This window comes from Ctenopharyngodon idella, chromosome 9, assembly GCF_019924925.1.
Source record: "Ctenopharyngodon idella isolate HZGC_01 chromosome 9, HZGC01, whole genome shotgun sequence".
In the NCBI taxonomy this organism is placed as follows: domain Eukaryota; kingdom Metazoa; phylum Chordata; class Actinopteri; order Cypriniformes; family Xenocyprididae; genus Ctenopharyngodon; species Ctenopharyngodon idella.
In genome coordinates, this window is record NC_067228.1 from 33,109,260 (window position 1) to 33,181,348 (window position 72,089).

A 72,089-nucleotide genomic window follows, 5' to 3' on the forward strand; every position below is an offset into this window, starting at 1 on the left:
TTCCTTACATCACGACTTAACAAGCGGATACTACTTTGAAGTTACATTCAGATTTATGATTCGCAAAGCAAGCACTCTGCAATATGCATACTTTACAGCAATGTTGTTAATGTACTTTTGTTTCATTAGTAGGACATCTATTGTCTTTACACCTGTTGTTGTGCAGTTAATGTTTTTTTTTTTTTTTTTTTTTACTGCATTTTGAAGAATGAAAATGTCAGGCTGCCATATGGTTTAGGAACTGTCATTCTTACAGGGATAGTATTCTTTTTTTCTTCCAAACATGTATCCAACTCAGTGGAATCCTGAAATGAACAAGCAATTTGCCCACAAATCAACAGCTACTTCAGCATACCTGATTGTTAATGTTTTGTCAAAGCGCAAGCTGTGACAATAAATGATGAGTTGAATTTTCCAGGATTCTCCACAAGATGGCAGAGTTTACAAAGCAAAATATAAAAAAAAAAAAAAAAAAAAAAAAAACATTGTTTCATTCAATGACAAAAATCTACATAACGACTGAGGTTTTAAATAGCTTTAAAGAGCTATTAAAAGATTTATTACAACATTTTATTAATTTATAATAATTTATACATAACTTTCACAAGTTACAAGTTGACCGCCAACACAATAATTATCACATCCTTTTTCCAAAGTGGACCCAGTAAATAAGAACAAAAAAAACCCCATTGTAAAGCTGCCATTTCCTGGCTGAGAATCTAAGAGTAACAAGATGTTCAACTGCAACAACCCAACAGAGACATGGTTGAAACATTGGTCTACTTCTCTTAGAGAATTCAGTCATGCATATAAACACATAACAACTGTCATACAAATTTATCTTTTAAACAAAAATCAAGTTACTTAAAAGCAGAAAGAAATGCTTGTAGAACTACACAGTAGTAAGCCAATAGATTTTAAAAAGAGAGGATGCAAGGTGGTAATAATGAAAGACTTCATCTATTCCTTACTTAGTAACTGTCACTAAGCATAACTTAACTTAACAGTTGAACTTAAAAAGAGTTTAATATCTGTCATTGTTTCTTTTGAAGAGCAGCTACAGTTCCTTATCAGTTGTAGAGTTTTATTCTAAAGACAGAATTGCTTAAAACATTTACACAGGGTGGAAAATAAAGCCTTAAAGGTTTGTTCATGTGATTTCTAAGACATTTGTTGTTGTTGTTGTCATGATCCCAAGACAAACATAGTACCAGTAGAGATCACATACAATGATTTCATCATAATGGCATATACAATGCTTCCTTAATTACACTGTAATCAGAAAGACAATTAAAGTGAATGAACTAATGACTTCTCAGTGTTTCTAAGAGTCAGACACAACAAATACAAAGTCAGCCACTTTGTAAATTAGCAGGAAAAAAATCACTTATAAAAAAGCATTAAGCTTCTTATCAAAATAAGTCCCTTGAAAGATTTCAGTGTAGTCTATGTCACTAATTTCACCTAAAATGTAACTAATTAAATTTTAATTGCAAAAGAAGCTTGTAATTTAAATTCGAAATGAATAACCTGCAACAAATAAATGACCTAATAATGGCACATGTAGAAGCATTTGAAAAGTCTGCATTGTGAACAATGCTCTCCTACAATCACTTCCCAAAAAAACAATCATTCACGTCTTCCCAATGACTTCCTTTAACATGCCAAAAACATTTGAAACATTCACACAACAACACGTCACTATTTCTAGAAGACGAACAATCAGTTTAAGATTTGTTTTAAAGCTACTGCTAAAATCTGCTGGAACTGCTTGTGTCAAGCACTTAAAACAATGAGCATTAAAAAAAAAACCTTCCCTCTCTTCATGTGCAAAATATAAAGGCAAAGAAATTAAAGTGGCCAATTGTTCTACGTTTACGCCTCTGATAGTGCTTCAGTAAGTCCATTTCCTTTCGCTATGAATCCGGACACATTTGGGCTGTCGTGAATCATTCCATCTTGATCCTTCCAACACACTTTGCGTTTAACTCAATAAATACACCACAAATGAAAAAACCATAAATCAGTACAATTTCTGCATAACCTCCCAAGGGCTTTCCCAACTACTGTACTCACTCTTTGTAAAAATGCGCTGGATTAAAAAGAGCTCAAATGAATACAGAGGGGAGACAAGACCGGAATATTCCAGGGAACATTTCGTATCCCCCTCATGGCTGCCAGGAATCAAAGTGACCAACCAGAGGCCTGATCAGCTTCCTGAAGATTGGGTGTGAGAGGAAGAAGCCCCGCCCACTTGCGACGACTCTTCCTCTTCTGTGCTGTGGTCTGCTGTGGGCCCCAGAGCGGGGCCGGATGCGAGTGCAGCCGTGGTTGCTGTGGATGAGCTGACGCCGTTGGATGTGCTGATGGAGCTGTGCTGGATGGCCTCGTTCTGTGGGCTGCTGGGAATAGACATCTCCCCACAGCTGTCCTCCTTATCCAGCTCTGAAACACAAAGCCACAGAAGACATCAGCGACTGAGACTCTAACAACAAGACAACACACACAATGCAGCTTTTTTTTAATAAAAAAATATTGTCTGTTAAATAGTGTTGGATAAATATGTGGGGAAAAATATCATACTAATAATAATGCTGTATGTATACCATGCACAGTATTCATGGAATACCCGGATGACCAAATATATTTGGCAAAATGTGCAGTACACAACCAGAGCACACCGTGTAGGACATGATATCCCTCAATGCAAAGTGCTTGACTTGACCTTCCAGTATTGATGAATGAAAGTGAAAAGTGATAAAGAAAATTATTTTAAAAAATAAATAAAAAATGCAGCAAAGCAGTTATATTGTGAGATATTATTACAATTTAAAATAACTGTTTACTATTTGAATATATTTTAAAATGTAATTAACAGTGTTGGGGAAAGTTACTTTTAAAAGTAATGTTACAATATTGCATTACTACATAAAAATTAACTAATTGCATTAGTTACTTTTTTATGGACAGTAATGTGTTATGTTACTTTTGCATTACTTTTCTCATCTGGGCTGGGCTTGCTTGTTTGTTTTTTAATAAAAAGTTTTATTTTTAGCAACCCTTTCACACCAAAAGTGAAATGAAAAAAAAAAAAAAAAAAAAAAAATCATGCCTGTACAGTAGAAGGTGCAGTTCAAACAAACCTTTCATATGTGTTGCCATTCTGTATCGCAGAAGAATAGGACGCAAGAGAATAAACTTTAACACTCTTACAAAAAAAAAAAAAAAAATCAAATGTGATGTTCATCCAAAGTCATTTTTTGCTCATTAGTATGGTTGAATTGGATCACTGAAGGTCAGCAGCAAAGACATTGGTTAATAAAGTGAGATTAAATACATAAAGTATATTCATATTATGTATATTTAATTATAACAGGTTGTCGTAATATGTATATTGTATACAATATTTTTTGAAAAAGTAATCTGATTACGTAATTTGTGTTACTTGTAATGCGTTACCCCAACACTGGTAATTTATTCCTGTGATCAAAACTGAATTTTCAGCATCATTACTCCAGTCTTCAGTGTCACATGATCCTTCAGAAATCATTCTAATATGATGATTTGCTGCTCAAGAAACACTTCTGATTATTATCAATTTAGAAAACAGTGCTGCTTCATATTTGTGTGGAAACGGTGATACATTTTTTCAGGATTCTTTGAAATATAAAGTTTTTTAACAAATGTCTTTACTGTCACTTTTGATCAGTTTAATGCATCCTTAACATAGTGGATAGCTCCTTTCTGTCCCACTGTAAAGATGTGAAAGCAAACACAAATACAAAATACAAATACGTCTTTATTGGTACAGGACTTGACGGATTATCTTAGCCTACATGACTCCGTAAGCTTGTAGACAAGCTGAATAAACTAGCTACATTTCAGGCATTTAAGTAACACATCTAATTTGTGCATTAATGGATGTTATGTTAAATAAAGTTTACTAATTACAGCAAAGCAGGCAAGTATACTTTACATGTGCACGCAATTGTCTAGTCTCCCCAGATGCGCTGTAATGGCGATCCTGTGCGCAATTCTCAAAACACCCACAAGATGGCGGCGTTTATCGGTAAATCCGATATTACAAAACCAATAACCGATTATGGTAAAATGCTTAAATATCAGGAAAAATATCTGTAATTCGATTAATTGTATGTAGATAAGCACAGGACTGGACTTTTTTTTTTTTTTGCTTTTCCGATACACACATAATGATTTATTGTGTGAATTGTAATCACTGGTTGTGCACTGGAAGGTCAGCAAAAGGAGTGTCACAATATACTATATTCAAAAATGAAATCTTTATATCATATTAATACTACACATAGTAGTTCAGCGGCAGTAACTATCTAGTTGATACTCCAACATAGTAGGTGGCGCTATTGCAACTTAACATAGGCTACCACTTGTTGTAAAACGGAAACAAAAGACGCAGTGTGCAGCTAGTCCTGCTGCACAAAATCATGCCAAAGAAGATGACAGATGAAAGAGAGACACTCTACTACAGGGATGGGCAACTTTGGTCCTGGAGGCCTGTCCTGCTACAACCCTACACCATGTCTACACCATACGCGACTTTTTTGGCGTCGCGTCACGCCGCGCCGCAACAGCTAAAAGCTGTCTACACTGAACGCGACAAACTGACCGTTGCAAAGCACTTGGACTACGTCAGAAATAGAACGGGGAATGTGTTTACTGTCGGGAATTTGTTGTGTCGCGCCGCACCGCATCCAGTGTAGACAATATCACTGATTATCCATGGGTTTCAAAGACGTCACTTCCGCTATGCCCGCCGCCATTTTTGTGTCCGACATGGCAACTAACACAGCAGCGCTTCATTGTACTGATGTTCATCTTTAGCTTCCAGTGAGCACTCAAACAGCAACACAAAACATTAATAACTATGATTGTGGCTGTCATATTAATAACATTATAATTGTATACACTATTTTAATAAAATGTTGTGAATTCTTTGGGCTTAGTTGCTGTGTTTCAGCATGTTGTTACAGGAAGAACACATCCAGGACCTACATTCACGTTTCTTAGTTCAAGTTCATGCGTGCATGATTTTGTGCAAGTTTAAGTTGTAATATTATGTTTATCTTGTATAAATATATCTGAATTATCCTATATAGAATGAGTTCTGTTGAGTTAATTAACCTTCTAGCAAAGCGCTTCAGTTTATGGGTGTTCTCTTCAGCTTCAGCGCGAGCAGCTCAAACAGCAATGATGTTATCTAAATGAGACTATTTGGGAAAAATATCGATATTTGGAAAAAAACATCTGTTATTGTTTGTGATCCTTATTTTTTTTCCTTTTATTTTTTATTTTATTTTTATAAACATCTTTAATGACTGTTTGAAATATCATGATTGCTGTTTGAACTGCATACGCTGAAGAGAATGAATACCCATAAACTGAAGCTAGAAGGTTAATTAACTCAACGGAACACATCCTAAATAAGATAATTCAGATATTTGTACAAAATAAAAATATTATTACAACTATTTGCACACAATCATGCACATATAAACTCGAACTAAGTAACGTAGTCAGAATAATGTAGCTGTTGTGGATACGTTCTTCCTGTAACAACACTCCGAAACACAGCAGCTAAGCCCAAAGAATTCACAACGTTTTATTACAATAGTGTGTACAATTATAATGTTATGAATAAGACAGCCCCAATCATAGATATTAATGTTTTGCGTTGCTGTTTGAGAGCAAAATGATCATCAGTGCAATAAAGCTCTGCAGGTTATTTACCTCAACGAAATGCATCCTATATGAGATTAATCAGATATTTATACGCTACTACATAAATTTAATATTACGACTTTTATTTGCACAAAATGACGTGAATGCACAAGTGAAGCTTGAACTATGTGCTAATCAGAATGTTTAACTCCAGTAGACACACTCTTCCCACAACAACGCGCTGAAACAACAACACAGAGAATTCACAACGTTTTATTACAATAGTGTTCTCATTATAATGTTATGTAAATGACAGTCCCGCTAGTTATTAATGTTGTGCATTGCTGTTTGGCTGCCAGTGGTGTGGTCCCTTCTGATTGAAGCCAACAATTCCACCGATCTAACTCCTTTGGGATCGAATAAAATTGTAGTTCAGGGTTTCTTTGATGACTGTTAAAACAGCTAACAGCACCACATATCCCAGGCATATTGTAACCTTGTTGTGAACTTTCTGGGAGTGTTTTGTTGATCTTCCTCTGGTAGTTGTAGCTGCTGTGACCATAGACTGAAACAGGTCACAAAACTGTGACCGGACACAAAATGGCGCCGATAAAACACAGTGACGTCACACAAAACCCATGGATAATGGGTTCTATTATCTTTTGTCACGTCGCGCCACTCGCGTTCAGTGTAGACACGGTGCTAATCAAACACCCCTGAACAAGCTAATCAATGTCTTCAGGACTACTAGAAAACTACAGGCAGGTGAGTTTTTAACAGGGTTGGAGCTAGACTCTGCAGGACAATGTTTCTGCACAAGTGTGGGAGTTTTTTTTTTTTTTTATTCTGTTAAAAAAGACAGTGGCTGCATCCGAAATCACATACTTCCCTACTTTATAGTGGGCGAAAAACAGTATGTGAGAAAAAAAAAGTATGTCCGAATTCACAGCACTCATAAAAGAGTAGGCAAAAACCCGGATGATTGAATACTTCCGGTGAGATTCTGAAATGTACATACGATGGACACTTTACTATCCCATGAGGCCATGGGAGAGGATTTTTGAATGGCAGTGACGCAATGCAACTGAAGCTGGTAGGTCACATGATAAGGACAAGACGGCGAATGTAGTACGTCCAGATTTCATTCATTCTATACTATATAGAACATACTTTTTTAACGGTCATGAAGTAAATACTTGTTCAAAATAATACCCAATCAAGAGAGTATGCGATTTTGGGTGCAGCCAGTGTGTTAGATGCCCTAGCCTGCAGGAAGTGAAGATCAACAGTCAGTTCTTTTTGTACGTTTTTGTACAGTTATGATTACAAACTTTCTTTACGCCTCCCTACACTCGTATTTTGAGAAAAGTACAAGTGAGAAAACACAAAATAAATGTTAAAGTTAACATAAAAGCTATTTGATACCTTTCCCCCCCACAATTTTTAGATATTGTGACAATACTGTTATCATGAATTCTTTTGGCTACGATAGTCATCTGAAATTGTGACAACCCTAGTCAACAACAAATGTGTTTAAAGTTTAAATTAACAGATATCTTTATTTCAAACTATACAACTACAGTTACTCAGCTGGCACGTGCCCACTGACAGTATGGTGCCATCGTTGCCTTAGTCTCACCTGACTTGTAATCACCATTTGACTGATCGCTCTTGAGCTGTAGTGATGACGTCTACCATCAGACGCTAACTGCCTATGCTAAATAGCCAAATCTTAACCCTCGATCGATGACGAGAGGGAGAAAGCTCAGTTCTGACCTCGCAAACATCTAAAGTTCTTTCTCACCGGATGAGTGGCTGGCATGATTGCGATTAAAGACTTTCCCAGTCCAATGCTTTGTCTTTTATTAATCCCTGTGCTTGCTTTGTAACCTTTAATTAAAGTTACAATGTCATTTTAAACCAACATCATCAGGGTATATTAGAGGCTGTAGCGTGCGGCCAGACTCTCGCACCCCTCCCTACGATCCCCTTCCTTTCCTGCCAACTACTGCAGCGACAGATAATTACTGCACCTGATTTTAATGATACACACACAGGAGAGCGGCAGAGATGCGCGGTCCAAATGCCACCAGCTGTTCTGCAGTTGCATTGAATTAATTGGCTCCTGATGAGGAAGGGAATGAAAAAAGGCCCGCTCACGCTCTCGCTCTCGCTCTGACTCAAAAAGAAATGCAGACTACCATGATAATTAATATAGCTAATGAAGCAAGCACCGCTGAAATGGCACTTGGTAATTAATGTGGGGGTATTAGATTGCGTGTGCGGTTCTGATCCGGCGTGAAGTGTCTGAATTGACTGGGCTCCGGATTGGGTGACTCTCTACACGTGTATGCCATGGGGTTGTAAATACCCTCGCTGGTTTGGTGCACGTAAGGTTGAACTTAGAAAACAGAGTTGGGTTTTCTCCTCTCTTCGGCTACGTGTTCAGACATCTGTAATTACTCCTAATGGTATTAAGCAGGAGGAAAGGGGGTGATATATTATCATACACAACGTTGCATGCTCCTGAGACCGTTCTGCGCTCACCTCCTCTCGGATCATCTCCGCTGCGAGCAGATGGGGCTTGTGCAATGCCAAACGGAGGCATGGCCTGCCCTGTTTGCAGGGCAGCCTGGGTAATTTTCCCCCACCTGCTACCAGGGCAGCACTGCCTGAGAGATTAAGGCCAGAAACATACTTTACTTAAGTATGCAATCACAAATGAAAATGCTTTGCCAAGCGAGATCTCGTCAGCCATACTTTACACCTGTCCTAACCAGGCACAATGTGATTTTCGATATATTTCAGGCCTAACAGACTGTAATGGAGCGAACAAGTCGGGAGCGTTCAGGTGACCGAATGTGAGCACAGGAAACCTGCACTGACGTTTGCACTTTTTCACCATATTAAGACCGTTCTTTGACAGGTGATGACCATCTGCTGCTTCTCCATCCTGCAATGAATGTGGCACAAACCAACGTTGTTTACAAACCTGGCAAAGACAGAATGATGCTCTTCTCTGAGCCTCATTTGCACAGGTGACTAATATATGACCCCTCACTGCGTTCGGTGACATCGGCAGAATAAACAGGATTGAAGAATGGTTTCGATCATCTCCATACTCTCCTCTACCTTGCAAAGACCTACCAATGCCTGCAAATGAACCAGCTCCCAGACAACCCAATCTCACCCGACAGCCATCCAGCTCATAATATGCATGAGACCTGTCAGTCAAGCTGCTTAACAATGCCGTCGCATAATGAACTGCGAAGCTGCAGCGTCGCATCCCAGTTGTGAAACTGCGCTTCTGTCAGACTCTCCGCTATAATACACTCATTTTGGAGGCAATCATTGTCAATACAAGTCAGCGCTGGGTTACAAAATGAGCCAAAGGCAGACACGCACACACAAAGCCAACGATGTATCGGCCAAGATGCGAAATCCAAGCGTTGAAAGTTACGTACAAAAAAGTGCTTACATACTAGCAGGCAGCCGTTAGGCTTTAGTGTCTGTTGAAGCCCGCAGAAGTGCTGCCAGCAAAGCGTACATGCAGTCACTCCCACAACCGCTTCTCCGTCCCTCTGACAACAGCTAATTGATATGAAGTGGCTGCATATGGCAGACGAGCCGCAGATACGCACATTTCACAAGGTGTCATTAAAGCATAACGGCCAAAGATGGGTGTGTAAACAAAAGCAGCCCTCGGTTTCTGAATGCCTCTTTATCACTCATCTTAAAGAGGACAGCGCCACATACAGTGGGGATCATTTTGTTAGCGAACATCTCTGTTGTGCAAATATATGAGTCCTCGGCGTTCTGTGGTAATAATGGGACGAGATGAATCTGTGTTATTTCACACTCAGGGCTAGTTCATTTTCCACTCTTCACATTTCATCGAAAACCCCACAGAACACTCATTAGGAATAACACTCATCTGTTATAGTCAAAAAAAAAAAAAAAGCAGGACAACCCATAAGGCAGAGCTGGCAGTCCAGAGATTTTTACTCATTTTCAAAGAAAGAAAAGGCATTCAGTGAGATTAGATCTGAGATTGGGCAAAATTTAACGACTCTTTGCCAACTGCGATTGTGGCCTTGTGAATGAAATCTCAGGATTGAGATTTCTTTTGACTTAGGCCAGTTAACAACCACCTAGGCCAGTGTTTCCCAACCCAACTATTTTACAGAGGCATTTTCATTAGTGAGTCGGGCAACAAATCCCAGCTCGTGGTCCTTTCTCTCTCTGCCTACTTCCAGTCTAATCTAACTACTGTTCTATCCGAATAAAATGTGAATTGTGAATCGGACTACACTGGTTGTGCTGCATGTTTGTTTTTGTGTGATTCTAGTGAGGATAAGGCAATTCAAAGACATGATTTCTTGCCATTTTTTTTTTGCCAAACTTTTATCTCAAACAGAATTTAGACTGCAAGTTCACATTCACAACACAGGTAAATTATAATTTTTGTCATTTCACTGTATATAAACCCTATAAAGCCTACTGTATCATATTTGATACACACATTTCTAAGGCCTTTAAATTATGAATATGATCAAAACTTTGTTTAAAAACATACTGAACACAATCTACTACATGCCTTCTGCCCTTTTATTAATAGTTTATACTTTTTAGCAAGTTAAAGGCCTTTTAGTATAATTGCATAAACATCCACCTTCAGCTCATGGTTCACGTCTTTATAAAAATCATTAAACATTTCAAAGCATAAAGTAAGCGTAAGAATAACTTTTATATTGTTAGTAATATTTTAAGATGAACATTTACTGGACTGAAGCAATTTAGGTTTACTTGATTATCCATACATATTTTTTTTTTAGAAAAATCATGTTAAAATGTAAGTATCAAATATGATACATCATGTTTTTGAGAAATGTTTATTTGTTCATCTCTCAATTAGCATTGTTTTGCATTGCATTATATGCCTTGCCCCCACAATAAAAACTTCAGAGCTTTGATCATAAAACTAAGCATTTAATATCATCTCTCTAAGACACTTTTTGGGAAACATAGTGAAAACTTATATTTTTAAGCATTTTATGCTAGTTGCCTGTTATACTGTTATATGATCTTATTGATTTACATAAGCAATCAGAATTTCATATTACTTTTTGGGGATAATAAATATCAGCAACTGCAACAAATTGCATATTTTTTCTCAGTCTGGGCCTCCGAATAAAACTAAGATGTTTTTTCTTCCGTATTCTCACTATATCATACTATATAAGCCATAAAAGCCTGATGTATCAAACAAGTAAAACAAAACAAACAAACAAAAAAAAACATGAAAAATTTATTTAATATTTTTAGGAGGTTAAAAAACAAACAAACTTCCATTTCTAAAAAAAAGAATTAAATAATATGTCAGGCTTTACAGGGTTAAGAGCACAGAAACATGTTCAATGTTAATTTCATGTTGTCTCTAATACAAATAATCTAAATATAAACATTTTATGGCTGTTATGATCAATAAGTGCTAAATCTAAATCTCAAAGCAGGCACTGGAGTCTGATGACCAAACAAACTGATATTCAGTGTGAATCTGGTGTGGTTTGGTGATGTGGTACTCACGGTGGTATCCTGATTTCTTTTGCAGGAGTGTCACAGGACAGTCTTTATGAGCCAGTAAAAGCTGTTTCAGCTGGGCCACCTCACTACGCAGAAGAGTCACCTCATTCTGGACACAGAGAAAGAAGCATGTTACCCATCAAGATGAGCAGATTAGTAAGGAATCAACAGAAAAGATCATTAGCTTGTCTTCATTTAAGCTTTTTTGGGACACAATTATAGCTGCTTAATGGCAGAGTCCCAGGAGAGAGAAACACAGAGAGAGCTCTCCCCTCCCTCAGCGAAACACTGTCGCCCATTCTGGTGAGATTTACTCTCGTCTGCCGTTACGACTCCCATGGGGCTGTGCTGTTCTGCATGCGCTAAAGACAGGCTGTTTAACAGCGAAGGTGACTTTAGCAGGATTTACAGAGAGCTGAACGGGTGCGGAAGAAGGGCACAAGAGCGCAGATTTAAACACTTTCTCTGTTCCTCAGCAACACGGCCGACATTTAATGCAGCAGTCTAAAAGCGTGCCAGTTTATTTCATTCCATCTGTTTTATCTTGGCAGTGCTGGCATGGTGTGCAGAGGAGAAGCAGATTTAAACACAGCTGCTCCAACACTGTGGCAATGTTCACTACAAACTGCCATCTTCCATTACGACCACAAAGTAGGCCTCTCTCTCTCTCTCTCTCTCTCTCTCTCTCTCTCTCTCTCTCTCTCTCTCCTTCTCTTCTCTCAGTCTCCCACAACACATCAAAATGCACCCAAGACTACAATATTCAGTCATTCAGTATGGGCATGCTGACCACAGCAGGTTATTATTATTAGTTACTTAAAAATAACTCATAAGGCTCAGGAGCAACTCCATTCTCAATGCTGATCCTAAAATAAGATGGGCCCATTGATGATGGACTGATATGCGTGTTCAATTGCCATGCTGATATTTAACAGAGCGGTGTGTTCTGTAAATATTAACTAATAAATAGTAAACTGCCTAGCCCTCTGGAATGTGATTGGTCAATTGTGGTAATTCTGTGGTCAAATATTCTATAATGACGCTAAAGTTTACATTTAACCGGTGTTTCAGGCAAATTATTTCCTACATAGCTGTGTTAATTTCATGTCTCTCTATGCATTTTTCTTCTCATATAACAAGTGTTTTTTGTAAATATATTTATTCGGTGAGTAGATGCATTTGTATTTATTATACTATTGTATTTGTGCTTCTGCTTATAATTTGTTCTTGTTTACTTGATATTAAGTTTAAATCAAGCTTTCTTGTGTCGTGTGTAAACTCATACGTAACAATTGTAACCCCATTGCAAAAACACAAATACACTAAGTGTGCAAATAACATGAGGTGAGATAAATGTTATTTAATTTCATAATATTGGTACCGAAAAAAGTATTGTTCAGGAACCCTTATCGAAGTCAAGGTATTGATAACTTTTAAACGATACCCAGCCCTAATAATAAGTGTTTTTGTAGATTTATTTATTTGGTGAGTAGATGTATAAGCAGGATAATGCATATCACAAAATAAACCTTGACAGGGTAATCACAACCCTGACTGACTAAACATAAAAAAATCTATGCAAAAAAGAAATTGTTACTTGAGAGTAAAGACATTTATAATGTTACAAAAGAGTCCATTAAAAAAATGCTGTTCTTTGGAACTTTCATCTAAAAATCAGTTTCCACAAAAATATGAAGCAGCACAACTGTTTTCAACATTGATAATAATCAAATTGTTTTTGAGCAGCAAATCATCATATTAGAATGATTTCTGAAGGATCATGTGACACTGAAGACTGTAGTAATGATGCTGAAAATTCAGCTTTGATCACAGGAATAAATTATATTGTAACATATATTCAAATAGAAAACGGCTATTTCACAATATTACTGTTTTACTGTGTTTTTGATACAATAAATGCAGCCTTGGTGAGCAGAAGAGACTTCTTTCAAAAACATTAAAAAATCTTGCCGACCCCAAACTTTTGAACTGTAGTGTACATAAAATAGATGTCACCAAGTTAAGATTTATTAAAAAAATATTTAGTTTGAAATATCTGAAAAAAAATGCACACTCATGTACAGACATATTTTAACTGGCCAGGAAAACTACCAAACACTGGTCAATCATTAACCTGTATCATTAACCAATATGTTGCTCTCTAGCTATCAGACAAACAAAGAAAGAAACACCAATTTAACAAGTTTTGGAAGTTGAAAATATTTTGCTACCAGGTATTTTACCATAGTTCAATCACGACCAGTGAACTTTCAATGACACGAATATCTAAAGTGACATATGGCTTCAGGAACAGTCCTCCCATTCTGCTTTTAAACAAAAAACATCAAATGAAATGTATAAAATCGGATGAATCTCAATTGCCCCTTCTGCTGTTTTCAGAGAGATGGTGAAACAGTAAGATCAGGCCTGTTCAGGCCATTAAAGTGTTTAATGCTTTCACAGACCGGCTGCATCCATAAAGACAGCACAGGGGGGATGTTTGGCTCGAGTGTTGCCGTGCGCTGGTCCGCAAACCCTGACACCTCGTTAAAAAGCCAGTTAAGGATGATGTTAACGTAATTGAGCATCATTAGAGCTCTACGCTCCGATCAGCTGGGCCAACGGGGCAGAGAGGGACAATTACACCAGCCCATCAGCACTGATAAATGTACTCGTATTAAACACCTTCTCTCCGATGAAACATACTGTCACGCTCGTTTTCAGAGCCCCAAACATTCTGTTATACACCCAACACCCTTCTTCAGCTCTCCATCTGTTTCATGTTAGTTTATTCGTTCATGTAACCCACAAATTAATCGCCCTTCCCCCACCCCTTCGCGAAAGCACTGCGCTTTGTTTAAATGGACAAATAAAAAAGACAGCACGCAAATAAACAGTGGCACATCTCATTAAATTGTCTGGAACGTGCCGGCGCCGAGCCACACTCTCCGTTATCAGCAGAGACAACGGTTACGTGAACTGTTTCGAACTTGTCAGTGGCGGATCCTAATTGCCTGCTACAAAACGGGGGTTGAGAAAGAGACGGCTTTCCCTGAGAGAGTTCCAGGGCAACTCACAAACGCTCCGACAGAACAGACGACACGCTTGTGTGCGGATGACATCTGGAGGAAACGTCTTTATTGACAGGGCCATATCGATGCAGGAGACTCGAACAATCACGCCGTGGCTGTCATGCAAACACACTTCTTAATTTACATTAATGACTTCATCACCATCTTTGTCTGGCTCTCAAACGCACACATTAATACACTCAAAGAGAGTCTGGAGTGAGTTGTGTGTGTGTGTACCTGTAGCTGTCCATTCACGGTGCTCAAGTCTTCTGCTTTTTTCTCCAGACTCTGCACCCAGACTTTCCTCTTTTGCCTGCAGCGAGACGCGGCGGCTCTGTTCCTTTCCAGAAACTTCCGTCTTTTCTCATCGGGATCCTCGCTGGTGGTTCTCCGCCGCCGCCCACCTGTACTGGTTGTGTGCTGGGCTGGAGGGGCGGGAGACACCTACACAGGCCGACAATCAAACATACAAGCACAAATCAATTAGGACTTTTTAGTGGTATTTTTATCATATGTTCAATCAAAAGCTGCACCTGCCAAAGGTCAACGAAAAAAAAAAAAAATACCAGCCATACATTGCATTTGATTCGATGTTTTCAAAAAATTAATAACATGTTTTACATATTATGGTTGTTTGACAAAAGAATTATTTGTAACACTGTACAATAAGGTACAATTCGTTAATTGTAGTTAATGCATTAGGTATCATGAACTAACAATGACCAACAATTTCTTCATTAATGAGTTAAAAGTTAATGTTAATTCATAAATATATACTACTGTACAAAGGTTTGGGGTCATTAAGACATTTTTTTTTTAAGAAAATAAGTTTTATTCAGCAAGGATGCATTAAATTGATCCAAATACACAGTAAATACTTTTGTATTCTTACAAAAAAAAAAAAAAATCTGAAAAAAGCAGTTTTCGAAGAAAAAAAAAAAAAAAAAAAAAAAAAAAAAATATATATATATATATATATATATATATATATATGAAGCAGCACAACTGTTTTCAACATTGACAATAATAAGAAATGTTTTTAGTGCATCAAATCATCATATTAGAATGATTTCTGAAGGATCATGTAACACTGAAGACTAGAGTAATAACTTATAATAATATTTCACAATATTAATGAGTTAAAAGTTAATGTTAATTCATAAATATATAGTACTGTTCAAAGTTTTGGGTTCATTAAGATATTTGTATAAAAAAAATAATAATGTTATTCAGCAAGGGCGCATTAAAACTATCAAACACATCAAAACTGACTGTAAATTCATTTACATTGTTCTGAAAAATCTGTTTTCGCAAAAAATTAAAATGAAGCAGCACAATTGTTTTCAACATTGACAATAATAAGAAATGTTTTTTGAGCACCAAAACAGAATATTAGAATGATTTCTGAAGACTGGAGTAATAAATTGTAATAATATTTCACAAAATTACTATTATAACTGCATTTTTGATTAAATAAATGCAGCCTTTTTTTCAAAAACATCAAAAATGCATACCAACTCCAAACTTTTGAACAGTAGTGTACTATTCTTTAATTGTTAATTCACATTGACTCATAATACATTAACTATTGTTAAATTTCAAACGTATAATAATATAAAATATATAACATACATAAAAATGAACTAACTTTATGTTAACCTGTCGCTCATTGTTAGTTCATGATACCCAATTACTTGAGATATACTTGCGTGAGATATTAAATACAGGGCAACGTTCTAAACTCATACAGGCAGTACATACAGGCGTTTCTGTAGTGGATGTGGCAGGCTGCTGTAGTGACTTAGGGCGTGGCTCCTCAGTTGGAGGCGGGGCTGGGGGCGGGGTCTCGCTGGCCGAGCTGCTCTGGATGTCGCCTGCATCGCCGTTTGTTACCTGAGGGAGCTGCTGACTGAGGGCCGCCTTCAGCTTCTACAGGTGAGAGTCAGAGGTTAAGTCAACATGTATTATTAGCCTGTAATGTCCTATTAGCTGACTCTAAAATACTGTCACTCAAACGGTTTCAAAATCAGATATCAGTAATAAACTTTAAATGTCAGTCAGACGGCCCCTCCCTGTCTATGTGTGTAGTTCTGGCCACAGTGTTGCAGTATGCAACAGACTTTATGCCGACAGTGAAAAATCTGCCTATGCACACAGCATATAACTATAAAATCTCCCACTCTTCAGCATTTTTGTATACTTCCAGCATAACTGCAGTGAAATGAGAAAACATGGTGCTATCTCTCTCTCTCTCTGGGATCAGGAGGCTAAACTACATTAGAGAGAGGCGAGAACTGAAGATTAGAATAATTAACTTCTGCAGAAAACCAGAGGCAAGGATTAAAACAACATATTCATCACAGCTTTAAACAGATGCTTCCCTCAGAGCTCTTCCACAGGAGTAAGAGCTGTCGTAGCTAATTCCCTATTCCCTGGAGATGCCTGTGATTTTCTCTTGTCAGGGAAATCTGCCTTTCCCTGGCGTACTGTAGCGTATGCAGCATAGAGCCCTCCGCGCCAAGAGCTTTTCTCTTCACTATGAGCAACCCCGATAATGACAACAGAGAGCTTGACTAAGTTTAAAATATTTTTCAGCATTTTGACGATATTACAGTACAGTATAAAAGTATTTCTATATTTATGTATTTGGTCTGAATAGTCACTGCTCTAACATTGATTCAAAAAGTTTAAAGAATACAGTTAAAATATTATTTACCTAATATATGTAAAACATTTGAAAAAGAAATGTTACATTTAAGTTACATTAATTAATTTACTTATATATGTGTGTGTGTGTATATATAAATAATTATTATTAATAATAATTTATTTATATACACATTTATTAATTTACTTACAGATTTCTTATTTATATATATGGCCTGTTATCAAGGCCAAAGGAGGCCATACAAAATAAAAAAATAAAATTTTTTTTTAGTTATTATGTGTGAATAAAGACTATTTAGTTGTTTCAGTGTGTTATTTGCCTAAAGAAAATGACAATAACATTTTTAGTTTTAAAAAAGTTTCAGATCTCTAGAATATTTAAATTTTCTTTATATATATATATATATATATATATATATATATATATATATATATATATATATATATATATATATATATACACACATGGATTATCCATAATACCGATACATTAAAACAGATTAATGCACAGATAGTTCCAGTCAGTTTAATATCTATATTTTAATTATTATTTTCCACATTTTCTTGCTTTATTGTATATATTTTATAGTGTGCAATATATATATATATATATATAATATATGTTTAAATAAAATAAAGTCTATTTACCTAAAAATCTTTACAAAAATATTTTACAAACCACGCAGGGACTTCTATGAACATTTCTGAGCAATAACGTAGATAAATCATTAAATTAAAATGTGTAACCCTAAAATACATACACACAAAAAAAGAAAAGACAGTCTTCAGATTGACAAATGCTGAGAAGTTATATATCTCCATAGATCTTTTTTATTATTCATTTTATTTTAACTGACTTGGTTTTTTAAAAACCCTTTGGAGGAAGCCATGATGTGGCCCGAAAGCAGTCAACCGCGAGAGTTAACAAACGCCCCCACAGCAGGTGAGGTGTGTAACCATGGCCACAGGGACGGAGGATGCATTAATTTTCATGAAAAAACAAGAGAAGAACATTATTTTAACAGCCATCCTCGGCAGACCAATCTATCTAGCAAATTAGTTTATAGAGCAATACCCTTCCCGAACTCCACGTTTCTACATGACTAGAAAGAAATTATTCACGTGGAACAAGTCACGCAAGGGCTGAGAGAAAGACCAAAAGAGAGAGAGAGAGAAACAGAGGGACTGTGAACGATGTGTGCGGGGCCAGTCAGATTCATATTTCATATCTGCCATCGGAGCCCCATCAGAGCAGTAGCCCTCCATCTCGAGGGCTTTATTCAACCATCTGCTCCTTTATTACTTATCTTTATTTTGCAACTAATTAACAGCATAATCTTCTAAATTCAGCAAGTTAATTATCATTATTGTGGTCTTTGCAGCATCATCAGTCCTTGTAAAGTGCCGTGTCTGTGTGGCAGGGGAGCGAGCGAGCGAGCGAGAGAGAGATGAGGGGGTGTTTGCTTGACGAGGGCTCATTAGATGTTTTCTGATGAGTTGAGGTTTTGTGCTTATGTTTCCTGAGGTTATTTAGAGGGTGGGTGCATATGTTATAAGGGTGTATGTGTATGTTGATGTGGTGCTATATGTGTGTTATGAATGTTTGGTCATGGTGCAGGTGTCTGTTTGGATGCACATAGGTATAAGTAGGGCTTGACATTAACTTTTTTGATCACCAGCCACTGTGGCTAGTGGTTTTCCAAAGTCAGCATTTTCACTGGCCACAATTTTGACATCGATACCATGGGGAAAAATTGTTTAATTTTTTTTTTAATATTATCTCATAATTTGGCAGCAGGTGTATTAGGCTGCTGTCACTTTAAAACCTGACGCACAGATCCATTATACTGATATACATGCGTTACTGTTTACGTTCACTTAAAACATGACTGACTGTGTTTATGTGAATACTCGCCAAGACCAGCATTTTGATATTATTTTGTGTGCATTTGACTGTTTAAGCGCAATAAGCAGCGAAAAAAAAAAACTCAATTTAGCACTGAGAGGCGGCTTTATGTACGCAAACTTTGGGTGTGAGCACAAAATATGCAGGAATGAGTAAAATTATGGGCAATACGTACAACCCTACGGCGAAATTCAAGCCTTGTAACACTAATAATATTGATCCTGAGCAAATGAAACAAGTGAGTGAGGGAAGGCGGGTTTGTGTGTCAACTCGCTGTCAGAGAGATGAGAGAGAGAAAGAGCAGCTGATGTTGTGTACCGGACGCATTTCAGATATTTCATTATCGATATGTATTGAAAAACACATATTTGAATCTGAAACATGTCTGAACAGTTAAAACCTGATTTGTGGGTTTCTGTGAATTTTGTAGCACCTACTGAGTGATAACTTAGTTTAGGTTAACTAATTTATGGCCAAATGTTGATCTGTAGTAACTTATAATTTTATATTTCCCATATTTTAAAGACTTTTTTTTTTTTTGGAAAAATACAGTCAATTTAAAAATTAACATTTATATGTTCAAATTTCTCTTTAAACGTGGGAATGGCTGAGCTCTAGATTTCGAAGTTCATGTCAACAACCACTACTTGAACAATCTCTGCTGTTCTGGTTGTGTAAAAATGCACAAACACACATAAACACACTCCAGACAGATGCCATCTTGTGCTTGTGCTCAAGAACTACAATTTGCAGGGTTGCAAAGCTCAGTGTTGTGGACTGTACATCCTCGGTCCCTCTGGGCTGAAGGAAAATCTGCTTACACTGAAACACACTTGCAAATGAGGCACATGTGGATGCATATGTAAATGAGAGAGGAGAAAATTACCATCTTAGCTTCTGATTGGACAGGCTGTGGAGAGGAGGGGCCAGGGATTCCAGGGACACTAGGCACTACGGTGACTGGTCTGACCAGCTGAAATCACACACAGACACAGACAAAACTTAATGTGTGTTCAGTCTCTGTTTCTCTCACAATAAAGTAAAAGAAGCAAACAGAACTGAAAAGGGTGGAAAATATGGCCCTCATTATCTCAAACACACAGAAAGCACTCAGCATATGTTCACATCTGTGGTTGAGCTGCTGCTGTGAGCAACAGAAATAACAAAACAGGAAAACAGATCATGTATAGTAATTCTTTCATTTTTTCAAGTAATTCTTTCAATTTTTATATTACCATAATCATAAAAACAATAAATAATATGGTACTGCACTTTAAGGAAAACCATTTGACTTGTTATTAACAGTTGCTGAACCAAACAATGACTGTTAACTATAGGCATTTTAGAGCTGAATTGAATTCTGTTTGCATCATTGAATCATTATGTTCCTGTTTATCCCTGTAAAGTTGCTTTGAAACAATCTGTATTGTATGAAGCACTATAGAATTAAAGGTGACTTTACTTGTCCAACAAATAGGGTAAATATAATCATGGTACAAATCAAATAAAGAAACTAACAAATGAATATTAATTTTTAGAGTTTTTATATATTTTTATATATACATTTTTCTGTTTTTATATAAATGTTTTTATTTCAATTGTGTCACCTTCCAATTAACTGTAATAGTGATCATTTAGAAATAGAAACATACAAATATCTTTATAATATCTTCTTTGTTATATCTACAGAGTTTTATGTTATATCTACAGAGTTTTATGATTCAGCCTCAATTATCGTCCCTCAAGAACAGTTGCAGTGCTTTACAACTATAGGACAGGAAGAGCTAAATAAACTTATCACAGCGTCTAAACCAACAACATGTTTATTAGATCCAATACCCACTAAACTACTGAAAGAATTGTTACCTGTAGCAGAAGAGCCTCTTCTCAATATTATTAACTCGTCTTTATCTCTAGGTCACGTTCCAAGACCGTTCAAGTTAGCAGTTATTAAGCCTCTCATTAAGAAACCACAATTAGATCCAAATGTATTGGCAAATTACAGACCCATTTCAAATCTTCCATTTATATCGAAAATATTAGAAAAAGTGGTGTCGGTCCAGTTGTGCTCCTTCCTGCAAAAATATGCTATCTATGAAAAATTTCAGTCAGGATTCAGGTCTCATCATAGCACAGAAACTGCGCTCGTTAAAATTACAAATGACTTACTTCTAGCTTCTGACCAAGGCTGTATCTCAATACTAGTGTTACTTGATCTCAGTGCTGCGTTCGACACTATAGATCATAAAATACTCCTAGATCGACTACAGAATTACATTGGTATCCAGGGACAGGCATTACGGTGGTTTAGGTCGTATCTATCAGACCGTCACAATTTTGTTTATTTAAACGGGGAAAAATCTAAGATAACATTAGTAAATTATGGAGTGCCTCAAGGATCTGTGTTAGGCCCTCTGCTATTTTCAATATACATGCTGCCACTTGGTAATATTATAAGAAGACATGGAATTAGTTTCCACTGCTATGCCGATGATACTCAATTATATATTTCAACACAACCAGATGAAAACTCTAAATTATCCAATCTGACAGAGTGTGTTAAAGAAGTAAAACATTGGATGACTAGTAATTTTCGTCTATTAAATTCAGATAAGACTGAAGTATTACTTATTGGGCCAAAAACCTGTACACAGAATCTCTCAGACTACAATTTGCATTTAGAAGGATGTACTGTTACTCCATCCTCGACAGTTAAAGACCTGGGTGTTATATTAGACAGCAACTTGTCCTTTGAAAATCATATTTCATATGTTACAAAAACAGCCTTCTTCCACCTCAGAAACATTGCTAAGATACGGAATATGTTATCTGTTTCAGATGCAGAAAAGTTAGTTCATGCTTTCATGACGTCTAGACTAGATTACTGTAATGCATTACTAGCTGGTTGTCCTGCTTCCTCAATAAACAAGCTACAATTGGTACAAAATGCAGCTGCTAGAGTTCTTACCAGGTCAAAAAAATATGATCATATAACACCAATTTTATCATCTCTTCACTGGTTACCTATTAAGTTCCGTATCGATTATAAAGTACTGCTAATGACCTATAAGGCTCTAAGTGGTTTAGCTCCTGTGTACTTAACCGACCTTTTATCGCCCTACAATCCTTCACGCTCTTTAAGATCACAAAACTCTGGACTTCTGGTTGTACCTAGGATAGCTAAGTCCTCTAAAGGAGGGAGAGTGTTTTCACATTTGGCTCCTAAACTCTGGAATAGCCTTCCTGATAATGTTCGGGGCTCAGACTCGCTCACCCAGTTTAAATCTAGATTAAAGACACATCTCTTCAGCCAAGCATTCACATAATCCATCTCATATCAGATCAATTGCACATGACTATCTTTGCTTAATGTTATGAACAGCAGCTATGCTAATTATTCTCCATTTGCTTTTCTGTTTTACCTCGGGACGCCCGTCCCGAGGTGACTAGAGAGTACATCAGTTTCAGTTTGGATCCAGCCTCTTAAGAAGACCTCAGATGACTAAAACTTTGGAAGAGACGGCGCCAACTCCTGCGATGACTTCAGAAGATGCAACATCTGGATCAACACGCACATTCACATTCTATAAATCCTAATTATTGTTAATATGTAATTCATTTTTCCAGGAGCTCTTTGCTTCTACCTCCAATTACATTGCTAACAGTGATTGTATGTTAATCGCCTAAATTATTACATTATTAGCTAACTGCAGTCTCCAAATTGTAATGTTGACATGCATTCTCTGTAAAGCTGCTTTGAAACGATATGTATCGTGAAAAGCGCTATACAAATAAATGTGAATTGAATTGAATTGTTCAGATTAGCAGAGGTGTAAACTTTAAATAAGTGTTGAAATAAAAAGACTCGGAAAATATAAATGACTATACTTACAATAAATTGACAAAACAACTTCCTAACTTTATATTAGTTATCCTTGCTGATTGTAGAGAAAAAAAAAAAACATACAAACAAAACGTTCAACTGGTTGAGTTAGTCATTGGTCTGAATCGTTCAGAACTAACTACATCACTAAACTGCCTCAGATGAGTCACTAGCTGGTTATCATGTTTGTAAATAAATGTTAAAAATGCAGTTAACAAAACTATTTTTATTCCATTAATTTAAATGGTTAATCTAAATAAAAACCATAAACATAAATCTTAACATAAAAAGGGTCCCTGAGTCTCCAACTAAAAAACAAATCCCGTAGAAAACACTGTACTATGGCATAAGGGAAAACATTTTCTTTGTTTGTTTGTTTCTTTCCCATCCCTCTCCTTTCCTCCTGATGAAAGCCTACGGGACATAATCATATGCTGCTCAGTGTTCCAATCACACACACACACACACACACACAACACACACACACACAACACACACACACACACACACACACACAGTTTTAACTGCCCCAGACACGTGTGTATGAGTGATAATGTGTCTCTGCATAAATTACAGCACTCCTCACTGGCTGACGTCATGTAAGAGGCACAGTGTCCTTCATAAGAGCTAGCATCCTCCAACACACACTTATACACATTCAACGCACTGGAACCATGTTTAAAAGAGGTTACAAGACTTTCCAGCACATTTTGTTTCTCCATGATGGATTTGTGGGACTGTTTACATCTGGTCAGGGCACAGACAGCTTGTAGTAACATGCGTCTCAAATGTGTCTCCTGTGACCACTTGTGATTTGAAAGGGAGGGTTTTTAAAAAGAGGAAAACATTTAAAGCTGAACACTCTTATTTTAGTCAAGCTTCTGTGACCTGCGTGTGTAACTGGATCATCTGAGATGGATGATATTAGCAGGTATAAACGGGGCTGTAGATCACACCAGTCCTCACAGGTGTGTAAGAGTGACAAATAGTGGTCAGGACACACTTATTACACTCATCTACTACATCATAGTTCTGCGGCACTCGAACACAAAGGAGATGACCTTAAAATGTCTAATTAGACAAATAAAATATTTCTGCCCTCTACAGGCATTTTGGACTTAAAACAAAAATGCAGTTCCAAAACCTACTGATTTGCCTACTTAAAGTGCCCCTATTATTCTATTTTAAAGGTTCGTAATTTAGATTTGAGGACTCCTACAACATGCATCCAATGTCAAAATACACTTTAATTTTCTCATAACATACACTGCACATTCACCTAATTTCTCACAGAGTCTGAAATCGGTTCATTTGAAGATTCAAGTTTCTCTAAACCCCTCCTTTCCGACAGCCTGCTCTGCTCTGATTGGTCAATCAGCCAAATCTGTTGTGATTGGTCGACCGCTTACAGCTCGTGTAAGAAATTAAACGCCCATTACCATATCTGAATTTCAGCTCCGGATCTTCCTCAGCACTTGATACACAGTGATACAAACAGTAACACTGGCTTTGGTTTTACTGTATCATTTCCAGTGCGAGTCTCATCCTTTGGAAGTGCAGCAAAGTGGATTTGCAGCGGAGAAAACAGCAAAACAACGAACAACATTGCTGTCAAATGTTGTTTCATGAAACAGTTTAGTATTTTCCACCCTTTCTCTGACCCTTAGATTTAAAGACATATTATCGTACAAGATATTAAAGAGTTCACTGTATTATGAAAACACTGTAACTTTCAGAAATCTCAACTTCCTGTCCAGTTCAAAAACAGCATTTACTGAAACTTAGGTGGCAACATTAACATGCATCAAGCCTGGCTGTGTGTAGCACCTGCAGCTCTGCAGAGCCTTCCGAAAAAAAAATTAGGAAAGAGTGGCTGAAATGTGTTTTTAACAAAGTCTCAAAGATGATTTCAGTCTGATCTTAACAGCACTTCTTGTTGTTATCGGGGGTTGGCCATTATGTTAACGAGCTCATGTTTGTAATGTCAAAACCATGACAACTTTTGAAAGACCAAATTTATAATGTCAAAGCAGTGACAATTTTTATATAGTTACAGAGGAACAGATCGGGAAAGGACCTCAAGTTGGGTCTTATTGCGCTATACAAATTCATCAAGAGAACTACAAATAGCTCAGTACATCTACCTGATCTGCAAGCTTGGAGAGAGTAAGCTGCCATCAAACTAATAAAAGAATGTCTCAGAAAGATCAGCCCCTTCACAGTCTTTAGGGATGTCATGGTGAGGAAATTTTCACACGGTATATAAACTTGTGACAACAACGGTATTGAACGCACGCTCACTTTTACTTTCTCTTTCGAATTCGCAATCATGCATAGACTAAATGTGTATAGGGAGCGGTGGTACTGACCGCACATTTTACAAGATATTTGATATCTGTTGTGCACCAAATCCTCCGCCAATCTCTTCTTACTCTCATCACGTGATCAGTGAAATCTGACTTCTGCTGCGACTCTGCAGCTTGTGCTGTGTGGAGCAGAGCAGATGCTTTCAGTTTATAACTGTAGTGTCCGTTGTCCAAATGAACTAAATGTTTTTATTTTACAGCTGAACACCATGTAACACTGATTACTGCAGCAAGCCTAACAGTCTTTTCTAATTCAATCATAGTATTGCTAAGAAGAAAAGTTACTAAACTATATGCCAGAGCGAATCTCACAAGGCTATGCCTCCAGCACAATGTCAATTTCTGAATGACCCATTTTTGTTGCTTAGCTTTCACAAATGTGAAACTTTTGTGTCTGTGTGGGCTGCATGGGAATGGAGCTATGAGTTGTGAATGTTAGGCTATGTCTACATCAAAATCTTTAATTTCAAAAAAGCAAGGAAACCCCTGTTTACCACACTATGATCCCTTTAAAAAAGTGGAACACATTGTTGTTTCATGGTCATTACTGATTTAATGAAGTAAAACAGGGGTGCCCAATCCTGTTCCTGATCTTCCTACCTGCAGAGTTTAGATCCAACCCTGATCACCCCTGATGTAAAATGATTGTACAGGAGCTTTTTAAGAGGAGTGCGTGTGTGGGACACTCACAGGAATGGCAGTGGGTATGTGAACACTGGAGCTGGCGATGGTGGCTGGAATGGCGACTGGCATTGTCTGACCGTTAGGCAGCTGCAGTAGAACCGGAAACGTGCCGGACACCGGACTGAAGACAGAGACAGAGAAATGGGGGAAAAGAAACAAAATTAATATCAAACATAACATTAACATAACTGTAATATAGAGTGTATAAATAAGCTACAAAGACAAGCTACACAGCATCATGCTTTAAAGTCAACATGAAACAGCATTTGAATGGTATTTTACTGTACGTAATGTGACATTTTTCTGAGTGAAACAAGATATTCAATGAAGGTAAATGCGATGGGACATAGTTTTAGATTTTTACTATTGTTGCTGTAACTTTATATATTAACATTAAACAGTATTAAATATAATTTTCTATAATACTTTAAATTACATAAAAGCCTATTGGCAAGATTTAATAAAAGGTTACATTACCTACAACAGTAGAGCTGCATAATTCTGAATAAATTGAGAATCACGATTTTTTTGTTTAAAATAGAGATCACGATTGTCCCAAGATTCTGAACGACTAAACAAAATGACATTAACAGTAACATAGTACTTTTTGATATATACCATGTTAACATAACATAACAGTAATTTACTAGAGGTTCTGACAAAATGTTAATTGCTGCAGCCTATTTAAATATATATATAATTAATCTGAATTAGCCTAATTATTTTTTTAATCCGTTTGAATGAATGATTCAATGACTCATAAATATTTCACTTGTTTCATTACTGGATGAATCAGCATTTTTGAACGAATCTCGAATTAATGATTCAATGACAAAAATACCTTTTTTAACAGTCACTTGTTTGCCACCTACTGGTGTAACGACGTAATGATACAATCTTTATTTGAAGGTGTGGTTGAAAAGACTGTTTGTGAAGCTGTTTCACATCTATATATGACAACGGCTCTCTCTGGCTCAGCGGCAGCACCAACGCAGATCTGAATGTTCGCTGTGATCGTACTTTTCTAAGGTTTAATAGACATAGCCGAATCTCTGTCATTTAGGAATAAGATCGCATAGGCGTTCGAATCGTGATTGTGATCTTTTAAAAATTAATTGTGCAGCTCTATACAACAGTAGCTAAAACAATGGCAACACAGCTAATTGGCTTTTGGTTAAAATGAACCACATTATTACTGAGTGACTACAGGGTAAAAGGAAAGCTCCGGGGTGGAGCAAGTTATTACATTTTAATTAAATATTATAAATGCAAACATTTTTTTTTCCTTTGTGATGAATCATGCACAAAAACACCACAAAAGTGTATTACAGCAAATAGAGTCAAATGTTTTGAGTCCATGTTGACTTTAAGTGATTAAGTATTGTACATAAAACACAACAGTAAGAATTGTCTGATCAACTGGTGCGTGAAACAAAACAAAAGGCTCAAATAAAACCTGTCTGATGGTCGAGCACTTATCAAATCTATGATGTGAAAGTAAAAGGCACATGGATCATTCACAAGCAACTGAAACTAAATCATAAATTCTCCAAATAAATGAGTGACCAAAATGAAACACCGAATGAGGCGTAAAAGGAGAAAATGATGCCAAACTAGGAGAGAAGCAGAAAAAATAAGTAACGTTGAGAAGTTACTTACACTATCGGTCTACTAGAGGATGGGACCTGGGTTATAACAGAGCTAGATGTTGGAGATGGGAGAGCTTGCTGAATAACAACACCAGCCTCAGAGCTGGCCAGTAGTACATTGGGGACTTGGAGGGAGGCAGGACGGACTATAGTGGATGGAGGCAGAGAGGTCGGCTGCAAAGAAACCTCCTGGAAACACCACACGAGAGCCAAGCTGCATCAAAACTACACTTCTGACTGTCCATCACTGGTCTGATACTGTTTCTGACTGAGCTAGTAGCCTTTACACCACAGGTAGCACATGCATGATTCATCTATGAATTAAAGAGAACATAATTTGTTGTGCCTTAGAGTTGAATGACAGAACATTTAGAGACAGCTGAAAAGAGTCAAGAAAAAATGACTGTATTGCGATATACACTACTGTTCAAAGGTTTGGTGTTGTAAGATTTTTTTTAGTGCTTTTGAAAGAAGTCTCTTATGCTCACCAAGGCTGCATTTGTTTGATCAATAATACAGTAAAAACTGTAATAATGTGAAATATTATTACAATTTAAGTTTTCTACTGTAATATATGGTAAAGTGTAATTTATTCCTGTGATCAAAGCTCAGTTTTCAGCATTATTACTCCAGTCTTCAGTGTCACATGATCCTTCAGAAATCATTCTAATATGCTGATTTGCTGCTCAAGAAACATTTCTGATTATTATCAATGTTGAGTTGCTTAAAGGGATAGTTCATCATTTTTTGTAACATTAAAATGTCTTTTGCTTTTGATCAATTTATTCCATCTGTGCAGAATAAAAGCTTCTTTTATTCGGCGGCAAGGATGTTTTTTATTTAGGTCTTCCAAATAATAAGACTGTACTGACCCCAAACTTTTAAATGGAAGTGTAACAAGAAAAAAAGGTTACACTTTATTTTGTTGTCCGTGTTACAGTGTAATTATACACTTAAATACTGGAGTAATAATAATTAACAACATGTACTCACTATAGGGTTAGGGTTGTGATTAGGGTTAGTTGCATGTAATTATACATAATTTATAGTTATTACTACAGTAACTACATGTAACGTGTAACAAGGACACCGTAAATAAAGTGTTACCGAAATAAGTGCCATCCTCTGGTGTTATAAAACATTCTCAGCATTTAGAGAGTTCACATTAGAGCTGAAGAGTAAAAATATGCTTCTAAGTGAAATTTCATTATTATAGAAGATATAGCTTCAATTTTAAAGTCAGAATCAGCATATTTGCTGAATTAAGAAGGAAGGAAGTTCCATCTTTCTCACACACTCTGTTCAACAAAGATTTTTTTCATAGATGGTTCAACACTGAACTTTTTGTAGCACTATGAAGACATGTATTTTCATCTAAAACCAAGGAACTCCAGGACAAGCTAAATCAAACGGCAAACACCTTTCAGGGTAAAATGAGGGGAGAAGACGGCCACATGAATCTGGACTGCTAACACAAAGGTTGTAGGTTCAATCCCAGGTAGGGGAGACCCAGGAACCAAGGATTATTGACAACACAATTCTGCACAATATGAGTCTAGGATCCTGTAGGGTGGCCTGTTCTTGCAATAATTTGCTTTGCATTGAAAAATGCCTACTAAATGACAAGCACTAAGTAAGAATCATCTAAAATAAGTCCTAGCCATTCCTGCAAGTACTTATGTAGCTCTCTGCATGGCAGAGCCCTGTGTCTCACCTTGTCATCAGTGGTGGTAGACTCAGGGTGCGGAAGAGGACTGTCTCGGTGGGACACGACAGGTGTGTGCTCCTCTATCTTGTTTCGAACAACAGGAGTCGCAAGGGGAGACAAGTCCAGAGGCAACTGCAATAACCACACATACATCAAAGTTGCATTCAAGTCACAAAATCTGATAGGAATTTTAAAATGCTAGATTAAATTACTTTCATAAGTTACATTTTGATGGAAGATCATAAATGATGAATCATGCACAGTAAGACATATCTTTAAGACTTTTGCTACAGTGCCTATGAAACCCTCCTGCACCGACACTACTGTTCAAAAGTTTGGGGTCAGTAAGATTTTTAACACTTTTATTCAGCAAGAACACATCAGTTTTATCAAAAGTGACAGTAAAGACATTTACAATGTTACAAAAGATTTCTATTTCAGATAAATGTTGTTCTTTTGAACTTTCTATTCATCAAAGAATGCTGAAAATAAGTGTATTATGGTTTCTACGAAAATATGAAGCAGCACAACTGTTTTCAACATTGATAACAGTAGAAATGCTTTTTTCTTTTTTATGAAATTCAGCATATTAGAATGAGGATCATGTGACACTGAAGAAGACTAGAGTAATGATGCTGTAAATTCAGCTTTGCCATCAAAGAAATAAATAGCATTTTAAAATATATTCTAAAGTTATTTTAACCCCTTAACTGTCACCGTCCCGCTAGCTGGACGACTGGCCCTGTTTTTATTTATTACCTTTTTTTTGTATCACATATTTTAGTAATCATCATATATTAGGTATCACTGGAAAGCTTAAAAACTCAGAATTCATCCTTTGAAAACCGTTTTAAAATTGGACATTGCGTTACCATGGAAACGGTACTTTAAATCCTTTTAGCGGGCTCGCCCCCCCCCCCCACTACTTTATAGTCAAAACTTTTCTAATCTTGACAAAACACATATCATCGGAAAGGTCCGAACCTCAAGCTTCCATGTTTGGCATCTATTTTGTGATAGAAGTGATATTTGGACAGAAATTTATTAATTTGTTACAGGAGAATGCATCAAAAAAATTTCAATGGAATGTGGGTGACACCCGGTGGATATTTTTGGTACAACGCCTAAACAAAATCTCATGGGAACTTCAATTTTTGTGATATCAGCTTCAAATTTGGAACAAAACTTGGTTAGACATATGGCTTTGATTTTATATCAATTTTAGAATAAAAATTATTTTGTAAAATATATATTTTATATAAAATAAAATAAATTTAGTACAGTATATTTGATTTACAATAAATTTAAACTTCTATAACTTTATATAACTATAACTTATCAACAATCTGCTGAGTGTCTTCTTTAAAACAAGACCAAACTTAGGTCTATATTCCAAAGCTTTCTTGAATTACAACGATTTAAGTTTGGATAGTGCATTTTCACGTCTATGCTCAAAAAGGGGGGTGACAGTTAAGGGGTTAAATTGTAATAATTTTGCACAATACTGTTTTTACTGTATTTTTGATCAAATAAATGCAGCCTTGGTGAGCATAAAATACTTATTTAAAAAAAAAAATCTAACTGACCCCAAACTTTTAAATGACAGTGTATTTGCAAAATGATCACATAAATTGCAGAAAAAACTGGCATCTTTACCTTTTTGATGTCATCCTCTGTGGCCTTCTTAAAGTCATGCTCAAACGGGCTGGTGAGCTCGTTAAACAGCCCGACCTCCTCGCAGTTCTTCAGGAAGCGGGTCGGTGTCGGTGTCTGGTCTGCAACAGCAGCCAATAAAGCCGTAAACTCATGAAGAATAATAGTTTGTGTTTGTTATTTTTCATTGTGATGATCAGGTGACTCACCAGCGATGATGACGCTCTCATTGCGTGCTGGACCAAATCTCAGGGTCATCTCATGCTTGTGTTTATGCACCGCCAGGTGGTCTTCATTTGTGAATCGCTGTTGCAGACAGACAGTCAGTCAGGCGCAAAGCATAAATAGTAATGTGAAAAAGAAAATGGACAGCAAGCATGTAACTTAATTGCAGTGTTTATTTAAATATCTGTTAGTGCTTTAAGTGTGTAAAAGTGATCACATGCCTGTCCGCATCCAGGAGCAGTGCAGAGGAACGGTTTATCATCACTCATATTCACAGCTTCAGTCTGCCACCTGATAACATGGGGGGGGAAAGTCAAATCAAACTTACACCTTTTCATTTGTCAACAACATAATGATTTAAAGTCAGACCTAAGAACAAAAACACATGACCGATATATCAATCAGCATTAATCCATAACCATGAGCAACAATGAGAATTATTCTGCACTACTGTTACTGAATTGCGTTGTGTCAAACCAAACTGTCACAGCAGGTTTGACAGGACACAGATAAGGATTTTATAAGATTAAATGTAGAATGACAGGCATCATGCATCACTTAATACTTAAATACTTGACATTGGTGTCTATGTGTTTATTAAACCCCTCAATCACTCACATGAAATAGTGAAATGTGCTCTAATGGTCAGGCTGATGCTCAGTCTGATAACAGCACAACCTATTGTCACATTCTGCTTTAAGTTCTTCTAAATATCACTGCATTTCTGTATTATCGCAAAGCTAAACTCAAAGCGTCCGTGTCTTTAACCACAAACCTGCATTTATTTAGTGTATCTCCAGCGACGCCGGGACTGTATCAACACTAAAAACACATTGTTTACATCAGTCTCAGTAGGCTAATCAATGCTCAGCCTCATCTCTCATTCACTTCAATGGGACCTCAGCTAGCTGTTAGCATGCGTCGCCATATTAATAACAAAGAAACACCGACAAGCTGTGAACATGTCATAAAGCTGCGTCTTTATTGTGTTACATATTCAGACTATTCTACCAGCCATGCGAAAGCTAGTTAAAAGGGCGTGTCTGTTTATAAATAGTGTGCATTGATGCGCTTACTCACCCGCAGGCTGAACCCTGAAGAGCCAAAGCCCACTTATACCACCTCTCGCGAGAATTAGGAACTCCGTTAAACCCCAGAAGACATCTGTGCAGACTCTCGCGAGACGTAGGTACTACTTTCGCCCCAGAGCCAAGCCCTTTAAACTCTAATCTCGCGATAAATGTGTGCTCTGCTGACCCCTTTAGAGCGAAAGCACATTGACACCTAATCTCGCGAGTGATGAGCTCTCCTTTGGAGAATCCTTTTTCTTTAATTTAAACTCGTTCTAAATCAGATTTAACACTTGATTTTGTAACGTAATGCAAAATATTTATGCATAAGCAAAAACAGTAATACAAGATCCCATTATTAATGTTAGCCAATGCATTAACAATGAGCGATACATTTGTTAAAGGTTTTATTATTAATCTCTGTTAACGTTAGTTAATAAAATAAGTTAATAAAATACAAATATTAATTGGTAATCAGGTCCATTAAATATTAATACATATATCATTTGATCTTAATGTATTAGCAAATGTTGAAATTAATAAGATTAATAAATGCTTTGTAAGTATTTTTCATTGTTAGTTCATGTTAACTAATGGAAACTTATCTTAAAGTATTACTGCAAAACCTTACGTTTCACAGTAGTTCTCTTCACAAAGTTAGGCAGATCTTTAGAGTTTTATGTACTGTCCAACACAAAAAGTTGCATAACTTGGTTTTTGGTAACGTATACTGTACTTCACTTGAAAAAAGGCTTATGACTAAAAAAAGTAAAAATGAGACACACACCACAAAGTTACGGTAAACTGTGATCTGAATTTATTTAATGCAATTTACAAATGCAATTGAGGTTTTTAATTGGCTTTTAACCAATTGCTATAAATTTACAGTCATACTATCAACCAGCAATTTAACCCCTGAAAACATCTGAGTGGACCCTTACAGTCTATACACACACACACACACACACACACACACACTCACACACTTTCCCTATTCCGATGTACACAAAGTGCTATCAGGTTGTTTATTTCCATGGTGAAGTTCAGGTGGATGTTCCAGTAGCACCGATGGAGCTGTTGCCGTTCTCATTTAATGGGCAGGAACATGATTTGGGGGTTAAATAGTTAAACAATATTTAATTGTTACATGATTTCTTTTAACAGAGTGGACTTGATACTTTTTTTCTCCCGCAGAGACCAACAGCAGACATTTTGGTAGCAACGGCAAAAATATGTAGTCATAACTGCACTAAGTGTGTTTACATAACTAGCAGATTTTTACATGGCGAACAGAATCAGGAAAGCAACCATCAAACAGAAGAGCCCCATGGCTTCAGACAGAGCAAAACCCAGGATGGCGTAAGAAAAGAGCTGCTGCTTTAGAGATGGGTTCCTGCAACAAACAACAAAACAGCACTTTACTAGAAATTACATGCGCAGACATTTGCAAACATTGACAAAAGTTTATTTATTTATTTTTTTTTTTTAAACTAGCTAGGTTTCCATCCAAAGTTGCAAATTTAACGTATGCACAAAATTAGAATAATCACATAAAACATTTGCGAATAAAACACTGTTTCCATCCCCATGAGTTCAAGAGAACAAAATTGTCACTTCCTGGGAAATTGGCGCAAAATATCTGTAATAAAAACTGAAGTCATGGCAAACAGGGAAGCCACGGTGGCTCTTTTTTCCTTCATCATAAATGAGTTGTGTCTCAGAGTGCACAGACGAAACAATAATTGCTGTCATGTTTTCTTGTGCTCAGATGCTGGTGTTTGTGAACACAATTGGTGTAAGATGCTTCTGAGAGGGAATTAAACCAAATCATTCTGATGACAGATTTTGTCTTTGTCTCAGGCATTTCAGAACAAAAAAAAAAAAAAAAAAAAACAACATTTGAGATGCTGCGATGTGATTGGTCCACTGGTTAGTCCAGTTATCCAATCACAGCCTCTGCTGAGGCAAAGTCACTTGATTTTTTTTGTTGCCAAAACACCTTGTTTCCATCATAGTTTATTTGCATGTATTATATTAAAAAAAAAAAAAATGATCTTGACTTGTTTTTAAAAAGAAATTAATACTTTTATTCAGCAAGGATACAATAACTATTCAAAGTGGCAGTAAAAACTTCTAAATGATACAAAAAATTTCAATTTCAAATAAATGCTGTTCATTTGAACTCTTTTGGGGGAAAAAAAAGAAAGTATGACGGTTTCTACAAAAACATGAAGCAGCACAATGGTTTTCAACATATTCATACAATATTCATAAATGTTTCTTAAACAGCAAATCATCATTAGAATGATTTCTGAAGGATCATGTGACACTGAAAACTGGAGTAATGATGCTGAAAATTCAACTTTGATAGGAATAAATTACATTTTACCATATATTCACATAGAAGACAGTTATTTTAAATCGTAATAATATTTCACATTATTACCATTTTTACTGTATTTTTGATCAAATAAATGCAGCCTTGGCTAGGCAGAAAAAAAAAAAAAATCTTGCTAACCCTAAACTTCTGATCGGTAGTGTATGAGACTGTGAAACACATCTGACCTGGCATATCCGATGATAAGGCTACCGAACACTGTTCCGATTCCGGCACCGGATCCAGCCACTCCCACGGTGGCAGCTCCCGCTCCAATGAACTTAGCGGCGGTGTCAATGTCGCGGCTCACAGCGCTGGTCTGGAAGCTTCTGAGGGCCATCTGAGTGAAGGGCGACTGAGGAAGGACAGCAGCACTGACCTACAAGTGCAAGACAGGACTTACTTGACCTCTACACGACCCTAGTGTGTTCAGCCTGCCACCTACTGTCCCTTAACAGCAACAGAGCTAAAACATGGTGTCAGCTCCAATATGACAAGCAATCACACTTCTGACCAGAAGGAATAATTACTAACTTTATGAGGAGCAGGCAAGTATGACAATTATTTTAAATACCATAAAGGGGTTAGTTCACCCAAAAATAAACATTCTGTCTTCATTCATTCCAGACCTATGAGACTTTGGTTAATCTTCAAAACACAAATGAAGATATTTTTTTTGAAAGCTGAGAGGTTTCTATCCCTCCACTGAAAGTCCAGGAAACCAAAACTTACAAGATCCAAAAAGGTCATAAAGGCGTTGTAAAATGAATATGAATCAAGTGGTTTAATCTAAGTCTTGAGAACAGATATGATCACTTCATATGATAAACAGATTTATTTAGGCTTAACCAAAGACTCATGGGCTTGGGATGACAAGAAGGAGAGTAAATGACAGAATTTTCATTTTTGCACAAACTATTCCTTTAACACGCTTGCAGTGGATCAGAAGAGCTCTTTATCAACAAATCAAGTTGATAAGGTTATATTATATCTTTTGTCTTATTCTGACTCTGATGCCTTGTTCATCAACGTCATTTTATCTACAAAGAATGACCTTCAAGCCTGCAAATGAAGGGTTACCATAAATTAAAGGAGATAAATTGAGAGCCAAAAGTCAGGATTGACAGTCACCTCTGGTTTGACCTCTGGTCTGGAGAGTACAGCAGCAGAAACCGGCCTGTACAGGGACCTGGAGCCCGCACGCACCTAAAACACACAAAAACACATGGACTCTTATTAGAATAGAATATAAGGAACAGTACTGAACAGTTTTCTGAAAGGCATTTATGCTGGGAAAAGCCAGTTTCAAAAGTTATGGCTCAAGGTTCACCACAAGAAATGTGTGCATTCAACGCTGACTATTTTAAAGCACCTTTATGATGATGATGCATTCATTAGGAGTATTAAAGGGATAGTTAAAAAAATGAAAATTCTGTCATCATTTACTCACCCTGAAGTTGTTCCAAACCTGTATGAGTTTCTTTCTTCTGTTGAATACAAAAGATATTGGTAACCAGACAGTTGATGGTCATTGGCTACCATCTACTGTTCGATTACCAACATTCTTCAAAATATCTTTTGTGTTCAACAGACAAAAGAAACTCATACAGGTTTGGAACAACTTCAGGGTGAGTAAATGATGACAATTTTCATTTTTGGGTGAACTATCCCTTTAAATAGTCTTCATATAGAACAGATCCATTATAAGTGTATACTGAAGAGATGCCAGTACCAACAAACTATTAGACTGGCCTGGTAACTTAATGTTATAGGTCCAGTCCCCACAAGAGGCCATCCGTGAAGAATAAACATTGTGCCCTTGATAAAGACAACCTTAACCTGGGGTTACTCCAGGGGGACTGCCACTGAAATACCTCACTCTGGTTACTTTGGAGGAAATCAACAAATAAAAATGAACAAAACATTTGAAGTGACAACTGACATCTTAATCACTGCATGCAGTTACTGCAAGAAATACCAGACTAGGTGGAATAACCACTTTCGCTAATACAAAAGGCAGACCAGAATAGTGTCTTTTAACTAGCACAGCGTTTAACCTTATCTTCTTAAGCGTTTTGCGAACTCAAAACTTTGACACTGAAGCAAAAGGTCAAAGGTAAACTATAACAGCGCGTGACGTTTTACGTTAACCCTTTTAAATCCGTCTATGAACGAATGAATGAATTACTGACGTCAAGTTCAAACTGCAGGCCGAGCAGCAGCGCTTTCATTAACAAAAGACAGTTAAACACAGTAACACGGTTTTGTGAAGTTAACAGCACTCACCAGGGCGGGTGTGGAGACGAACTTTGCGCAGGTGAACATTTTGAAATGTGATTTTGAGCGGCCCGGGACTTCTGCAAAGACAAAATATAAGGTCAGAGAAGATTTATATGAAGAGCTTTAGAAATACGGCTGTCGTACGCAACAAATAAGTCTCCTAACAATATCCCAATCAATCCCGCAGCTCTGTGTTCACACAGACGGAGGATGAAGGATGGATGAAGATTTATCTATTTGAAATGAACGCTGTCGTCCCTATTCCACTCACCGAAGGCAGAGGTCGTACCACTGGTTGTACTGCGTCTGCGCACCACTGACTCTGCGTAACGACCCGGATGTTAGTGTGACGTCAACGCAAGGTCGTTGCTTTCGAGCTTTATTGGAAAGAGCTCAGAGACAATTCACAATGCCACAGAAATCCAATTGTTTACATAATTATTTTGACGTTATCATAAATACACCAATATAATATGGATCCACTAACTTTAATTGCATTTTTGTTTAAAGATCGAAAGCAGCCTTAGAGCTTGTCATACAGTGAAAGATTTATTTATATATTAAAAAAAACGTAGGCTACATAAATTTTGGAATTTAAATATATAACAGAAAGACATAAAGTACAAGCACACAAAAAGAAAAATATGCAAAACGAAATCAATAATAATCCTATAGGACATTCTCATTCTCAAAATGTTTGAGCTGAATGTAAGTGGGTATTGCATTTGAGGTTACTTGACTGCCTATAATAAAACATAACATGAGTAACTGTTTAAAGATAAAAACTTATTTTACATCATAACTATGACCAGTGACAGAACAGACAGACATGAACTGCTCTTTTAATTCTTTCAAATAGCCTAAATAATATAAAATTGCGTAAATTATTATTGAAATGACCGAAGTATTTAAAGGCAGAAGGTTACGTTAAAACATACATTTGAACATTACAAACCCAATATTGTTTTATATAGAATTGTTCTATACAGTATTTAATGCAATTACATCTGAAGTAACTGTAATTAAATTACAGAAAAAAATAATCCTTTACTTTTTCAAGGGAAAAGTAATTAAATTACAGTAATTATTATTTAAGTAATTAATTACACCCAACAATGATTTTGACATAAAAAGTGTTGGTAAAAATTTAGATTTTATTACTTTTAATGTCATATTTTTGACTAAGTATGGCATAATATAAACTTTTTATGTCATAATTATTATCAAAGCATGATATTTTTTCTTATGTGGTGGAAATGTGCTTCTATACTATAAGTAATACTGCCTTGTAATTCTGTTCAGTTTAATAGACCTGTATTAAAGATATAGACAATCCAATACAAACCATTCTAAATTCATTCAGATTATACATCTCTGTTCAGAAAAAAAGAAAATAATTCTCTAATCTCAGAGGTGTGATGTGGGCGATGCTGTCCCAGAGCAGCTGTCACTGAGCGTCTGCTGAAAGTTGTCCACTTTCACATGCAGTATTTGTCTGCTTGAAGGTGATGAATGGCCCACGGGTGCCGTGGCTTGTGTGGAGGTTCAGGTAATGAGTGCGCTGACGGCTGGAGCCTCAGGTGTGATCAGTGCAGGTGAAAGGCTCTCAATCTCAGCACACGGACACACAATCACTGCCACTCACACACTCACACACACACACACACACACACACACACAGAGAGAGAGAGAGAGAGAACACACTCACATACCACACTCTAATGCTGTTAGATGTTTTAAATATTACAACACGTTATTCTCTTTTATGTTCAATTAAAGGGTTAGTTCACCCAAAAATAAAAATTCTGTCATTAATTACTCACCCTCATGTCGTTCCACACCCGTAAGACCTTCGTTCATCTTCAGAACTCAAATTAAGATATTTTTGATAAAATCTGATGGCTCAGTGAGGCCTGCATCGCCAGCAATAACACTCCCTTTTTCAATGCCCAGAAAGCTACTAAAGACGTGTTTAAAACAGTTCATGTGACTACAGTGGTTCAACCTTAATATTATAAAGCGACTAGAATACTTTTTGTGCACCAAAAAAACAAAATAGCGACTTTATTCAACAATATCTAGTGAAGGGTGATTTCAAAACACTGCTTCATGAAGCTTCGAAGCTTTACGAATCATTTGTTTCGAATCAGTGGTTCGAGGCATGTATCGAACTGTCAGAGTCATGTGAAGTATTGAAATTTCAAAACATATATGATGTAACGAAGCATCGTTTACTGAAATCATGTGATTTTGGGGCTCCGAACCACTGATTCGAAACAAAAGATTCGTAAAGCTTCGAAGCTTCATGAAGCAGAAAAATATCTTAATTTGTGTTCTGAAGATGAACGAAGGTCTTACAGGTGTGGAACGACATGAGGGTGAGTAATTAATGACAGAAATTTTATTTTTGGGTGAACTAACCCTTTAAGGTTGTTAAACAGATTTGTTAAAAGTGGGGTATTTTAAATAGCAACTTTGCAGTTAATTCATATTTTATCAGTTAATATAAAACTCTTTGAGAATTAAATATTTAATAATCTCATTCATCACAAGTACGAAGCCCATTTCTGCCACATAGAGAAAAATATTATGCCTTGGTAAATCCCAATTATGACATAAAAAATTGAAGTCATATTTAAGTAATTAAGTTGAAATAATGACAAAAGTCAAAACTATGAGATAAAAAGTCCTAATTATGACGTAAAAAGTAACAAAATCTCTCATAATTTGTCATATTTAAGACTTTTTATGTCCTAATGACTTTTTATCTCATAATTATGACTTTTTATCAGTGCTGTTAAATCAATTAATCATGATTAATCATATCTAACGTATATATATACACACATACATACAATATATATATATATATATATATATATATATACACACACACACTCAACACACACATGTTATATATTTACAAACTTTTATGTCAGATGCAATTCATTGATTTGACAACACTACTTTTTGTTATAATTACGATTTTTAGCCTTATAATTAAGACTTTTATTCTCATAATTATGAATTTGTGTGTCATAATTTCAAGGTTTCATCTCACAATTCCTACTTTGTATGTCATAATTATGGTTTACCAAAGCAGGTTTTTCTCTGTATGTGGCAGAAATGGGTTTCTATATAGAACTGTGTTGTCATTGATAAAATGTGTAATTTTATATAAAAATTCATTTAAATGAAAAAGAATATAGAACAGAATTATGGGGGTTGCCTATGTTTAATGGTAACACTTTATAATAAGAGAATGCATTAACTATAACAATAACTAACAATGAGCAATACATTTCTTACAGTGTTTATTAATTTATGTTAACGTTATAATTCATTGTTAGTTAATGTGAGCTCAAATCCATTAAATAATATTAACAGATAAAACTTTTGATTTTAATAATGTATCAGTAAATGTTAAAATTAACATTAATAAATGCTTTGGAAGTATTTTCATAGTTTACTCATGATAACTAATCCAGTTAACAAATTGAACCTTATTGTAAAGTGTTACCCGTTAGGTTTAAAAGCACCAAAAATCCAAATTAAGATGATGGTAATTTTCTTAGTAACTGAACAATAGCATGATGGACTTTTTAATATCTCATGTTCAAAACATGTAAGCAAATGGCAGAGCATTGCAATTTTATGCACTATTTTACTATGCTCCCGCTCCCCGTGTCCCCTTTCCACCAGAGGGGGTCAGTGAGCCTGAAGTGCCTCCTGCACCCCACTGCTCCCTAGTGAACACAGCAGCCAATCAACAAACAGCCTGTACCACCACACTTCTCTTACTAGCTCTGCAGCATGTACTATGTATCCTATGCAAAGTATGTTAGCTTTCTGTATGTGTATACCAGAAAGACGTACTGCATTTGCCAAAATGTGCAGTAAGCAACAGAGTACACTGTATCCCATCATGCAGTGCACTCAACTTGACCTTCTATTTCCTGCGTGACAAATAAACCATAAAAAGTTATTTTTATGACTTAATATTTCATCAAACTGCCAAGGGATAGTTTTTATAACATTGGATTAAAATGCAAAATAACTGTTTTTATTTCCGTCATAACTGCACTTGTTAAAGTAAACATATAACAATTCTGTTTTTAATGTTTATACTATACTATAATATACTATACTATACAGTTTCTTTAAACGTATAGTATGTTAATTGAAACATGAAGGTTAATTAAAATTCATGTTTATATGCCTTTTACACTTTATTGTCATTATGTATTTTTATTTACTCATTTATTATAATTTCTATCCTTTTTTTTTTTGCATATAAACATTAAAAAAAAAAAAGGAATATGGCCAAAATGAGCAAAAAACGAGCAGAATCGAGCTTTATGAGGACGCCTTTAAGACAGATTATTCACCGGGGAACAATGTAGGGATGTTTAATTGTCAGACTTGCAGTTAGTCTCTCTCTTTCACTGTCACTGAGCTCACGCTTATCCTCCGCTCACACTCTTTATCACTTTCTCTAGTCTATATCCTCTGTTCTTTATGGTCCTCTCAGCACTCCTCTGCCTCATTCTCATGCTCCACTGTCTCTTTTTTTTTTCTTCTTTACTACACATCCCTTCCCCCTTCGGTGAGTTGAACATCTTGAGTGGGTGTATTTGCATGCGGCCCTCATCAGACAGCACACACTCTCACACACACGGGCGGCTGATAAAAGGCATTGACCCCCTTAACCTTTATGAATTACAATTTGTGCCAGCAGCACATCCTGTCAGAGGAGTGGGCACCCATGGAGCTGTGCGTGTGTGTGTGTGTGTGTGTGTGTGTGTGTGTGTGTGTGTGTGTGTTTGTGTGTGTGTGTTGTGCAGTTGTTAGAGAGGAAAAAGGCTCGTGCAGGTTCTGGTCAACACCTTTGACAAGCTGTGAGAGGCGTTCAGCACGCTGACAGCGCCTGCAACAGAGAGAAACACTCACCCAACACACACGCTAAAATGTGTGCTACATCAATACATAAAGACAGGCACTGCACATGCCGATAGGCCTACACACACACACACACACATTCAGAAAGAAGATTTTAAAGGAGGGATTTTTAACATTGGAACCAATACACATTAACCACTTGTTTAATGCTACAATATATGACATAAAATATACGATTTCAATTACATTTAACCGTAACAGGTTACACTGTAAAACAAATATTGCTGCAATTAGTTATCACAACTTAAAATTCAACATTAGAATAACTAATAATGTGTTGTTTCAGCTTAAGTGTTTGTGCTGCCTTAGTTTTAATTTTAGTCAATTTGGATATATGTCAACAAAAAATGCTAAATTTTACGTTGTGATAACTAATTGCAAAAATCACTTTTTTTTACAATGTATTTCTATTTTTCAAATATGGATTTTATTTTGTTATTTTAGTGTATTTCTAATTAAAGATAAAATGTAAAAGTACATATATTTAACTGTTTACAACAATCAAAAATACAGTGAAAATGCCATTAAATATAAATAGTTTCATTTCATTTTACTTTCTGTTTTAATATATTATCTACATTTTAAAATGTTATGATGGCAAAGCAGCATCATTACTCCAGTCTTCAGTGTCACATGATCCTTCAGAAATCATTCTTCATATTATTGTTGTGGAAACTGTGATACATTTTATGTCACTTTTGATTAAATTGAATGCACCCTTCCTGTGTTTATTTCTTTAAAAATCTTACTGACCCCAAACTTTGAATGATTTGTAATATTGATCTTGTTTCTACATATTTAAAATAACAATTTTACTTTTAAATGTACAAGAAAATATCTGAGTTACTTTTTCAAATAAATAACTCAAGTTATTTTGCTTTCTCATGTATTGGCTGACAGCTCTCCTGAGAGAAATCAGGAGTAAATGCAGAGGAGTTGTGTGTAAACATGATGGTTATTGTAGATCTAGACTAAATTTTTACTCATCTCACTTAAACAAAAACAGATTCAGTATTCCTCAAAATGAATAAAAACAGTGAATTGAAAACTTGCAATAATTAAATATGTTTAATTACACAGATATACGTCATGTATTTAATCTCACTTTATTAACCAATGTCTTTGCCGATGGCCTTCGATGATCCAATTCAGCCATACTAAAAAGCAAAAATGATTTAGATAAACATTTCATTTGTGTTTTATTTTTTAGCTTTTATTGCTAAAGTAAGAGTGTTAAACTCACACTCAGTGTTGGAGGAAATTACTTTTAAAAGTAATGCATTACAATATTGTGTTACTCTCTAAAAAGGTAACTAATTGCGTTACTTAGTTACTTTCTATGAAAAGTTCTCTCTTTTTCTCACCTGGGTTGGGCTTGCTTGCTTGTTTTTTAAATAACAACAAAAAAGTTGAATTTTTGACAAATGTTAAGACCCTTTTACACCAAAGTAGAGGGTGCCGCTCAAACAAATCTTTCAGCTGTGCTGCCATTCTGGATCGAAGAAGATTTATTTCTAAATCTAAAGTAACGTTTTGTTGATTAGTATGGTTGAATTGAATCATTGAAGGTCAGCAGCAAAGACATTGGATAATTAAGTGAGATTAAATACATAAAGTATATCTGTGTAATTTAATATAGTTATTACAGGTTTGTGTAAAATTCTGAGATTGTGTTTCACTGTATTTATTCATTTTGGGGAATACTGAATGTTTTCGTGCAAGTGAGATGAGTAAATTATCACATTTAGTCTAGAACTACAATAACCATCATGTTCACACAGCACACACAACACCTCTGCTCTTTATTTCTCTCAATAAATGTGAAAAAGTATGGAGCCCTCCATTTACTAAAACGTGCGCACGATTTACTATTTTGTTCCCTCGATTTGTAAATCATGCACATTTTTTTTCTTGCATGTCATGTGCTGGGCTCCGTAAAAAAGTAACTTGAGTTACTTAATTAAAAAAGTAACTTAGATATTTTGTTGTAAATTGAAAAAGTAATGCATTACTAGTTACTTGAAAAAGTAATCTGATTACGTAAGTTAAAAAAGTACTTATTTAACTTAATGAAGTACTTAATTAAAGGATTAGTTCACTTCTGAATCAAAATTTCCTGATAATTTACTCACCCCTCATCCAAGATGTTCATGTCCTTCTTTCTTCAGTCGAAAAGAAATTAAGGTTTTTGAGGAAAACATTCCAGGATTTTTCTCCATATAGTGGACTTCACTGGGGTTCAACGGGTTGAAGGTCCAAATGTCAGTTTCAGTGCAGCTTCAAAGGGCTCTACACGATCCCAGACAAGAAAAAAAAAAAAAAGACACTCGTCTTGCACTAGCTCTGCTCTTCTTCTTCTTCCTTTAGAATTCCGGCAGTGTAGATGCTGCTAAGTGTATTACTGGCAATTAGTTCAAACTTTGACCTGTGGAGGGCAGTAATACACTTAGCAGCATCTACACTGCCGGAATTCTACAAGAAGAAGAGGAAGAAGAGAGCTAGCGCAAGACAAGTGTTTGTGGTTAAAAACGTATATAATTTTATTTTATTTTTTTAGAAAATGACCACTCGTTTTGCTAGATAAGACTCTTATTCCTCATCTGGGATCATGTAGAGCTCTTTGAAGCTGCACTGAAACTGACATTTGGACCTTCAACCCGTTGAACCCCAGTGAAGTCCACTATATGGAGAAAAATCCTGGAATGTTTTCCTCAAAAACCTTAATTTCTTTTTGACTGAAGAAAGAAAGACATAAACATCTTGGATGACATGGGGGTGAGTAAATTATCAGAAAATTTTAATTCTGAAGTGAACTAATCCTTTAAGTACTTAATTAAAAAAGTAACTTAGATATTTTGTTGTAAATTTAAATTGTAATGCGTTACCCCCAAGACTGGTTAAACTTTTTTCTCCTGAAACCTATTCTTGGAGAAGCTGCTCACTGGAGAGCAAATGGGTGGAGTTTATGTCTAGCTCCTCCTCAGTAGACCTCCAGTAAGGAGGAGTGAATGTAATTTGGGCCTAATGGGTGGAGCTAGTATATCCAACCACACCCTAACCCTACCCACAACTCTATCCTTCCACCCCATTGGACCTCTAGAGAGGAGGAGCTGGATGTCATTTGACTCTGCAGCGAGTATTGTATTCAGTTGTATTCTTCTGCGATCCAGAATGGCAGCACAGCTGTTTGAGCTGCGCCCTCTACTGTACAGGCATGAATTTGCATTTCCTTCAGCCTAAGCTTATTCATTTCACTTTTGGTGTGAAAGGGCCTTTACATTTGCCAAAAATAGAACTTTTGTTTATATATTTTTAATTTTATTATTATTATTATGTGTATGTGTCGCCCAGTGGCCCAGCTGGCTCTTTTCTCCGGCTGTGTGGTCTTAGCAGACATGATTCCTTCCTGTTTGAAGGGATTCAGAGATCTAGAGGTCATTAGTAATGTAAAGATTGATTTTCTGAGCTGATCTATAACAGCACTGATCTGTGTCTGCCACGTTCAGCTGAGATGAACAGAATAATCTCTTTCTCACTTGTTCTCCTTCTTTTTAATGAACAATATACACAATATACAATAGAAACAATATTTAATAATATTAAAAATATAATTTCTCAGTGTGAACTATCAGTGTGTGATTAAATTAACTGGTAACACTTTACAACAAGGTTCCATTTGTTAACATAATTAGCATGAACTAACTAAATTGTTCTAAAGTTATAAATAATCTATTAGTTAATGTTCATTTCAGCATTTACCAAAATCAAAAGTTGCATCTTTTAATATTGTTTATAGACCTGAGCTACATGAATGAACAATGAACAGTTGTATTTCTATTCCCTAACACTGACAAAGATTAATAAATACTGTAACAAATGTATTTGCTCATTGTTACTTAATGTTAATCCATTAACTATGTTAACTAATGGGATCTTACTGTAAAATGTTACCAATTAACTCAAATACAGCAGTGCATAGTAAAGTTGTTGTTTTTACTAATTTTTTGTTTTACTTATTTACAGATTGGTGGGAATCTTTAATTATTTTAGCAGTATGAGTTTATAATAAATTACTTAATAATAAAACTTTCCTCATTATGGGAACAAAAAAGTAAGGGTTTGAGTTGCTTTCTATCATGCAACCAAAATAGGAGATTTTTTGTGCTGCAATCAAGGTGTGATTTCAGAAATCCAGTTTGCTGTATATACTCACTTGATTTCAAACTAACCCACAAAATGAATCTATCTGTCAAATGCTCCGTGAGAGCTCACTACAGTGTGTAAGTGACCCAAACCCTGTTCTCACCCTGCCTCAACCCTCACAGACCCCTCGCTGATGTGTCTATTACAAGTGGCGGGGGAGCAGTCCAATGCTCTTTATCTTATGGATGCGCTAAATATATGCTCAGTGCGAAACCTGAGAACTGCATATGGAGGCTGCATGTTAAGTTATCATAGTGACTGAGACCTCCCAAGATACCTTATTATTGTCAAATTATAAGGCACTATTGCATGTATACTTAACTCAGTGAAGAAATAAATCCAAGATGGCAGAGGTCCATCATAAATAAACTTAAACTGATTTAATTAAAATAAGAAAAGTATGGAAGACTTGCAATTGTGAGTTATAAAGTCCAATTCTGATGTGGAAAAAAGACTGACTATTTTCTCAGAATTGTGAGTTTATATCTTACAATTCTGACTTTAAAACGTGCAATTGCGACTTCATATCAGAATTGCGAGATGTAAACTCGCAATTGTGAGAAAAAAATGGTGAGATAAAAAGTTGCAATTACCTTTTTTTTTAATTTTTTTTTAGACTTGTGTTTTGATTCTCTGAGCAGTGTGACATCACACTGCTCAAGCCCCGCCCACGGCCGCTGACTGACAGTCCTGCGTTACCATAATATAACTAAATTTGTTTATGTCTGCACAAATCATTTCACTCCAGACTGCTTTGTGAATGAGGGCAATGCAAAGGGACAATACAAAACACAGGTTTTGCTAAAAAGTTGTTACTCAAGGATGGATCAGTACAAATTGTTCATGATCCAGCTTATAGTCTCTGGAGCGATACTGGTCACAGCAGCAATGTTTTACAGATATAAAGTTTACCAGTTTATAAAGAACCCCCATAGAAAAAAAGAATAAGGTCTTTATACATTTGTTTACTGTTAGTTGTAATGAGTGTTTTTGTGTAATTTGATCACTGTGTATATTGATGATAATGCAAGGGAGAGAGAGAGTTTATGGATAAGGTTTTAATGCACACTTCTTGTACTGTGTTTTATTCAGCTCTTACTCTGATTTTCTGGAGTGAAAACGGACGCTTCATCTTTTTGTGTGAAGTACAATAAACGTTATAAAACTCATCAGTAAAGTTTTGGCCATCATTCAGACGGGGTCTGCTACAACAGGCTTGTACTAAAGGCTGATTTTTATTCTGCATTGGACCTACGCCGGAGCCTCTGCACCGTAGTCTATGCATCTGTTTTCATTTATACTTCTGCGTCATTGTCCGCGTTGACGTGCATGCAGACCACTAGTAGGCAGTGTCCGCGGTCATGTTGAGGATCAAGGCAAAAGCCAAAGAAGAAGCAGCTTGTCATGTACGTTGTCAGAGAAGCTTACAAATAGAAGCGGCAGAGAAATAGGTAACAACTTTTGTTGCAGTATTACTGCACGTGTCCACTGAAACAGAGCATTTTTTCATTCATATGGAAGTTGAAAACGCTCGCTCTTCTCCGATTGCTCCACGCCAGTTTTTTGACCTGAGGGAGGGGTTCTAGCAGACCAATCACGGCGCTTGCGGTCCGCGTAGAATTGACACGTTGTAACATTTTTGAAGAGGTGCATGTCAGGCTACGTCGTAGGCTACGCGTGCTACACACAGCCTACGCCGTAGCTACGGCGTACACTCGACGCAGAAGTATAAATCAGCCTTAATAGTGGATAAAAGCAAGATGACAACATAAGTTATAACTGTAATTAAATTAAACTATACCTGTTCTGTCTCCATGTAGTATATATTCTCTGGCTCTGTAGGCATCATTGTCTGACTCCGGTTCGAACTGAACACCATTACTGACAGTTTCTGACATTTCCAGTGCTTAAGTTTCTCCTGTTTGTTTGTTGCATGAGCTCTTGAAGCTCCGCCCTCTTCTTGAAAGGGGGTTGGGAGCAGCAGCTCATTTGCATTTAAAGGGACACACACAAAAACGGCTTGTTTTTGCTCACCCCCCAAAACTGGCTATTTTAACATGCTATAAAAATGATCTGTGGTGTATTTTGAGCTAAAACTTCACATACACACTCTGGGGGCATCAGAGACTTATTTTACATCTTTTAAAAAAGGGCATAATAGGTCCCCTTTAAAGCCGGATTCCAAATCTGTCACTTATGAGGTTCCAAATCAGTTACAATGTTGTTGTCACGTTGAGGTTGTAGCAAAGGAGATGCATAATACAGAGAGATTACAGGCAATACTTTTAATAAACAAGGAGAATACACACAAAGAAATATAAATGCTAACACCACTTAGCACAGGATGAGAAATGACAAAGGACTGAACAGAACAGTATGTATACACAGGGTTAACAAGGCAACTTAATGATAGACAGGTGAACATAATCAGTAACTAAGGAACTAGGACACACTAAAGACTAAACTGAAAGGGTAAACAGGTGCTTCTCAATATCCCTCCTCGTTTCCTCGCTCCTCCGTCCTCCATCCTCCATCCTATGACCTGGAAACCGATCGAACTATAGCCATCTTGAAGGACATCTCAATTCTCTAATTGCACCGCAAGGAGGTGAGGAACAAGGAGTGAGGAAGCTTCCCAAGGAGCTATAATAATAATAATAATAAGTTTTATTTATATAGAGCCTTTCCAGAGCTCAAGGTCGCTTTACATTACAGTTACATCTACACTTTGAAGCAATAAACAGAAATGATAATCAACAGCAAAGTGACAAATTAGAATAAAGCACAATGAGAAACAGGACACAAAATGCAACAGAAAAAAAACCCCCATAGAAGTAAGAAATAACTTACAACTATGCTAAGCTATGAGCAAGGATACACAGGTGTATCCTTTGCAGAAGTCTTTCTCATCGAGAAACCTGACGAACGTATAAATTCTCCTCCCCGTCATATCTGTCAATAATTTAAATATATGCTTTTGCAGTTTAAATAAACTTTACATCTCACATATATCAATGGGGCATCTTGCGTTATTAATATTTATAATTAATTAATGTATTTATTATTCATTTTTTAAATAACCAAACTTTAACAACATGAGGGCAGATCCCTCGAGCGCAGCTGATGACGCTTTGAAGTGACGCTAGAGTGATCAAGAACATTCCAATTTACAAAGAACATTTCCTTCGATTCCTCCATCCTCGTTTACTTTCCTTACATCCTTCCCTCACATCCTACGGGGGTGGAGCTGAGACATGAGGAAAGGAAGCAAGGATAGGAAATGAGGATGCACAAATAAGAAATGAGAAGCACCTCATGAAACCAAGACCTAAGAACAAAAACACAACTATACAAGACATAACCCTTACAGTTGCCTTAGAAGGTTCATAATCATTTAACAAACACCTAGACAATACCACTAATTTATGTTAGCAGCTCCTCCCTTGTGAAAAAGAAGTGCACTTGTAATTGTATTGAATGTGCACTTGCAATGTACTTCAAATCTTAAAAGTATCTATTAAAAAAATGCAGATAATATGAAATAAAAGGCCACTTAAGTGTACTTAAAGAGAAACACTTTTATAACTATGTTTCTTGTTTCTTGAGTCGCTTTGTCTGCTAATTGATAAAATGTTAAATGTTAAGTGCACTTATTCGTATGTGTTGACTAACATACTAAAGCACATGTAAAGTATTTGATTTCAATACAGTAGCCAGTCCAAATTTAAAACGGGAATTATCACTTATACTATAGCATTACATAAAGCACCATCACTTCAAAAGAATTATACTTGAAACTAGACCTCTGAGTAATACCATAAAAGTTCACCTTAAATGCTTGACATTACATTCAGCAGCACAATTTAACCATATTTCAAAGACAATAGAATTAATTATGAAATTACATATAAAGATGTGCTTAAGTCCTGCTTAAGTGGGTCAAAAAAAAGCTCAAAAGTTCAGCTAAATGCATTTAATATAATTTTTTGCTATAATACTTTTTCATTTAATTTCATTTACCATGCAATTAAGTGTTTGAAAACATTCAGTTCACACTTAAGTATATTCTTTTAAAGTATTATTTTCATAATCATTACTCATTTTAAGAGTATGCTAAAGTCTGCTTATTTTTCACAAGCGTTGTAGGCCCCATGTACAACTACAAACCAAATCCTCTCCTATTCATTTCTGTTTGTCTATAATGTGATGCATTATAAATCATTGTGATGTAGCAGAATTTCACCCCAATGACACTGAAGCTTTATAAGACAATCCACAAGCTCATAAATGAGTCTCTCAAAACAGAGAGACGGCAAGAGGAGAGAGACGAGTCTGTTTTCTCGTATAGACATGAAAGATTCCCCTAGGAGCGATGAAATGTGTTTTTGACTGGAAACTAGAAATACTCAGGCATAATAATACGAATATCACAGAGTGAATCATCAAGCCAATCGATGTGCTGAATTCATTAAGCTTGAGCTCACCCAGGTGAAAAGAGAAAATGACCTGGAGAGGCAGAGAGATGTTGTCACATGACCTGTGTGTGTGTGTGTGTGTATCTGTGTGTGAGTGTGTGTGTTCTCTATTAAGTGTTATTGGAATTAAATGCTGCAGGGTGAGGAGAAAAATAGCTCATGTTTGGCTTATAAAACTACATGCTGTTATCCACACTCTCTCTATCTCTCTTTCCCAGCATATCTGCTCAGCAGTGAATGAATCATTCATCCAAAAAAGGAAAATCTGTCATTATTTACTCATTCTAATGTTGAATATTGCACACAAGTTGTGAAAAAGAAGTACACAATTATTAATAAAATATTATATATTTTCATGTTAATTTCAATTAAATTAAAATCTATTAAAGTTTAAATTTATATTAAATGATATTAGCTGAACATTTTGACCCACTTATAGGTCTTAAGTACATCTTTATATGTAATTTCACAATTACTTCTATTGTCTGTGAAATATGGTTAAAGTTACTGCTGAATGTACTGACAAGCATTTATGGCAAACTAAAACATACTTTAATTAATATAACTTTAATATAACTATTGAAACTTGTTATGTCAGTTAAATATAGAGTATTTTTTTTAATTTGTAATGATTAAGCTGCAATTTAGTACATGTAAAATATAGTAACTTCAAAGGTAATATTGAATAACACCTTACAGTTAAAATTGTAATCAAGTACTTTACGGCCCGGTTTCACATGTTAAAACTTTTAATTTGACATAAATACAAACATGAAAGTCTCTCTTTAAGTACACTTAAGTGGCCTTTTATTTCATTAATATTATATTATTTGCAAGTACATTTTTTAAAAATATACTTTTAAGATTTGAAGTGCACATTCAATACAGTTTAGTACACTTCTTTTTCACTAGGGATAAACGACTTTTTTTTTTTTTTTTACTTTTTGGAGCTTGGCAACCCCTGGTTATCATTCACTTTCATTGTATGGAAAAGAGTAGCATGAACATTCTGCTCCTTTTGTGTACATGGTGAACTATGTGAAGTGAAGCATTTCGCTGTGGTCCTTTTGTTGCACTATGTATACGTACATACGTCAGCGTGTGTCTGAGCGGGAGTGTGTTTGACGGGGGGAGCCGAGCGATGATTGGTTTACAGATGCGCACTTCCCTTCTGGTCTCCAAGGTGAGCTGGATTTACGACAGTGCAGTTTGATGGGAGAATTCTTTGCTGTTTAATCTCAGCCACTGCAGGCTGATTAGAAAAAACCCAGATAATGGAAGACACATGACCTCTCCGGTTCTCAACCAAGGGCATAATATCACATTAACACACTCGCACACAGAAATGCATGGAGATGGCTCTTTCTGAAGACATCTGGGAAGGAGATGGAATCAGACCACGCATGACACGAAAACACATATGTGTTTTAAATCCACATTCATGTCGTAATTGTAATTTCCCAACACTTCAGCGGCGGCTTCTTCAAACACACAGGCTCGCGTTGCACTGAACCCTGGGTAGTGAGACCAAGTGTCATTAACATGTCAGTCACAGTAATAACCTGTCGAGCTTCTCTGATTTTTAATGGCCTGACCTAATGTCAGAGAGAGAGACAGAGAGAGACAGCGCAGAGTGTGTGTGTGTGTGTGTGTGTGTGTGTGTGTGTGTGTGTGAAGTGCGTGTTTAAGCCCTGTGCTGTGGAATGTCAGCAGCAGATGCCAAACTCAGCAAGTTCCGGAATGCTCAATTAGTCGCTTTTATAGGCCCCATTAATAAGCATTAATTTTCTCTCCCCAGATATGAGCACAGGCAGTCTGCTCAGGGCCGTTTGGCAGAAACACTGGGCTCTCACACAGACGTACTCTAAATCCTTCAATACCTCCAATAGTTCAAAGGCCACCACAAAACTGCATCACGTCTGCGAAAATGAAGAAAATGTCATAGAGCTGTTAAGAAACAAAAATTGGCCAGTTGTTGCACCTAAAGTTCTGTAGTGAGCTGGTCTCATGATTATGACTCAGGGCTGGTAATGCAAACGTTGATTTGATCCCAAGTGGTGTTGAACTGTGAACAAGAGAGAACATTTGCTGAAACTTGATTTTACAAGACTTTGGAAGGGAAATAAACCCTGTAATATTATGGGTAAAAGCCTAGTTAGATTGTCTTTAATGTCATATATGGTATGTTGGTCAATGAATATGTTTTTCTGAGGTAAATGTGACGTTATGTGACATTGTTTACAAGCTGTTTTATTGATGTCTTTCCGAGGTTGAAACACTTATTGAACTATTACACGAGACATGATACGGATTTCGGTAAGTTGTACTGTATATTTTAACATACCTTCAGATGTTTAGTCATGTTTATTTCGCGTTGTAACTGGTATTAAAGCGGGGAGGATGTTCACATGTGCCCCGTGCTGCCGCTTCTCTTTAACTGAGGTGCTACAGCGATCTGTCACGTCACATTAAACAGCGCCAAAACGGTATTTATTTTTTGAATCTCATAATAAGATGGACGTCATTTGAAATCTGAGACTTTGCTTCATGTCAAAAGTAACAAAGCACAAAGATTATTGCGATTTATTGGATGGGAGGCGCGCTACATGTTCTGTTCATTCATCAACTGAAAACAGACTAGACTAATTGATTCTTGGGATTTAAGAATCGATATCGGTTCGTAAAAATGAGAATCGATTAAAATCGAGAAATCGATATTGTTTACCCAGCCCTGTACACTAGCCTACCATTCAAAAGTTTGGGGTTGGAAAGATTTTTAATGTTTTATGCTCACCAAGGCTGCATTTTATTTTATTTTATTATTTTATTCTATTCTATTTTATTTTATTTTAATATATTTTAATTACCCAGCCCTGTACACTAGCCTACCATTCAAAAGTTTGGGGTTGGAAAGATTTTTAATGTTTTATGCTCACCAAGGCTGCATTTTATTTTATTTTATTATTTTATTCTATTCTATTTTATTTTATTTTAATATATTTTAATACGTTTTAAAATGTAATTTATTCCTGTGATCAAAGCTGAATTTTCAGCGACTAGACTAATTGATTCTTGGGATTTAAGAATCGATATCGGTTCGTAAAAATGAGAATCGATTAAAATCGAGAAATCGATATTGTTTACCCAGCCCTGTACACTAGCCTACCATTCAAAAGTTTGGGGTTGGAAAGATTTTTAATGTTTTATGCTCACCAAGGCTGCATTTTATTTTATTTTATTATTTTATTCTATTCTATTCTATTCTATTTTATTTTATTTTAATATATTTTAATACATTTTAAAATGTAATTTATTCCTGTGATCAAAGCTGAATTTTCAGCATCATTACTCCAGTCTTCAGTGTCACATGATCCTTCAGAAATCATTCTAATATGATGATTTGATGATCAAGAAACATTACTGATTATTATCAATGCTGAAAAGTTTTTTATATTTTTGTGGATTTTTTTTACATTTTACATCCTTTTTCAGGATTCTTTAAAGACTAGAAAGTAAAAAAAAAAAGGCCATTTTTGTGAAGTAGTATTTTAGTATTTTTGTAACAATAAATTTATTAATTTCTTAAAGGTTCAGTATGTATATTTTAGGGTCACCTAGAGGTGAGGTTGCGAATTGCAACCAACGGCTCAGTCCACCACTCACCCCTCCCTTTTGAAGCACATAGAGAAGCTACGGTGGCTGACACAGGACAAAAATGTTTGTCCTTTTAGGGCTACTGTAGAAACATGCCAGCGCAAAATGGCGACTTCGATGTAAGAGGACCCACGGTGTATGTAGATAGAAATGGCTCATTCTAAGGTAATAAAAACATAATGGTTCATTATGTAAGGTCTTTATACACCACTGAAAACATAGTTATGTATATTATATTGCATTTCTGTCAATATTAAACGATAGTGTATATTATGTAAAATTTTGGTCATGACTGAAAGTGTTGAAAGGCTTGTGACAGTCCAAACTTATGAACTGTAGTGTGTGTTTATAAAAATCACATCATAACATCTTACTGCATGGCACAAGATGATTGGCCTCTGCTGATCCTGCAGCCAATGAGATTGCTTGCTCAACACTTAAATAGTCTGATTCAGTGTTCACTGTAGGTTGGTCCAGTAGCTCAGCAGAGTTCCTCTGAACCCCTCCACCTCCCCAGCTCCACCTGCCTAGATCTGCTACAGGATTTACGTATGTCTATTTATGCAGCAGCAGCATATCTTGCATGCTCACAGCACTGTGTCTCTGTATTTATTAGCAGTAGCAAATTCAGACTTGCTCAGATCTAGTCTGCCAAGACCAAATACATTAACATTACCATATTCAATAACATGCTAAAACTATTCCAAGAGTTGTCATGATTGTAATATATATATATATATGTATATATATATATATATATATATATGTATATATATATATATATATATACAAATCTGTAGGGCACATGGCCCAGTTAATGCGCATGTGTAACTAGAAACTCTTTGAAAAAGCCCATTGGCTCTTTCCACTGAAAGGTGGGACTTCCATTCCTAAAGCTGCCATATCTATTCACGACTGGCACCTGGCTTTAGTTTTGTTTCTTAGAATCTTAAACCTTAGTGTGAACCGGTGGCTGTGGCGGCACTCACTATGGAACATGTCCGATTTGGCCCCATTGGCCTCTTACATCACATCTGATTCCATCTAGTTTTATGGCTCTGTCTTTTCTGGCTATGTTTAAAGCCAACTCCCTTCACATTAATGCAAACAGAATGGAGAACACGGGTGGTCCAGAAAACATCAGTTCAGCGTCACCTCTTTTAATCTGTCAGACTGTCAGAACCTGCAGCGGCGGTGACCTCTCGTGACCTCTGAGTGTGAACATGCTGGACCACACTTTGTTGTTAATGGCTGGAAGGCTCACCTGCGATCGGCCACCAGCCAAGAAATCCCTTGTTCTGTGATCCACTACCTGGTCTGAGCACGCACACATGCACATGAGGTGTGCTCATACTAATTCCAAACAAATGTGGCTTTTCTGGGCTTCGTCAAAGTCACTTTGCAGGCCTTTCATGAGCTCAGGTGAGTGCCCAATAAAGGCTTTTATTTCAAGCTTCAGGACAGATTTATGTAACAAGCAATTAGAAACACAGAAGGTCAGAAACCACTGGGAGACCTACAATGTGTATTTATAAACCTGTGTATACACTGAAACAAAATTACTTACTCAGAAATTGCTAGTAAATTTAACAAGTAATTACAAAGAAATGGCAAGTAACACATTGAATTAAATGTGAAATTTTGAAGTAGAAAGACTGAAATAGGATTTTCTTGTAAAACACACTCCAATGATTTTTGAAAATCATTTTTTCAGTGTATAAACTATGGAAAAGTGAAAGATCTTCTTAGTCAAAAGATAAAAATTCACTGCACAAAAGTACTGTGGATTCATTTATATGCATAAATACACCAAGCGCATTGATTTTCCACCTCTAAAATGGAAAACAGCAAGGTGCACCTTTTTAAATGAGATTCTCTATGCAATAATAATGAATAAATGAAAGCAATCTCAGTGTCAGAAAGAGGTGATTTTTACAATAACATCTGTATTAGGAATAATGTCTGTATTTGGCGGAAGTGGAATATAATTAATCCGGTGGTAAATATGAAGCGTCCATTCCAGCGAAAAATTAAACACCAATCAAAGTCCATTTCTATCATCATAATTCCTGATTGTCAGCAACACCTTTCCGCACGTAGCATTTAGCCTGGTAACAAATCTCCGATTTTATTGACTGTCTCAATTTGTTGCCTTTCATATTTCATATTTATGGCTCTCCCCGACACAATCCTGTTTTTTAAATAGGTAACCGTGCCATTTCTGATATGCAGCATAATTTATTAGACGTGGAGGTATGAGAGTGCTGGTCTGAGACGCGGTCTAATTGATGGCAGGCGAGTCTGAGGCTGTGCGACTGCTCGAAGAAAATCATCTCCCTCCTCCTGGCTCACTGTATCTATCTGTATTAAAGCACACAAACCTGGGCCGCGCTCCCCCTCACATAAGGTGAACCATTAATCCAGGTTTAATTTTCTGAAACAAAAAAATCAAGGATGTAATTAGCTTCCTATAAAAGTGGCGGTCAGATTGGCTCAGTATTTTTAGAGCGGGGAGCTGCACTATAGACATGCTTTATGTTGGCCGAGAGGGCTGTAAGTTATGGCGTGTCAGGATTCTATGCATTCTAATTGAATGGAGACTGCTTAATGGCTGTGGAAATTCAGCTGCCTGATGCTCTGTTCCCCAGAGAGCCGTTTCGCCGCTAACACTCCACGCCACCATTAAACCTCAAAATGGGCCGATTTCACAGAAAAACAATAATAAAAACAGGATTGTGCTATTCAGGCAACAGCAAATTCAACGCTGAGTTAACACTGACGAGAAAAGCCAGAGAAATGTCCAGAGAAACATGGCGGCTGTCTGGCTACGGACAGCTAATGCTTAGCCTAGCTTAGCAGCCTCAGTGATACAGGAACACAACTCAGCAGCACAATGAAGCTATAGCGCACAATTCTCATCACGATAAATATTATGAGCAAAGTAATAGCATGTTCATTTTTTTCCATGTAAACCAAAGAAAACATAAAGTGCCTGAAGTGTATCATATAGTGTGGTATTTTGGACATTTGTCATGGTAATTCCATTGTATTCTTTGAAATACCTGGTAAATAACATTGTTTATCAAAAAGGCAAGCATTCAATACCTTTGTGTATATCAGAGAGTCACCATGAAAGAATTACCATCCTGAACCATAGTCTCACCATTATGCAAGCCCGTTTTCACCACTAAATAAAAAAATAAAAACCGTAATTGCGACTTTTTATCTCAGAATTCTGACTTTTAAATAAATTCGCAATTGTGTGATATAAAGTCACAATTCTGAGATATAAACTCGCAATTGTGAGAAAAAAAGTCAGAAATGCAAGAAAAAAAGTCAGAATTCTGAGATAAAAAGTCGCAATTACCATTTTTATTTTTTTATTTAGTGCCCGGAAACGGGCTTCCACACACCATAGTACTTTTTGTAAGTGGAGTATGAAAAAAGACAGTGAACTGGTTTGATTTGGTCAAGGTCTAAATGTGAATGAACCACTGTCATTATTGGCTAAAAAAAAAAATATCTTCTTAAGATATTTCAGGAATCCAGTTGTAAACTATTGCTTCTGATTAAGACACCACCAAGCGCACCCATACTCAAATGTATTATATTTACATATTTGAAACATATTAGAAATTGACATTTTTCACATATTGACATACTGTATATAGTCCAAATATGTATGTTTGTGTATGTACTTTTTGACATATATGTCATGCATGTAATGACTTATACACATACCACACACACACACACACACATACCTATATAGGCCTGTATACTGTACATGTATGTATATATACATTATACATTTTTTTGTGAACTAAAAACTAAAATTTTAAATTTGAGAATAATCATTCAGAAAAATTAAAATACAAAAACAAAAACATGGAACTCAATGTTATTTTTAACTATGAAAAGTCGAGTCGGTTTTAGATGAATTCACTGAATAATAATGTTCTGAAAGCGGAACTTACTATTTCTATTGAGTTATACTGTCCATTCTCCTGATTATGCTAGTTTGCATTTTATTCTACGGTTTCTTCACTTAAACCTTCCACTGCTTCAGTGACTTCACTCTGCAGAAATGGTTTACCATAACCTAATTTTCAGTTTAAAGGCCATCCCAGCACTGCAGTCCTTTAAAAGGATATAGTTTTCGTCAAGCATAAATAGCCTACATTCTCCTTCTCAAATTGAATTTATTCCTTAAATTGTATTCACCCTTATTAAACTCGTACACGTGTCTGTGTATTTTTGCATGTGCACCAGAGTGAGTCTGTGTGTGTGTGTGTGTGTGTGTGTGTGTGTGTTGAGGCACCATGCTGAGAGTGAAGCAGATGGCAGCATACAGCTCTCATGTGACTACAAAACTGTTTTCCATTGATACCACTAAAGAGGGAATCGAGGGGTTTCTTCTCTCGTTCACTGTAAATCTCTTCCGTACAGCCAGCGGTTTCACACTATTTGGTTTTATTTCAGATGGACAGCCGTTGTGAAATAAGAGAGAGAGCATTTATGACACATTTTTATCCCCTGTCCTCTGTCAGCAGCTGTGATAAGCAAAGCTAACATGCTCTAATTCCTGTAGATAGAATGACATTTTTTCAATTTGGACTTAGAAACTGCCTCCATGATGAACGGCTGAGCGCCTCATTTCCTTAAACCATTTCTTCTTAACCTCTCCTGACAGTTTAGATATTGCCTACCTGGTAATTTGCTCGACAATAATTGTTAGGGAGAGATTTCCCTCTACCTTTAACTGGCATGCTCACCTCCCTCTGTAGGTGACAAAATGCAATTACAGAAACGCGGATCCCCGGCGTGACCGGCCAAGCAGCCAATATCAGTGTCCCGCTGCCATTAATGGAAAACCCGCACCTCACAGACACGATTCCCCACAAATAAAACTTTAATTAAAAGATCTGAAGGCATTTTATTGATTAACGGTGATTAAAGTGTACGGCTAGAGTTTTTTTTAGATGGATGTTTTGTCCCCCCTCGGATTTGCCTAATTGTCAGCGGTCTGTTTATTGATAAGACTCGTGGATGAATACAGATGCGAGCGCATGCTGATGGAGAGATCATTTTGCGCGCAGCACCAGGCTAGAGCGGGACCAGCTGTTGCCGCTCGCCCCCGCTGGGACCGCGCGTTTCACAGCCACCCCAGGCGCGCACACTACGGCGTGCACCACGGTTAATGCGCACAGTAACATTTCCACAACCTCCCTTAACAACAGTATGAGTTTTACAACCCATCGTGGAGCGCATGGGCTCTTAGTCTCGCACTTAAAACGTTAATCATCAGTCTAATTGCCGCAACTCTACTAATTTGGGTTGTAATCCTTCAGCGATTATATGTTATGCTCAATATCAGGTTTGTTCATTAATTAACAGGATTATTAACCTTTGCATAGTGCCCATTTGGGATTTGGCCCTGTAATGTTGCTGCTGAAGTGCTGAAAACACTGCGAAAATGAGAAGAAAACAAGTAATTTACTCATAATCAGTGGCACGGCGGTGGCGAGCCGCTACACGGCCTCTCCGCAGGCTGATGATCCTGTGGAACGATACAAATAACTGACATAGACTGGCCCGAGCTAAATTAGAATTCATAGTGGGCTGACATCTCGTTACGACGGCCTCTGCAGGCAATCGGCGGACGGGGGGGAGGGCAAAATGATGCCTGTACAAGGCTACCGAACACGAGGGATGCGGGAGAGAGACAGGGAAGGAGAGAGAGGTGGTATGTCAATGACAAAGCAGTAATTAGAACATGGACCAATCAAATCTTTGAAATCAGGACATGTGACCTCTGACCCCAGGCAGCATCAGGTCAAAGGCTGCTGGAGGTAAAGGCCCCCGATGAGCAATCGCACTGGATGTTTGGGAGTGTTAAGGAGGAGGTGTTGGTGGGAGCGAGCGTTTGCCGGTCAGGGTGTATTGATTATGATCTGCTGTAATATTTTTACATTTGGAGGAGAGGAGGCTGTGTTTATACTTGCCTGTTCATACTCGTTCTGTCATCATGGTTTGATATAAAATGGGAAAATAATGCCTAAGATTATCTAAACAAAATGCAAATAATAAAATGCTACTAACCATATAATTGTTGCATAATATAGAAATACTTATCAACTTTTAAATTCACCATGAAATCAAAATTGACTTATTTTTCTGTGGAATATTGCAGTATTTATTATAAATGATTTATCCATGCACATCATTATTTTTTTTTTAATTCATGTGCCTTGTAATCTTTAATCAAAATGACACAGCGACATCTCTTCTCTTCTCTGATGACGTGTTTACTAGTGCGAGAGTGGAGCGACCTGTCACTCGCATGAGATCGACCAATAACAAACCACAATCATCCATCCATCCAATCAATTCCCCATGGACAAAATCAAGCCCCGCCCTATATATTTCACTCAGATATGTGTCATAATAGGAGATAAAAGACTATTGCAACCTCCATTTCATATTGACTGACACAAAACTCTTGCTATTTCTTATGTTGTTTATATTTGCTGTCAATTCTGTCCCTTTGTAGAAGCAGCCAAATTAGAGAGATGCCAATCTGGACAGGTTGTGTGACATCTTCATTCTAAAAATCCATGAACAAAACCATAGACTGTAAAAAAATATGGACGACACACCTCCACTCTCTTCCATTGTAGAAAAGTGAATCTGATGTGCTGACTTGGGACCTGAGTCTGCGCAGTAGTGAGCATGAAGTGGAGCCGCACACTATCAAGGCCGCGTTTAGTACAGTTTATTGCAGAACAACTCATTATGTTGGTGTGAAATAAACAGTTATTTGAAGTGAAATTTAATTATTTAGTTTGTCTCACATCCCATTAAATTACACAGAGAGGGCGGGGTTTATGAACTATACAGGGCCAGCCATCTGGGGGCGATTGAGATACTTTGGCTTCACTTTTTACAAAAAAAACTTTATTGAATACATGATTTTGCATGATAACCTGGTTTATGTTGACAACATGTTTTGTGTGAATTATTAGCTGCCAACATCTTGAAAAAAAAAAAAAAAAAATCATCAGACATTTACAAACCTAAATGGACCTTTTCCTGTTCAGCTTATATGCTATATTGTAATAACAATATTACACATTGTTGGGCCTATGCAGTTAGTAATATTATTAGATTTAATTGTATGTTTTTTAGGATATTTTTCTTTGTATAATGTTCTAAAGGCTGGAATACACTACACAACTTTAAAAATCTGAACAGATTTTAAAACACTAGGCATCATACACTTGTCAATATTGCAAATGGTTACAGAGAAAAACTGGGCATCAAACACTAAACGACTGAGGATCACAAACTGCCAGACTTTCAGGTCATTCCGAACACAACAAAGTATCAAAGGCTATAGAATAACACAAGATGCGTCACTCGTATTGTTTTGAATGGGAGAAAGTGCAACGCGCAATATGGCGGAATAAGCCCCGCCTTCTAAATAAGAGTCAATCGCTGATTGGTAAAGTCATCGCGTCACTGCAGCAGCCGTTAGAAGCTCCGGTTCAGAAACAGTCAGGTGCGCGCCTCCGAAATGAGACACAAGAGACGCACATTTAGGATTGCGCATGCGCATTAGCTTGATCCATCTGTTTAGAAACTAAATTTATGAGACAGTTGTCAGAATTCATTGGTGATTTCAAATATGAAATTTAATCGAAAGCTTGGCAAACAGCTTTGGAGAATTTGATGTTTCCCCATTCAAAGTGATAGGAGCTGCACTTGTGGCCGCTGAGTGAAATGACTTGTCTTAAAGGGACTTTGAAAGTATTGCAGAAACATGCACATTGTTGCTAGGAGACGCATGTCTGTGTCCATTGTCATTCTGTGAAATCTGAAAACTTTGACAAAAAATTCACAGGATGACTTTGATTTTCAGCATCTAGTGGTGACTCCTCCAACCCTCATTCTCCAGCAAACTGGGTCAAAAATCTGGGCAAATTCATGGGTATTGTTCTTCCAAGTCTATACGGTTGGTAGTGCATTCAGGGTGCTGCTGGACGTTACTTACTGGACTAAGTCGAAAGAGTCTGTAAAATAGTCTGATATACTCAGTACACAATATCCGATCTGAAATCCCAACTTTCCAAATGTATTTATTTCACACACACACAGATGGTCCAATCAGCTGTAACTTAGCAACATCAGTTAATTGTGTGTGTATTGGTGGATAGTGTGTGATGTGCTCAGGATAGATGGACAGATGTTATGATGGCGGCACTGCAGGGCTGCAGCAGTCTGTTTTCATTTCACAAAATAAAGATCCCTCAAAATCACTTTGACTCACTTCCAGCTTCAATTATAGGCTGTTAATTCCTCACCAAATGTAAAGTCTCTGATCTGCGAGCCATCCTCTCACCGCAAAGCCCAACACTACCTTTACAAGAACGTTTGGCACTTTCCACAGTAACATACAGTTACTTTACAGCATCAGAGGCATGAATTCCATTGTTTTGATGGGATTCCTTATGAAAAAGAAGTACAGTTTAGCATACTTAATAAAAAAAGTACTTATTACAGAAATATCCTTTAAAAAGTATATTTGCGAGAATGTAAGTGTGAACTGAATATGTTTTCAGACACTTGATTACATGTTATTTACAATGAAATGAAAATGTATTATGGTTTAAATATATATAAAATGCAATTAGCTGAACTTTTGAGTGTTGACCCACTTAATGTAGGATTTATTTGTATATCATTTCATAATTCTGTTATTTTTGAAATTCTCTGAAAATAGTGTAGACTACTGCCAAATTTCCTGAAAAACACTTATGGTAAACTAAAATATACTTTAATATACTTTTAATAGTTTATAACACATATAAACTATTAACTATGACTTTTTCCTCCATAAACTCCTAATTTACTGCTTATTAACAGTTAATAAGGTAGTTGTTAAGTTTAGGTATTGGGTAGGATTAAAAATTTAGAATAAGGTCATGCATAATAAGGCATTAATATGTGCTTAATAAGTACTAATAAATAGCCAATATTCTAGTAATATGCATGCTAATAAGCAACTAGTTAAAAGACCCTAAAATAAAGTGTTATCGAAGAATTTAATAGAAATCAAGAAACAAACAAACAAAGATAAAATCCAGTTGGTAAGTTTCACACAAGACAAAGAACAGAAGCTAACTAACTAAATACAGTGGCAATGAGGGACAGGTGAAACTCTAATCAATTAAACAATGAAGTAATGACTAACTACGGCAACCAAGGAAACAGGAACTAAACACACAAACAAAATAAATCAAAAGAACATCAAAATAAAAGTCCCACATAAAATGGACCCGGATGCATGGAATTTGTGACAACACTACAGTTCAAATGACAATCAAGTACTTTACATGTGATTTAGGATGTTAGTCAATGCATTAAAAGTGTTTTGTACTTTTAAAGTAAATGTGCATTAAAATAAAACTTTTAATTATTACAAAGTGTACTTTTTAAAACTTTACTTAAGTGTTTTAAGTACAATACAAGTGCTCATTCAATGCAAGAGCTACATATGTTAGATACTATTTTCTAACAAATTAATGTAGTAAAAGAAGGTAGTTTTTAACACATTATGGCCTGGTTTCACAGACTAAGGCTAAGCCAGGATTAGGACTTATTTCAATTAGGGCATTTAAGTAACTTTTATAAATGTGCCCTAGAAAAAAAACATTATTACTGGTGTGCATCTTGAGACAAAACAATGGCAGTGACATATTTTAAGATATGTCAGTGCAAGTTGCTTTCAGTTAAAACAGCTCAAACATGCATTTTAGTCTAGGACTAGCTTAAGCCTTGTCTGTGAAACCGGGGGATATGTCTGTGTTCCTCCAAAGCTAGTTTGACCTTAGAGGATTGTATCCTACAATTAAGAATTTTTTATTACAGAAATGTAACAAATTAAGGTCTAGATTGCATTTAGACATTTCCAGAATATTGTAATATCCAGAAAATTTGTAAAAAGAAAATAAAACTTTAGTTTGATCTCTTGAAATTGACCATCGATTATCTGAAATGTTGACACCTCACTGACCATTTGTTCAATCATTTTTAAGAGTTTCAGACCCTTTTTTGTACTCCAGTCGCGGCAGTGCCTTCTGCATGACACTGAGGACACCTGCTGCAATTCCACAACATGCAAAGCAGAAGAGAGAAGCAAAGTGAGGAAAAAGTGAAATCAGAACGAATTACAAAGAAAGAGAAAGAGAGAGATAAGGTTAAAAATAGTTAGCGTCTGGCACAGTATGATTGAGCTTCCAGGGCTCTGAAAATTCACTCTAATTATTCAACGGTATCCCTCTGTCATCCTGGCCTCTGCATTCCTGCTCTGGCAAATCCGAGTCACTCCCACTATTATACATAATTCGGCTGCTTAATTGGCACGGATCGAGCAGAAAGTGGGCTGTGGAAAATCCTCTGAGACTCGCAGGGCCACATCTGAGTGGCTCCATCAGCACGGCAGTCCCTGAGGTGAGAGAAGTCAGCAAATATTTCATCTGCCGGACTATCAAAGTGCTTCACCTCTGGAGCCTGATTCACTCTTCCACTGCGCGCGCGCGGATGTGAGTGCAAGTACTGACAGTATTATTTATAGCTGGAGAGGGAAGATGACGGATGTTAATGCCAGTGAGATTATGCGGTTGCTGCCATAACGATATGTTGGACTTGAGCGGAGAGGTTAACTAAACTAGTCATTTAAGTTATAAGTGGGCCACTGGCATGCGCGAAAGCAGCCTTCAGCCATTCCTCGCAGAGACGTGGCTCGATGCAGAGGCCAAAGAGCAGTGAGACAAACTGTTTGTGTAACACATTAAAATAGATTCTAATGGCAGTCCCCAAAGACGCATACGTCTTATCTCAGATCTGGGGCTGTGAAAAGGTGCCAGGGAGCGAGTTTATTGCTAACCTTGGGCTCGTGAAGAGAGTCATTAAACAAAGGAAAAGTGTAACCTTGACCAGAGAGAGAGAGTCGCTATATATCTACACACTCGCGCTCTCAGATACTCTTTACCTAAAAACAGGATGCGTGACCGTAGACGACGGGGAGAAAGAGATCTTTTTAGAGAAGATAAGTTCTTGCGCGGCTTCATGATGTCATGATTACATTCCGTGCCGCGGTAAAGGTCAGCCGGTGTCATGGCAACCGCTGAAGAGGTTCACGCCGTGCCAATACAGATAAGAATCAATTTTTAACACCTCACCCCTGCCAGAGGGTTCACTGTCCCAAGACATCAAATTTACTGCGGTGTCACAGGGCTCTGGTGGAATGGGTGTCGTGCTGAAAGTTTTAGTGGAAGAACTTGGAGATTCGGATGGGGGGCATGGGTTTAACTGCTTTACTACATTGTTTTGGAGCTTGGAGATGGAGTTTAGACATTGTTATTTGAGTTTATATTGTTTTAAGCTATAATTAGTGTATAGAACATCTGCCCACAGTCTTTTAAATACTGCAGTTTTTTAGTCAGCGTATGGAATTATGTGCCATACGTTGCCGTCAGATGCTGAACACCTTGCATTGCCTGCTAGTCGTTAATTATTATTAATGGTTACACTTCTACTGTTTTTACCAAAAGACAGTATTATTGTGTCAAATAATATCAATTGAACGAAAGCGAAGACTTTTTCGAGCTGCGGTGGAGGGGAAAATTTTCATTGAATAACCTAAATTTCTGTTCCTATAAAACTATATGACTTTAGATGACTGGAATATGCAACAAAAAGACATATGGGTTACAATTTGAACTAAATTCTCATATACAATATGCTAGTGCAAGTAAATAAGAATTAGTTCAAACTTTGACCTGTGGAGGGCAGTAATACACTTAGCAGCGTCTACACTGCCGGAATTCTACAAAAAGAAGAAGAAGAGAGCTAGTGCATGATGAGCATTTGTGGTTAAAAAGTATATATTTTTTTATGTTATTTTTTTTTAGAAAATGACTGATCGTTTCTCTAGATAAGACCCTTATTCCTCGTCTGGGATCATGTAGAGCTCTTTGAAGCTGCACTGAAACTGACATTTGGACCTTCAACCTGCTGGTAACTGTTGAAGTCCAATTTATGGAGAAAAATCCTGGAATGTTTCCCTCAAAAAGTGAACTAATCCTTTAAGGCGATTTTTGAAGCTATGGTCACTATATACCAATAAAAGATTGGTGTAAATATTCTTCAAAACCATTTGTGTTCCATGGACGAAATACCCAAGGATGATAACTATAACAATAACTATAATATTTTAATAATCATTCTAATTCTATGAGAATTGTGAAGTCCACAACACACCTATATCAATAACTACACAGAGGAACGATATTGTTGGAATTTCTTTCAGAACAATTAATTCCATCTGATGAACAACAGAAACCAATCAGAATCCACTTGACTTTAAAGAGCTCTTGTTCTTTGTAAAAAAAAATAATGAAAGCTATATAACAGCAGGCCTTTTCTTTAAAAAGTCTAAAATCTGCCATATGAGCAGTTTTCCTCTGTCTAGATCTTTCCAGGATCCTGAGATGCCTGACAATAAGTCAGAGGAACTTGTGTAAGCAGTCTTGAAGCTCTGTTCGTTTGGATTGACACAGAGAGGCATACAGCAGTGATTTCCACTAAACACTGGGCTGCTGCTGATCATGTGGCCACAGGTACAATAAATCCATCAAATCACCAGATCAAAGAGGGATTATGGGTAAACCACAGACATGAGTGGTGGCTGCTTCTACACAACATCACACATTCCGGAAGACACACAGAAAAAAGGTGAAAAGACAGTGTTGTTAAAGTGCATGTTTATATTGGTCTAATCAAAAATCATTGTTTCTGGTTAAAAATTGTTTGGATTAACATTGTGATGAAAATTAATGCTTTTGCTTTGGCTGAGGAATGGTACATAATGAATATGATTTTACTCCTTAATGTTAAAACTGAATATTGTGCTGCTTAATATTTTTGTGGAAACAGTGATACATTTTTTGTCACGATTCTTTGATTAATAGAAAGAACAGCATTTGTTATTATTTTCCACATTTTAGAACCAAAAATCATTGAAAATATGAAATGTCACAAATGTAGTAGTTAGTAGTACAGGAAATGCAGTGACTAAAACTGTGAAGTAAATTAAAATGACCTTCTTTTAAGCATCCTCAAAGTCACCACCCATTGTCTAAATGTTCTCCACCATGATGTCACGGCTACATCATGCAGATTAATAACACTTATCTCACACTGGCTGAGCGGCACTGTCGGCTGACCCAGAAATTGTGTTTGTATTGTGGAACTGGAGGACATTACATTGCCTTCTGCGTTGTTCAACCACCACAACCCAAGGTGAGTAGCATAACATGTCCTAATGTTTATACATCGCCACTTACCTCTATTGTAACTCTTACTGCCTCTGATGTCTCAATTTCATTCACCGCCCTCCTCGATTCTGGGTCAGCCAGCAATTTAATTTCCGGGGAACTCTGCCACCAACTTAATCTAAAGAAAAAGCCCAAGGAAATGCCTACAAAGTCCAGTCAGTAATGGGCAAACCGCTCAGCTGCGGCCATGTATAATTCTGTGTGGGATCCATCCAACTTCAGCTAGGATGTGTTCATGTGGAGAACATCATCTTCCTGGTTCTGGTGAAGTCAAGTGCAGGTGTGATTCTAGAGCACCCCTGGCTCATGAAACACAATCCTGTTCTGTCCTTGACCCCACTTCAAGACGTCTCCGTTGGACCAGGACAGAACAGGATTGTCAGTGATCAGTGTTTTCCTGACTCTCTTCCAGAATGTCCACCACCTATTAGTTGTCATAAAATCTCCATAAACTCCACATCCATCAAGAGTCCCGTAGAGTAACAGTCAGTGGTTATACCATCCTGCTATGTCCACTATCAAGATGTCTTCTGTCCCAAGAGAGCCTCATCTCATTCCAGTTGCCATAGACATCATTTACCAGTGCCCCGTGGTAAAATCTATCCACTCCCCATACCCGAACAGAAGGCCATAGAGGAGTACGTGGAGGAAGCCCTGCAACAAAGCTACATCCACCCTTCAACTTCCCCTGCTACTTCCATTTTTTTCATTGTGGCCAAGAAGGACAGAGGCTTGCGGCCTTGCATTGATTACCGGGCTTTACACAAAATCTCTGTCAAGTTCCGTTACCCACTTCCCATCATCCCAGCCACTTTGGAACAGTAAAGAGGTGCAACTGTCTTTACCAAGCTGGACCTCCAGAGTGTGTAAAACCTCATCCGGATACATGAGAGGGATGAGTGGAAGACCGCATTTGTGACACCTACTGGCCATATGGCCTGGTCAACGCACCCTCCATATTCCAGGATTTCATGCATGAGGTGTTCCGGGAGTACCTCTATTGCTCCATCCTGATCTACATTGATGACATCTTGGTGTACTCCCGGAACCTGACCAAACATGGCAAATACGTTTTGCTGCTCCTAGAAAGACTGAGGAAATACCAACTCTACCTCAAGGTGGAAAATATACACTTTCCACCAGTCCTCCACTCAGTTCCTTGGCTATTACTTAAACGCAGAGGATATCAAGGGGAAAGTGGATGCAGTCCACTCATGGCCAACACCCACCACCATAAAAGGATTAGTTCACTTTAAAATAAAAATTACCCCAAGCTTTACTCCTCAAGCCATCCTATGTGTATATGACTTTCTTCTTTCTGATGAACACAATTGGAGTTATTTTAATAAATCTCCTGACACGTCCAAGCTTTATAATGGCAGTGAACGGGGGAAACGAGTTTGAAGCTCAAGAGAGGGCATCCATCCATCATAAACATACTCCACACGGCTCCGGGGGGGGTTAATAAAGGCCTTCTGAAGTGAAACGATGTGTTTGTGTAAGAAAAATATCCATATTTAACAAGTTTTAAAGTAAAATATCTAGCCAGACCGCTGTAAGTTTAATACGGAAGGTGTAGGACGTAGCGTAAGCATTTTGAACTGCGAGAGGCGTTACACTTAACAGAGTAGCATAGCATGCATTTGTTAGGGGAATATGGAGGGTCATCAACCTCTCACACACTTGAATAGGTGTTTCAGTGAGACTGGGTAGAAGGCTGTTCTTGAATGCCATTCCCACACCATGCTGATGTTGGCTGCCAAGGTTATAGCCTCTCCAGAAGAACCTTCACCCAGGAACCTTGTCTCGCCTAAGGGCAGTGATGTCCACATTCCACAGTGCACATAAAAACACAGATGTATCATACCGTATAATAAGAATTGAATTATCGATTATGATTATTTAGTAATAAATTATTCACAATATCTTGTGCATTTAATATCCATACAATTCCTCTACTTTCAGTTGGAAAAATTAAGCAAATCCAGATCTCCAATCTACTTCTAGTGCAGAAACTAATCATAGCAAATAACAAATCATAACCAAGAAAAAAATTCTCACACAAACACACACACCAGTCACAAACAAAAATAGACCCACATGTAACACTTCCAAGATCTCAATAAAACCACACATTCACAGCACTAACCAAAAACTGTTCATCACAGACAGACAGTTGAATAAATAAGAATGGAAAAGTGGAAAAGGAAAGAGAAAGATAACATTGTGAACATTCACACGCAAATAATGACAGTTTTAAAGAGGATGTGGATGAGAACATGAGGAAAGAGACAGATAAAAGTCAGATCAGAGGATCTTTATGAATGGGAGCATTTGTTCCCTTGTGCCGTGATTCAGATTTGTAAGTCTATCAGTTTCCATCCCGTTTCTGGGCTAATTCACGTCAGAGCAGGAAATGCCTGTACAAGACAATATGCCAAATTGCTGCGTTTATACCCCTCTTCCTGCTGTTAAACACAACAGTGTGTTTGTGTGTGTGTGTGTGTGTGTGTGTGTGTGTGAATTTTCACAGTGTTTTGGGAGAAACCGGATCTAGAAGCATTAGTAACACTGCACAAATTTGAGTTTCCTGTTTCACTGCTTCTGTCCTAAAAGTCTGAATTTAGACAAAAACATTCTCACACACGCCCAGTCAAGAACATCACAGCCATTATGACTGGATAGGACATTATGAGTGGCCTTCTTAATGTTTGAAGCACTTGACTTAAAATGTGCAGTGAGTAATAAATATACATCATTTTTGTTTTTTTCACATTAAGAAAGTTTTGAAAGTGTTGTTTCAATGTTTGCAAGGTTAGTGTTATCAGAGTTTTGTAGCGAAGAAACTATATATCCACAAGCTGACCTGTATGACCTGACCTGTGTATTTTGTAGTGGGATACAGTGTTTAAATGCATCTGCTATTTTTATAGTGTTTTATGTACAACTGTTTAGTTTTACAATAATATATTATTGTATAATTTATTTCAGTGCAAACAGTGATTGGCGACTTTACATGACAAACAGGCGGTCTCTTCCTAAGTAGGCGGTTCATAGTCAGAATGTGCTGTTTTAAGGCTTATGACATTAAAGTACCGCAAGAGCGATTCAAAAGCATGAGAAGTCGTATGCTCTCCAAATGCTCTCGCGGTACTTTTGATGTCATACGCCGATCGGTCTGCACAGCATCTCGAACAAGCCTTTACTCTACCCCACATGGTGGCTGCCATATTGATATCACATGACCTGTCGAATATCTCATTTTTTAATTTTTTGGTTACCCCCCCACCCCAATTATTGGACATCTTTGGTTGCAGAATACATTATACACCTGATAATTCAACTGTGAATAGGGTATTTCTACAATTGCACTTTTTACCAGTGTGTGATGCCACATCCTTACCAAAAAGTGTCAGTATAAAATCCAACTTTCCAGTGTTGATTGATTAGATGGTATATATAATTTGGTAGAAAAAATTGTCCCATCAGGTAATCAAAGTTGGGCCAAATACAGAAAATACATTATGTAAACAGACAAGTGGTCAAGTGGAAAGATAGCAAGTGTGGATATTGGGACTGGACCATAAACATACAAATAATGAATGTTCTGAACATCCCAGTAATACATGTATGTCATTTTGCATTCATAGCTTGCCCTACAGGATATAATTTTAAAAGTTCTCCTAAAGGTTTTGTTGTACTATCAGAATGTTAGTGGTTCAGTGGTGTTAGTGAGCATTAATGCTGATAATCAGCTAAATGCATTCAGTAAATGCAAACGCATTTAACCCATTAACATTATTCTGTATTTTAAGGAATGTTTTATGAAGTCAAGATTTAAAAATGAGATGATCAGACGTCTGAAAGACTCCATGGATCTCTCTCTCTCTCTCTCTCTGTGTGTGTGTGTGTGTGTGTGTGTGTTTTGGCAGTCAGGTGTAGAGCAGACAGTTATTGACAGCTGTCTGTGGAAGCTATAATATTTGATAGATGTTTTTGAAACGCACATCACTAACCTTACACTTACAAGAAACAGCTGACAACACTTCCACTGCCGAGTGTGGTTCCTATACACAAAAACACACCTCTGTGAACAACAAACAGCTGTCACCTATCAGTCTCTCGCATAGCCAGACCTTTGCCTGACGACATTATTTCTGTGGTCTATAACCGCTGCAAATGGCCAAGGGTCGCCCACTTAGTCAATACTGTCTGACTGATATATGTAAAGTGACCAATCATTCAAGATAAAACAGTCATAGCATGTTTAAAGGTGGGTAGATGTTTCAATAATAACCAATATTTCACCCGCATTTGCCACAAATATTCCCCTTTCTGTGAGGTACTTCAAGTATGGAACTTGTTTCTGCCATGGAATTAAAAAAAATAAAGGTAATATCAACTTTATAAACTCGCAATTGAAAGTTTATAAACTTGATATAGCCTAAACTCGCAGTCGGTAGAAAAAAGTCGGAATTGAGATACAAACAGAGAATTGTAAGAAAAAAGTAATTCTGAACATTTCTAAATGTAATTTTGACTTTTTTTTTCTTCTCAGAATTGTGCGATATAAACTCAG

General features: G+C 36.8%; 2 protein-coding genes across 5 annotated transcripts; both read right to left on the reverse strand.

The window, feature by feature from the left end:
- Window positions 1–520: 520 nt before the first annotated feature.
- On the reverse strand, window positions 521–32,290 carry atf2 (activating transcription factor 2). 3 transcript variants are annotated; one of them, XM_051906440.1, is made up of 12 exons: window positions 32,173–32,290; window positions 31,314–31,383; window positions 31,077–31,173; window positions 30,871–30,989; window positions 29,221–29,346; window positions 27,517–27,695; window positions 25,864–25,978; window positions 19,811–19,897; window positions 16,113–16,280; window positions 14,589–14,795; window positions 11,284–11,389; window positions 521–2,445 (listed from the first exon to the last, which is right to left on the reverse strand). In XM_051906440.1, exons 2-12 carry the CDS (start codon window positions 31,359–31,361, stop codon window positions 2,210–2,212), a joined length of 1,488 nt encoding a protein of 495 aa, XP_051762400.1. In that variant the 5' UTR covers window positions 31,362–31,383; window positions 32,173–32,290; the 3' UTR covers window positions 521–2,209. The 3 variants fall into 3 exon arrangements, with proteins under 3 accessions (XP_051762400.1, XP_051762401.1, XP_051762399.1); XM_051906441.1 differs by lacking the exon at window positions 32,173–32,290 and adding an exon at window positions 31,868–32,096; XM_051906439.1 differs by lacking the exon at window positions 32,173–32,290 and adding an exon at window positions 31,711–31,732.
- A 666-nt stretch (window positions 32,291–32,956) lies between these two features.
- On the reverse strand, window positions 32,957–37,185 carry atp5mc3a (ATP synthase membrane subunit c locus 3a). Of its 2 annotated transcripts, none has more exons than XM_051906505.1 (5): window positions 37,091–37,185; window positions 36,826–36,896; window positions 35,671–35,745; window positions 34,728–34,918; window positions 32,957–33,555 (listed from the first exon to the last, which is right to left on the reverse strand). In XM_051906505.1, exons 2-5 carry the CDS (start codon window positions 36,862–36,864, stop codon window positions 33,441–33,443), a joined length of 420 nt encoding a protein of 139 aa, XP_051762465.1. In that variant the 5' UTR covers window positions 36,865–36,896; window positions 37,091–37,185; the 3' UTR covers window positions 32,957–33,440. The 2 variants fall into 2 exon arrangements, with proteins under 2 accessions (XP_051762465.1, XP_051762466.1); XM_051906506.1 differs by having other exon boundaries at window positions 36,985–37,100.
- Window positions 37,186–72,089: the final 34,904 nt, after the last annotated feature.

Excerpts from the sequence above, each read along its gene's own strand:
- atf2 (XM_051906439.1), bottom strand. Across the intron at positions 29,347-30,870 it reads CAGAGGATGACATCAAAAAG|TTGCCTCTGGACTTGTCTCC; the intron begins GTAAAGATGCCA and ends TGGTTATTGCAG. Across the intron at positions 27,696-29,220 it reads CTACCACCACTGATGACAAG|GAGGTTTCTTTGCAGCCGAC; the intron begins GTGAGACACAGG and ends TGGTGTTTCCAG.
- atp5mc3a (XM_051906505.1), bottom strand. The coding sequence starts at position 36,864 with ATGTTCACCTGCGCAAAGTTCGTCTCCACACCCGCCCTG. Across the intron at positions 35,746-36,825 it reads TCGTCTCCACACCCGCCCTG|GTGCGTGCGGGCTCCAGGTC; the intron begins GTGAGTGCTGTT and ends TGTGTGTTTTAG. Across the intron at positions 33,556-34,727 it reads CTTATCATCGGATATGCCAG|GAACCCATCTCTAAAGCAGC; the intron begins GTCAGATGTGTT and ends TGTTTGTTGCAG.